The sequence below is a fragment of the Podarcis gaigeae genome, assembly GCF_964106915.1.
Source record: "Podarcis gaigeae genome assembly, chromosome: 17".
In the NCBI taxonomy this organism is placed as follows: Eukaryota; Metazoa; Chordata; class Lepidosauria; order Squamata; family Lacertidae; genus Podarcis; species Podarcis gaigeae.
The window spans coordinates 275,331-346,186 of NC_139694.1; the positions used below are offsets into that span (position 1 = coordinate 275,331).

At 45.2% G+C, this 70,856-nt stretch overlaps 2 protein-coding genes across 6 annotated transcripts; both read left to right on the forward strand.

Moving 5' to 3' along the window:
* The first annotated feature begins 422 nt into the window (after positions 1-422).
* On the forward strand, positions 423-25,085 carry SLC22A15 (solute carrier family 22 member 15). Its single transcript, XM_083719162.1, has 12 exons — positions 423-590; positions 3,369-3,581; positions 5,253-5,385; positions 6,751-6,915; positions 7,625-7,754; positions 10,579-10,794; positions 12,344-12,484; positions 13,766-13,851; positions 14,425-14,545; positions 16,792-16,864; positions 18,348-18,536; positions 19,591-25,085. The coding sequence occupies exons 1-12, from the start codon at positions 426-428 to the stop codon at positions 19,672-19,674; spliced, it is 1,716 nt and encodes a 571-aa protein (XP_083575288.1). The 5' UTR covers positions 423-425; the 3' UTR covers positions 19,675-25,085.
* A 7,498-nt stretch (positions 25,086-32,583) lies between these two features.
* MAB21L3 (mab-21 like 3) lies at positions 32,584-48,291 on the forward strand. Of its 5 annotated transcripts, XM_083719568.1 has the most exons (8): positions 32,584-32,854; positions 33,076-33,370; positions 33,811-33,997; positions 36,160-36,300; positions 40,810-41,101; positions 41,859-42,040; positions 44,253-44,447; positions 47,064-48,291. In XM_083719568.1, exons 3-8 carry the CDS (start codon positions 33,950-33,952, stop codon positions 47,295-47,297), a joined length of 1,092 nt encoding a protein of 363 aa, XP_083575694.1. In that variant the 5' UTR covers positions 32,584-32,854; positions 33,076-33,370; positions 33,811-33,949; the 3' UTR covers positions 47,298-48,291. The 5 variants fall into 5 exon arrangements, with proteins under 5 accessions (XP_083575694.1, XP_083575692.1, XP_083575695.1 ...); XM_083719566.1 differs by lacking the exon at positions 32,584-32,854 and having other exon boundaries at positions 33,008-33,370; XM_083719569.1 differs by lacking the exon at positions 32,584-32,854 and having other exon boundaries at positions 33,008-33,279.
* Positions 48,292-70,856: the final 22,565 nt, after the last annotated feature.

Genomic DNA, 70,856 nt, shown 5'->3' on the forward strand with positions numbered 1-70,856 from the left:
ATTGCAAGCCGCCTTGAGTCCCTGTCTGAGAAAAAGGCGGGGTAGAAACGAATGTTTTATAGATTATTTTTAAAAATGCACACACACGCACGCATATATAATTATGGAGATACAGAATTAAAATGAGTCCGAAGGTTCGCCGCGAATTTTTTCGCCCGCCCGGTTTCGCCTCCGTCTCCGCTTCCCCGCCCAAACCTAGATCTACGAACTCCTGCCGCGTCTTCCGGGTCCACTTAGAACTTCCGCTCAGCCGCGACGCAACCGGATTCCGGCGGGCGGGGACTTTGGGAGGAGGGCGGGAGCATCTCGCGGCGTTGCCCAATCGCAGCTCCGCCTTAAGGCCCCGGCTGTCTAAATGGGGGCGGGCGCCGGCCGTAACCAGGAAGTCGTGTTTCCAGGCGGACGTCGCGCTCCCTTCCTCGCACATGCGCACTCGGGCGGCGCTGCTCCTGTCAGCGCGGCGCCGGCCAGCGGGATGCGCCTCCCGGGCCGGAGCCCCAGTCATGGAGGTGGAGGAGGCCTTCCCTCAGGTGGGCCAGATGGGGCCCTTCCAGCTCTGGCTCTGCGTCCTGCTCGCCGCGCTGCTCCAGGTGAAGAAGCCCGACGGGGCGGAGGCAGGGAGGGAGGGAGGGAGGCAAGGGGAGGCGGGCGCCACCACCGAGAAGGCCCTCTGCCTGGTTCCCTGTCACCTCACTTCTGGCAGGGAGGGAACCCCCAGAAGGCCCTCGGAGATGGACCTCAGTGTCCGGGCAGAAGGATGGGGGTGCAGATGCTCCTCCAGGATCTGCCGCCTGCTTGGTGCCCCCCCCCCATGCTTTCCCCAGGGAGGCTGACCTGGCCCCTTCCTTGCCTACCTTTAGGCACCAGGTGGAAGTGTTTCCCTTCAACCAGACATTGGACTGCTGTAGCCTTTTCAACTGGGGGGTGATTAGTTTCTGTTGCTTTTGCTGTGTTTTATTATGTGTCCTGTGTTTTCGTTTTGTCTTTTTATGTTGTGAACCGCCTTGTGATCTTGGGAGGAAGGGCAGTGTGCAAATTTAGCAAGGAATAATAACAACAATAACAACCACCTCTACCATGGCCTCAGGGTGAAAAGGAGGTGCTGCTGGAGCCGAAAATGGTTAGAGTGTTGGGCTACGACCTTGGAGACCGGAGTTTGAATCTCCCGTTCTGCCATGAAGCTCGCTGGGTGGCCTAGGGCCGGTCACCATGTCTCAGCCTAACCTCCCTCACAGGGAGGAGGAGAGCCATGGGCAGCACCTTGAGCTCCTTGGAGGGAAAGGGGGTATATAAATGTAAGGAATAAATAAATAAATAGTGGGGGCTGCTCTCGGGGGTCTCCTGGGCTTTGCACCTCCCTGGCATGATTCTGCACACCCCCTGCCAACAATGGCCTTTGATTCCCATTTCAACCTTCAGGGGAGGTTGATTTGATCCCCCCCCCCTCTTTTTCTCTAATGTAGATCTTCACTCACCCCTTCTTCCCTGGTTTGTGTGTGTGTGTGGGGGGGGGGTGAGTCCTATTTGTGGTTTGCCTGTGGTGCCAAAATGTATTGGGCTGGCCCTGCACCAAGTAGATGGGTAGCCCTAAGGGCGACAGTCGCTTGGACAGTATAGCCTCAAGGAGAGTCACTTTGGTGGTGGTGAGTGCAGTGGCAGAGCTTCATGCTCCGGCATTGGGGGGGCACATCACCTGCGGGGGCGGGACGCCCAGCGGGGGGGGGGGGGACAGCTGCGATGGCACCCCATCAGTATTGCGCTGCCAGGGGCGGTGCGCTCCCCCCCACACTCCCCTTCCTCTGCCACTGGGTGAGTGTTCCTGTGTAGTTTGTGGCTGTCACACAAAGCCCAAAGGTGAATTGGAAACTACCCTTCAAAACGGTAATTGGAAACAGACAGGCACCTCCATTTTTTTTGCTGGCCATGGCAAGCCTTTCTCCAACCTTGCAGCTGCAGAATTGGGCTTGGCCAGCAGTGCAGAGATCCCTTCTCTCTCTCCCTTCTCCCTGCCTCCCCTTGGGTGAGGAAAGCTGAAGATGCTGTGGCTATTGTAGGCTGAGGTTTGCCTAACCCAGGAAGCCTCCATATACTGAGTGTGGAGCTAAGCTCTGCTGCTAAGCAGCCAAACCAATAAAACACTGCCAGCTGTGCTGGCTCTGGAGCTGGGAAGTGAGGTGGTGGCTGCCGTCGGTGCCCTGGAGCAGCTCGGCCACTCACGGCCATGTCAACGAGCCTTCAACACCCTTCTCAGTCCTAAAGTTGGACCTGGAGATGTTTCCCTGAGGAGGAATCATTCTGCCAAGCACAATTTTAGCCAGCCAAAAATTATGGATCCCAGGAAATCATTCCATTCTGATCTTGGCTTTCTTGAAGACCACTTGGATACTCATGACTGAGAAGGCCTACTTCGCCTTCAGATTGTAAGCTTGCGTCTGGTCTGTTCTATTTCAGTGCACTCACAAAAATCTTTGTTGACTAGAAACAAGTTTGTTTAGCTTATAACTCATTTCGACGTGTGTGTGTTTTTCTTGGAGAAAACTTATTTTGTATGAAAGAACTTCGAATTATGTTGTAGTGGTAGAGAAATTCTTCTAAGCAAACTGGGCTATTGGTTCTTCAGGTGGCATGATCTAAATTTCACAGATATGTGTACAGTGGCACAGAGGCCAAGATGCTGGGCTGTGAATCAGGAAGCCCCTGTTTCATATCTCTACTAGACATGTTTACTGGCTGCAAGCGGGGCAATGCATTACTTTGGCAAATGCGTATTTAGAGAAGAGAACTGGAATGTGTGCGCTTAACACTTTCTTCACCATAGTTTGCAATTGGTTTCATATCCTGACTTGTTTTGAAGCTGCTGGCAATAGTTTCTTGGTGTGGATGAAACGGGGGGCCTGCCCACATTTCTGTTCCATCAGTTCAAGAGGTTCTTCTTTTCCCCACTATTTCCCCCAGGAAAACCTCTTGTTTAATGTTGAATCGGAACCAGAATCAATTGGGTTTGTTCCAATTTAGCAGTAAAACAGCAGGTTTTCCTGAGAAAGGCATCAGAACAAATAAAAACCCCTCTTGGACCTGTGACTTCAAATCACAGGACAAGTGGAAGTGTAGATGGATCCTGGAATTATGGTTATTGCAAGCAAAAAGAGCATTCATAGGATCTATTGCTATGAATTGACAAGGTGGGAGAAACATTTCCAAAGCTGAAGTATGTAAAGATAAACCTGAAATACTGGCAATTCTCATTCTAAACGGCAAATAACCTCTGAGCTATTGTGTAGATATGATCAAGGATATTTGTTATTTCAATGTTTGGAAGTTCTTGTTTGTTCTGGCATTGATTTTGATTCTACTTCTCATTGTTTCAGCTCTATGTGGCCAGTGAAGCAATCCTCATTGCACTAGTGGGAGCAACACCTCCTTACCACTGGGACCTTGAAGGGACCTCTGCAAATAAAAGCCATGGTAATGAGTCGGCTAGCGAAGAAAGAACTTTTGGGAAGTGGCTCCTGACGGCCAATGGGAGTGAAGTTCAGAAACACATACACTTTAGCAGCAACTTTACATCAATAGCCTCTGAGGTAATTGAGCCAAGATTGTGGTGGGGATCTTGGCACTTAACCTTCTAAATTATTGCTACAAAATTGTAGGTGATCCATTAGAGAGAGAAAATCCAAATTCTACAGTAATGTAAGATGCACCCAAAACAGTGAACAAGCTTTTTCGCAGCTCTCTTAATCAGGCTGAGCAACACAAGCAAAATGGGAAGGAAGAGGTCAGAGAATATGGTGCAAACAAAATTCTGTCTTGCACCTAGCAGAGACTAATTAAGTCTGTGAACATGGGCTCAGATGCTACTTAGCCAAGAAGTTCCCTGGGTGACCTTGAGCCAGCCACTGTCAGCCTAGCCTACCTCACAGGATAAAATATGGGTGGATAGAACTATGTATACAACACTGAGTTCCTTGGGAAAGGCGGGATATAAATGTGATAAACAAATGAATTTCCTGCATTCCCAAATTAGATTGATACAGACCACAGCCTTTTGGGATGCAATATTAATCTCTTCCTCTCCCACTGCCTTGCCATTTTGCTTAGGGTCCTGGCAAAAGAAGAGTTAAAGGTTTGCTCACTATTTTTGTCCCATTCTTGTTGGTTCAAAGCCAAGCCTTAACCAAATGTAGCTCTTATAATTTTTCAAAAATAAGTGCTATGATCCATTCATAAACATTTTGTCTAGCTGTGATCAGATGAACATCTGGGACTTTTCTAAAAACCACCAGATTAATTCATTTGATGAAGTGGACTGGAGTCCATATAAGCTTATACCATAATAAATATGCTAGTCTTTAAGGTTGTTCCTGCAAAAACACCTAGCATGACTACCTCTCTGGAAATCGCGTGTGTGTGTGTGTGTGTGTGTGTGTGCTTAAAGGGGAGGAACTAGTTTATGACTCCATAAAGAAGAATAAGATCGTCATTTCTTTACTGGGTTCATGAACAGTGCTATGCTTGAATGGTAACCTGAGTGTAGCACAGTCTACTTCCTCACCAAGTCTGTTTCACAACAAGCATTGCATAAGTTCATTCCATACTTCAAAGGATATGGTTTGTAGCATTTGTGAAGTATTAATTTCTAAGAAGAACTGTGGCTGAAACATATCACTGTTTCTGAGAAGATCAGCACTGAAGCTAAGTTATGAAGTATATGCCTGTTTGCAGATTTTGGCAATGGAGGTGCTACACATACTCATTCTCAAAAGACTTGTCCTATTAAGAAGATTGCAAAGCCCCCACCTTAATGGATTATGTTCATGCACTGGAATTGTCATATTAGCCAGTAACAAGTCAACAAAATAATGAGTATGCCTTCAGGAAATGCTTTTGCCAATTACCCCAAAGTGTTACATTTGCCATTTATCCATTGTACAGAAATACACCTAATATGTACTCCTGTGATCTTTTAAGAGATGCATCTTAAACTTGAAGCATCTCAATATTGGCCTTTCTTCGGAAGTTTTGCACTCCTGTTTAGCTTCTGTATGTTGTACATGGACAATAAATATGCAATGTTACCTATAGATATAAATCAGCAAGGAGAGAAAAGTACTTTTTATTTACAATAGGAAATAACTTTTTGTTGGGTGCTAGTTGTTAGGTGCATGATGATGTTAAAGATAATTTATGGATTTTAAAAAGAAGCTCTTGCCTTCTGTTGGATTCTGCCTAACTCTGCTTTTTTCTCCCCCTAGTGGTTTTTAATTGGCAACACATCATACAAGATCAGTGCTGCTAGTTCGTTTTTCTTCAGTGGTGTGTTTGTTGGGGTGATTACTTTTGGACAGCTCTCAGATCGTTTTGGACGGAAGAAAGTCTACCTTGTAGGTAAGCTGTCATCAGAAAAAGATGAAGGGAAAAGCCTCCGTCCTTCTTAGCATAGTTGTATTCTCTGCTCTGTCCAGGTATTTTAAAGGAAAGCCATGAATTTGAGTACTCTATAGACTACACTTCATATATTGGGAATCTCCTCATAGCTTTCTCTTTCCACAATTTGTAGGGTTTGGTCACCTTCTGGGACATTGGAGACTGTTGTAGAGACGGGGGGAGTATGGGCTGATAATAAGAGTTTTTTTAATTTCTTGTGAAAAGAATCCATGAATGGATTTTAATTGGGGCCCAATTGTCCCATTTGGATTTTGGGGAATTCTCCCTTGTGGCAGATTGGCTAGTGACCTTGTGGTGCTTTGCACTGTGCTGCTTTTCTCTTCCAGTAATGTGTGCTCCTTTCTTCAAGAACTTCAGATGGTCGTGGTGATCTGCAGTAGTTTGTTGCAGTTTTGTGGCTCAGTCTGATCTGCATTGTGAAGAGAAACTGCAAAGTTGTCCATATACTTGCAGCCCTATAGTTCTAACCTACTTGTCGGAAGCAAATAAAACAGCTAAATTCCTGTTACTCAGATATTCTGGATATTTATTTGTTATCCGAAATATTTGTAGCTTGCCTTCTTACTCACACATGGATCCAAGAAATTTAAACGATAACATGGGATTAGTTCACCCTTTCTAACTGAAGGCTCACAAACATAGTTACCAGTTCTCTTTTGGTATAACACACACCCTGGCACCAGGAACATCTAACAACAGATGACAGTTACAAGAGGCAAGGTTTGCCTTTGCCTGGGCTGCTGATCTTAAGTGTTGCCTCAGCTGCTCCATCTTTCTCTCCTTAGCAGCCCCCAAGCAGCAAAAAAAGGCTGTGGGGACAAGATGGCAACATTCCTCACCCTGGCTCAGATATTTTGGCTGTTGCTGCCAGCTCCTAAAGCCCTGGCAAGCCCAATGTAAATAATTGCCTTTAAAATGGCCACTAGGAAAGCTTGATAGCAGCTGGCTATTAAAATGGGATAATCATATGCACTATTCATTGCAGAATTAGAATCCATTTAAAGATATGGGAGCTGCTGATTTTTAAAAAGAGAGAGGGTTGTGTCTTTTCCGTCGGGTTGTGTCTTTTCCATAAAGCGAACCAGACAGCGTATCCTATCATACGTAGAGAACTTTTGTGTAAGATACGGTCAGCTATATTTTTCATTACAAACACTACATGTGCTTTCTTGAGCAACCAAGCAGAACTGCATTAAAATATTGCACTGTGTCCACAGTGGCTAACTTTGGAAAAAGGGGGAAAAACAACAGCCATCATTTACTTCTTGGGAGATGTTCTGAAGGAAATTTTTCTTTGCCTTCCAGGTTTTGCCCTTGACATTTTGTTTGCTGTTGCTAATGGATTCTCCCCTTCGTACGAGTTCTTTGCAGTCTCCCGCTTCTTGGTGGGAGTAATGAATGGTGGGATGTCATTAGTGGCTTTTGTCCTCCTGAACGAATGTGTGGGCACCGCTTATTGGGCTTTGGCAGGTACAACATTTAATTACTGGTCTTTATATTGAAAGCTTAAAAAAAATTCTGGCAGCAAATCCAGATCTTAATTCATGTTTGAGAACTGCTTTATACATTGTGAGATTGACGGGCACATCCAGGTAATCTGTATGCATCCAGCCATTGATTGATTGATTACCTTGTGCACACATGCTTTTGTTGGAAGCTGAGACTTGCTCTTGCTTCCATCAGTTTGTAGATAGGGTAAAAAAAAAACTAGCTTGCATGTTATGGTTATGGTGTATCCTCCAACTGTAATGTGTGAAGTAGTTTGTGTTCCCTGTATGCATACGATTGATCCTTCATCCACAAAGCTCTGCAAATTTTCTGTTGTAAAATGCTAAGCATTCTGATTCTTACACATTTAAAATACCAGCACAAACTTTAGACTCTGTAGGATGAGGATAACATACCTAATATATCACGTGTTACACTGCCTAAAATTCTCAGTCCAGTTCTGCTCATGCCATTTTACCCGCAAAGTTTACCTTTTTTTTTTTTTTTTAGGAAGACCTCACAAATAGTGATTTTAAGAACAGGTTGTAGCATAATTTGTCTTCCCTTTCCATCTTAAATTATCTTTATCTTTGCATCTTTGTTCAGGTAGCCTTCTTTGCCTGTCTGTTTTGTGTTAACAAACATCATTAAATGGTCAATAACTCTTTTTTCCCTGTCTGCCTTATGTTAGGATCAGTTGGTGGCCTCTTCTTTGCTGTGGGAATTGCCCAGTATGCTTTGTTAGGATATCTCATTCGCTCCTGGAGAATTCTAGCAGTTGTGGTTAACCTGGAGGGAACAGTAGTCTTCCTCCTGTCTCTGTAAGTTACCTACCTTAAAATTGTTCTGGTGGTGTTCATGAAAAGGTGTGAAAATCACTTATCACTGAATAGAAGTAGTAGTTATCTCTCTTTCTTGCATCCCTTTAAAGTATTTTAAGCTGTTTGATTTCTACTTTCCCTGATCCTACTTTCTCTAAGCCTGGACATAGATTTAGCCTCTTCTCATAGGATATTTCTAGACTCTTTCATCTTAACAGTCCTTAGAATCCTTTTCAGTGTCTGTCTTGACGTGTGCTCCCCAGAACCGAACACAAAGATTCAGGATGTGGTTTTAGCAGTGCTAAAGGGAAAAGGAATACTACAGAATTGTGCCAGGACTGCTCCTGTTCACACAGCATAGCGTTGGCCTTGGCCTTGGGCGACAGCATCACCTCTTGCCTTGTTAGTCTTATCCACTCTGCTCCCTAAATCTGTCTTTGAAGTGTTGCTGCCTTGCCAGATTCCCACCATTTTAAGTGCCATTGTGTGGCTTTTTCCTGCTTTGTCTTCCTTCCTTTATGTTCTGATAAACTCTGCCAAGTTCTGATCATCCAAGTTAGTTGCCACCTGTCCCAAGATTTCATAAGCTGTAAGCTTCAGACTTCTTTCCCCTCATGTCATCTGTAGCCACTGCTTTAGAGGTAGGCTTTCAGTTACATAGATGCGGACACCTGTTAGGATGAAGACAGACGTAGGATTTGAAGAGCGTTTGCAAGAGGCATTTCATCTACATTATAAACTGGCATTGACATCTGTAATATACAGACACGCGCATTAAGTTGAGCACTGCAGCAGCCTTCAGTCTTGCCTCTCTTGTGCTTCTAGCAAGTTGCTTATTTCTTTCCCTTTTTTTGATGATGCCTATAAATTTTCTTATTCATTCAAATGAGGAAAAAAAGTTTGAAAATCAGTTGCAAAACTGCTCTGGAATTTTGGGTGGTAGGGAAGGTGCTTAATTGATGTAGGAAGTACACGTCCACCAAAACTGACTTTTCCTTGTTGAAAGTAAATTAATTTTTTTTTGGTAGAGTTCAGTTGAAAGGGTACATGTGTGAGAGAGACAGAGAGTGAGTGACTGGATGTATTTAGCAAACGGTCTTGGTTGCATCGGTGTTACATATGAAATTACCTGACCAGGTGGGGAACAGGATTCTGCCTGCAGGCTGAATCCTGAGTTCCTCCATGGGCCATGATGATGGATGTGGGAGGCTGATTCCAGTTGGGTTTGCATTTGACAACAAATTTAAAAGGCACAGGGAATGCACTTGAAAACCCCTCATTGTTCCTTTGCAAAGGCATCTTTACCTGTGTCTGCCCCACACCTGATGACAAGTGGGCGTGGCTTGGGGGAAATGGCTTCGTGGGCCAAATTAGGACCTCCATCAGCCTAATTTGGCCTATGGGCTGGAAGTGTTTCCCATGCTTGTCTTGTACAAATTGAAAACTTCAAGCAGCAATGAAAAATGGATGATTTCTATAAGGCTGCAGTGACTTTATCTGGAGAAGCCCAAGTCTGTTTTTTGGGGGGGTGCTAGTGCATACCAGTCATACGCTGGTGGCAGGATAGAGCATTGTCAAGCAATGCATAATCTTTGAGCGCAATGGGATTCCTAGTACAAGACCTAGGTTTTACATTTGCCCATTGTGGTTTTGCTTTATTTTGCATAGCATTATTTGGTTGATTGCAGGAGGCTTTAGGCAATTCATACCTGGTGAATTGAAGTTGCTCCCTTGCTTATGATAGCACAGTGGATAGAAGTCCATAGGCACCTATAATCTTCAAAAATTAGCAGCAGTCTGATTGCTAAACGCAAATAATGTGAAGGCCTTTCCCAAGAAACATCTGTGCAATCCAGACTCTAGTTGAAATGTTGTAATTTCTTCTTCAAAAATGTTTCTAGTCTTATTGGGTGCAGAGTAGCTTGACAAATTAAAGGTTCAGGGAGAACGTATTTTCCAAATAATTATGTGATTAATCATTTCAAAGAGCATACTACTATTTTTAAGGTTTTCAATACAGTGCAATTTTGTACACGCTCAGAAATAAGTTCTACTATGTTCAACAGGGTTTCCTCCAAGGTAAGTATGCAGAGGGTGGCAGACTGAATTAAATAATAGAATTGTAGAGTTGGAAGGGGCAGTGGGGGTCATCTAGTCCAACCCCCTGCAGTGCAGGAATCTTTCACCCAATGTGGGCTCGAACCCGTGGCCCTGGCATTAAAGAGGCTCAGGCTCTACTGCAGATATAAGTAATTACAAGCATAGTTTAATTCATAAATACTTTAAGTATGTCAAAATATTCATAATAGGTTATGAAATAAAGAAATACTTGAAAAAGGAAAGAAGTAATCTCTTTTAAATCTAAAAGTATAATAAAATAATCATTTTACAATAATGTAAGTAAATTGTACATATGCATATTATGACAATGATAATTTATTATTTGTATTATTATTACAGAATATGCATATTTTGAATAATAGGGAGATGAACTGGGTCAGTGTCAAGTGCTATTCTCAATACTTTTCCATACCACTGCTTTCACACTACTTTTTCAAGTTCTGTATTAGGTTTACGTTTGCACATTCAGAATCTTCCTAAATTAGCTTAACATGGCTGCATTCAGCGCATCGTTGTGAGCTGCAGTCCTACAAAATTGGTCTTGTTTATCCCTGTGCAAAGCAGCAAAGATTGAAGTCTATTTGCAGTATAAAACTTGTTAATGATTGTACTTTTTCCTTTTTTACCAGAAGTGCCAATATTGAGTAGTAAAACGACTCTAACGCCATCTGTGGAATATTTTCTCTCTTTTTGTTCTTCGTAGATTCATTCCTGAATCACCTCGTTGGTTGTATTCACAAGGACGGCTGAGTGAAGCTGAAGAGTCCCTCTACCTCATTGCAAAGAGGAACCGCAAACCAAAGTGCACTTTTTCACTTAAACTCCCTACTGAACGGAGTTATAAAGAGACCAGGAGCATCCTGGACCTGTTCCGGTACAAGATCCTTTTGGGACGTACTCTGATCATGATGTTCATCTGGTACGTGTGCTATCTTCTGATCTGATTTTGAAATTGCTACTACTGTGCTGTTCAAATACAACAAGATAGGCATGTTCTGTCTTTCTGGGAGGAAATATGTGGCTGTTACAGCCCCAAACTCTTTTTTAAAAAAACAGGCTGCAAAATCCATTTGGAGTTTTATGCTTTTAAATATTTTTTACAAGAACAAAAAAAAACAAACTGTAGAATATCGAAGATCAGAGCCTGTGGGATTATTTTAGTACATAATTACACAAAGACCAAGTGGTCCTTGAATGGTAGAGTAAAAATCATTTTGTGGGCACATTTTCCATGTGGCTTGACATTTTAATACGAATCTTACAAGACAGTTTGAGTAATGTCTCTTTGTTAAATAGCTGGAAGACCACTGAAATGTACAAATGTGGTTTATGTTGTCTGGATCAAAGTAGAACCTTTTTTTGTTTTGTTTAATGAAAGAAATAAGACTTGGAGGTTCAGTGATCTGAATGGAAAGGTTGGCTTTAGGAGCTTGTAAAGAAAGCAGTTTCTCCCATGGAAGGCAACTAGAGAACACCGAAGGAGGGAGGTGCCAGGGTGTGTGGATGTTTAGTGTGCTTTTTCTGGACTTTTAGCTGCACTGGTCTGCTATTTTCAAGCCTGTCATTTAGACTAGCAAGGAGCGCTCAAGGGTCCCCGGGTGCTGATTCAGTGTACCTGATAATCTAAAAAAATAATAATAATACCCTGCCTAGAAATGCTTTAGATACCCAATGCCAAAATGTAATTTGTATTTATATTGCTCTGATCATGAATTTGTTATGCTGGTGTTATGCTTGACCTTTAAAGCCCTTTGAGGCCTAGGACCCTCGTACCTACGGGACTGCCTCTCCTGGTATGCCCCGCGAAGGACCTCAAGGTCCATAAAGAGCAACGCTCTAGAGGTCCTGGGCCCTAAGGAAATCAGATTAACCTCAACCAGGGCCAGGGCCTTTTCAACACTGGCTCCGGCCTGGTGGAACGCTCTGCCTCATGAGACTAGGGCCCTGTGGGATCCTTTCCGCAGGGCCTGTAAGACAGAGTTGTTCCACCTGGCCTTTGACTTGGAACCAGCCTGACCCCCCCCCTTTCCTTTTCCTTCTGTGATGGAACCCCTCTCTGGGGACTTCCCTGGCTTTTCTGGCCCCTGGAGGACCAGTCTGGATAGTTGGCCTTGGTGAAGATTTGACGTTTCCTCCCCCCAAACAGTTTTGGATCTGGGCTTCCACTGAAATGAGGCTGCATTTAAGTAGTATTTTAAACTTGTTTTTAAGTTGTATATTTTAATCATTTGTTTTCATACCTGATGTTAGCTTCCCTGAGCCCGGTCTTGGCCGGGGAGGGCAGCGTATAAATAAAATTAATTAAATAAAAATAAATAAATAAATAAATATTGAGGAGCCCCACTCAATATGTTCCATGCCTAAAGCATAACATCCTTCTCTGAGTTCAAGGTTACAGCTACTCTATAGGCAGAAAACTAGAAGAAGCAACTTTGCATTTTACATCTCTTTCTTTTTACTCGCTACAGGTTCGTATGCAGCTTGGTTTATTACGGTCTTACTCTCAACGTGGGAGACCTGGGTGGCAGCGTCTATGCCAACCTGGCTCTTTCTGGGCTAATAGAGATTCCGGCATACCCTCTCTGCATCTACTTGATTGGCAAAAAATGGTGAGTGTTGGAATGCTAGATAAATTTCTTTTTTACCTCTTTCTTTCTTTCTTTTGAGTGGCAGCAGCAGTGGGTGAGGTTGTGGATACTTCCTGGTGAGAAGGGGGAAAGGAGAGAATTAGAAAAAGCAGGCGGCAGGAAGAGATCTCGCAAGATCCTGTCCCATCCCGAGGAAGGGGGAGGCAAGAAATCATCTCAAGAGATTCCCTCTTTTGCGGGTCTGCGCCCGTGTGCCCCTTCTCCTAGGTAGACGCTATTCATGTAATCAGCCCTCTAGCCTGCTCATCTTTCTCATGATTATCAGTTTCATTGCTGTGTGTGCTGCTTAGCCTGAATCTCTTCTTCTGCAGTAAGCAATGCTAGACTATTTTCCTCTAGAGTGGGAGGTGCTTGTATTTCTTCATTTGAAAATAATTGAGATTGGTCCCCAAGGAAAGGTGAATAAGAAGATACTGGCATAAAGGATACTGGGCATAAAAAATTAAACCAATACATGCGGGAATGCAATGTGCATGAAAAACTTTTTTTGTCAAGCTTGTTAGCTTGGTAGCCTTGTTAGTCCATTGCAGGAAACACTACAAAGAGTTTTGTAGCGCTTTAAAGACTGAAATATTGTGAATGTGGCATGCCTATATCTCTTGTGGTGTTGTGGTGTGTCTCGTCACATGAGGTATATTGCAAGAGCTGGCATCACGATGAATCTCACGATGTGACATGACATGGTGTTTCACATCACTTGGCATTATATGGCACATGATATGACAACCTGACATGATGGTGCATGAAGTAGTATATCTCATGAAGCATTCATGCACAGGTATAGAGGAATTACTATAAATGGGCCCCAAAGGGAATGGAATATAGAAGATCTAGTAGGTTTATGATGACTCCCAAAGATAGTAATTGGTGACAGCACAAGTCTTCCTAGGTTTGCTCTCCTAATTTAACACCCGTAGTGGGTGTTTCAAGTTAAGACCTAAACGAAACAAAACCTAATAAGAAATCCACGTTCAATTTTCTTTCCTGGTGACTCCTTTTAAAGTTTTTGTTGTTGATGATGATGGTGACAAGTGGTAATTAGGAATTTGGGTAATAGGTGCCTGAGATGATTTTGACATTCTAAGAGATATTTGTTTTTAGCTCTGCTTCTCTTCAAAAATCTGGAATACCTTTGTTGACTGGAGAGTAATAGGCTTCCTGCACTGAAGCCCTGGATGTAAAGGGAGCTTGTTTTCTACTTGCTTTGCATTTTCATTGTTCTCTCTCTTTCCGGTTCTTCAGGTTTGGCCGTAAACGGACGCTTGCAGCCTTTTTGTTCCTGGGAGGACTAGCCTCTCTTATCGTCATGTTTCTTCCAGAAAAGAAAGGTAAAAGTGTTGTTCTTTTAACTATGGAGCAGACTGCAGGAGGCCAACAGCTTGCAGTGCAGGCTTTCTCACATCTGTAGGGGAGCAGCAATCTCCAGCTGCTTATATGGAGAGTTTTGCCTTGGGCAACTGGAACCAGACGCGCAAGAAATGACTGATCTTAGAAGCTTGAGAAGTAGTTAAAAATGTACCCCATCTAATTTCTAAGTCCAGCCTCTCTAAGAGTGTCTCCTTTTGAGCCCGCAGCATAAGACTTGGTCATGTTCACTGGGTCTCTTCTGAGTAAATCTTAGTTGGACACCATGAATGGAACCGTTCCTCTTCTGTGAACACAACATTAAATGGCGCTTCTCTTCAGTTCCCCAGCACAAGGCCAGGTGGCCGTTTGACCAGAGTGTGCTTTCTGTCAAACAAGCTCCCTGAAACTCCTCCTCCTCTGATAAATGGGAACAGGCTGGTTTTTCTGTTGGCTAGCAAGGGGGCGGGGGGGGGGGTCTACTTTCAACCTAAAGCCAAAAGGCCATCTTTGCTTCCTACAGCATCTTTACAAGCTCTGCATTTCTCCCCCAACAGCTACTGGAGTGTTTGCCATTGTAAACAGCCGCTCATTGTCTTTGCTGGGAAAACTGACAATCAGTGCAGCATTTAACATTGTCTACATCTACACATCAGAGCTTTATCCTACAGTGATCAGGTAAGACAGGTTCAGTTTGGTGGCTTCTGTTGTCTATATGAGACCCCCTGACTTTTCTTCTTCTTGGGAGGCACCGTTCAGTTTAAATTCATAGGTCCTTGCTTTTAGGGTGGGTCGCAGTATCTCTCTATAACTGCAGGTCCTTTCCCTGAGGGGATTGCAGATGAGAATTCGACTTCTCCCCATTCCCAAATGCAAAAGTTAAATGTGAACATCCCTGTTTAGCCAAAGAAATCCACTTGAATGTTAGCTTCCTTTTGTGGGAATGTTGAGGAAAGTAGGAGAGGATATACTGATTGAATATTATCCCTCCTCACTCATGCTAGTGAGTCATGTAGCAGAGCACATTTCCTTGTACATTGCTGGAAGCAAGTTGATGGATTTGTTATAATCATTTAAGTTAAGCAATCCAGTCTGGCTTGTCCAGTCTGGATTGTTCCTGGTAAATTTCCCCTTTATTTCCCTCTTAAAAAGAATAACACGACAGTCTTCTTTCAGTTCACGGTAGTATCCTGAAGGCAGGCTTTATCTTGTAGTTACAGTTACATCTGTAGAGAAAAGAAGTCTGAGCTAGGCCTCAGACCTTCTACCTTGTGGCTTCCATCCTCTGTACGGATGAGCCTTGTGCTGCTGGCTAAGAGCCAGCAGAGGAGTCCGAAAGTAGAAAATGGTAAAAGGTGAAAAGAGGAAGATGGCTGCGTTGCTAGCCCTTTTGTAGGGCCTGCTGGAGTCCCACCCATCTACCTGGTCACACAGGGGGAGGAGGCTCCAGAGCAGGTATGACAGGGAGTCCTCTCTTCTGGAGCAACATTCGCCTGTGTGTCCGCTCTAGGCAACAGGAAATGTTATATTTGACTGCTTCAGTTATGATACATCCCACACCTTTATTATTTAGTCTGAGGTGTCTACACAGAAATCCTAAAGGAGTTCATTGTTTCTCTGGGATTAAGAAGGCATTCAGAAAGGAATGTGTTAAGCCCTTCTGCTACCCAGGAAGGCAAGGGACATGTGACTCACTCTTTGTGCTGTATCCTATCCTCTAGGCTTCTCCCAAGTATGTTCCTTTGCCTTTGCCTGGGACTGAGCTTCTGTTCAACCTCTCCTAGAACTCAGTTTCCCTCCTCATTTTAACATTGGCTATTCTTCCTTAAAAAGTGACAAACTACTTTCTCCTTCTGTTTTACTGCCTTTCCCCTTTTTAAAAAAAATGCCTTCTTTTTTGCTTGTGGCTCAGTTGGTCACACAAGAAGCAGGAGCTGTTAAAAAAAGAGGAGGAGGAAACAGCGTGTCCCAGGGGTCAAACAGCCTTCAGCAAAAAAGCCGCCTTCCAGTTCTGTGGCTGAGCCGTCCACTGGCAGCTTCCACTGCAAACTCATTCATTCTGCTCCAGGCCAAGTGGAGCTGCTTCAGCTTCCACTGTACTGGGAAGCCAATTCCTGCTGCCATCAGGGGTGTATCTCTTATCAAGGCTACATTTGAGTCCTTCCATGCCAGGGAATGTGCAGAACTCATGCAAAACTTCTGGAAAGCTCAGCAGCATTCAAAGGAGAATGATGCTTATCTCCCATATGTGGTGACTTGGGAGTGGGAGGCATTTTGTGCACCATTTTCTGTGCTAGGCACCGTCTTCAGAGGCAAAGGATTCAGGCAGAGCAGAATTTCTCTGCCAGGAGTTTGAACAGCCATCTAAAGCAGATTTTTCATTAGAAAGCAGGCAACATTCTACCCCTGCACAAAATAATTCATTCTATTTCTCCTTCGGCCTCCCTTGAATCCACCTCAGTCAATAATATACATATTTATTTAGGTGATTTATAGCCCAATCTTCATTAAAATTATCCCAGAGCAGGTTGTAAAAATTGGTAATAATAATACAATATAAAAAACTCAACCACAGCAATAAATCAGAAGTACATCATAGCACCACAAGAGTGACAGACCATTGCCTCCAGTCAGTTAACCAAATGCTTGACTAAGTAATGTCTTTACAAGTTGCCTAAAGCCCTCAGCATTGAAATGTACCACAATAATAGGGGTGAGGAGGGCTGTGCAGCCGCATAGAGAGCCACCTGGGGCCACATTCCTGTGGGCAGGCAGTGTTCGCCATTGCTGAGTATTCTCAAGCTTATTAAATAGATATTTTCAGCAATCTGCAGGTACTCTTCAGGACTTGAAAGCGTAGTCCTAAGCCTACCTTAGTTAAGGAAAAATGCTTCATGTAAATGTAACTGTTTTATTTCCCACAGGAATGTTGGAATGGGAGCCTGTTCCATGTTTTCCCGAATTGGTGGGATCATCGCTCCTTTTGTTCCGTCTTTGGTTTGTACCGATTTTTCCTTCTCTTACCCACGCCTTCCCCCAAACTGGGCAGTAGCAAAATGTAAAGTACATTTTGCATGGGTTCAATTTGGCTTTGACTCTGACATTCAGAATTCTTGAAAATTGCCAGGTGCATGGAACAGTTGGCTTTGGGGTAGACGTGACTTTTGCTGGCTGATGCAACTTTGAAGAGTCCTAAACTCCCCTTGCGCATGATAAAGCTGTAGTGATAGTTTCCTGTGAATAAAGATGTGTGAGAGAGAAAGGGATAGGGGAGAGAAAAGGCAATGCAGAGCTGCCTAAGCATTCAGGTGGGCCACCTGCAGCTGGTGGACCTGTTGAAATTAGATGAACCAAGCCACCTTGTAAAGGCTCAGTCCATTGCCCTATTTGGTCAAGTTCTCCCTGCTTTCCTGCCAGCAGCTCTTCAAGAATGTTGCCATCTGAGATCTTTTAAAACTGGAAATATTGGTGAGAGCGTGTGCTCTCTCATTTGAGCCCGCACCCTCCCCAGTGTGGCTGCTTCATTGACCGTTCTACTGCCTCTCCTTGGCAGCTCTCCCTGTTCGTATTTGTGAGAGGAGAGCGGGAGCCAGAGCTCTTTCAGAGAGTTTTTGTAATAGTCTGTCATGAGAGTTGTTCTGTTCCTTCCACCCTTGACCCTGACAGGTGTGGCTAGGGCATAGATGTCTGAGTCTGGTTCTTCTGTCTCCCCTCTCTTCCATACTGTCCCTCTTTCCAGACTCCGTTTTTGTAACTGTGCTCTTGCACTACCCAATTTTTGTTGTCTCTGCATGCATAATTTGGGGTCAGTTCACATGACCAAGAGGGATGCGGGTGGCGCTGTGGTCTAAACCACTGAGCCTCTTGGGCTTGCCGATCAGAAGGTGGGCAGTTCGAATCCCCGTGACGGGATGAGCTCCTGTTGCTCGGTCCCTGCTCCTGCCAACCTAGCAGTTCGAAAGGACGCCAAAAAATGCAAGTAGATAAATAGGTACTGCTCCAGCGGGAAGGTAAATGGTGTCTCTGTGTGCTGCTCTGGTTTCGGTGTTCCGTTGCACCAGAAGCGGCTTAGTCATGCTGACCACATGACCTGGAAAAATTGTCTGTGGACAAACGCCGGCTCCCTTGACCTGTAAAGCGAGATGAGCGCTGCAACTCCAGAGTCGTCTGTGACTGGACTTAACTGTTAGGGGTCCTTTACCTTTACCTTTTTCACATGACCAGTAGATGTGTTGAAGATGTGACTCTTCTAGTGGGTCGCTGGAAATTCTCGTGCTGTTGTGTGTGGTTGTTTTGCCACAGTTGCAGCCTGTAACTGGCCCAACGTGTGCTTTGCCAGCGCAGAACAGCTGAAAGAAGGTTGAATAGCTATTATGTCCTTGAGCCATCATTTCATGATTAACATGAACATATTTGAGCCCTAGCTACTACTGCTGCTGTTTGTTATATTTGCTCTTTCTTTTCTTTTCTTTTTTTACAGAAATCTGTGCAAGGGTCTCTGCCATTCATTGTGTTTGGTGTGGCAGGCTTGTTCGCTGGTCTTCTGAGTCTGTTATTGCCAGAAACCCTAAATAGCCCCCTGCTGGAGACGATATCTGATCTACAGGTTTGCTCATATCGGCGGCTAGGAGATGAAGCTGTTTCGCTGCAAACAATGGAAAGCTCACGGGTATGAACCTTTGCCAGTTCCCCTCCTGTTACAAAAGCTGTCAAGTTGAATAGGAAGTCCCAGCTTCTTTAGGGTAACGTAGTGGCTCCAAGGAGAAGATATTAAATATTTAGTTGTGCCTTTTAGATATGTTAACTGCTAGGCAAATGACTACATCCCAGACAAACAGCCACTTTCTCTCTGGCTGCCAGCTTTAGATCAGAGCCTGCTTCCTCCTTTATTTCAAAGGATAGCAACTGTTACCTATTCATTCTTCTCATTGGCCGCCCACAACAGAATATTGAGTTGGAGAGAAACAACAGGAGGCCCTCATGCTATTGAACATGTGAAGACAGCGTTTCCTAGAGGAAGGGGAGCAGCCGCCATGAAGGAACAGTGTTCTGGCATGCTTATTGTGTCTACAAATGTCCTGTCCTACCCAGCAGCAAGAAACAGAAAGGTCGAGCCCTCTGTCAGCGATGAAGGAAGCAAAATTGACTGGCAGCAGGGTTTGGCTGCCATTTTATTGTCGATCAGAGCTGTGGAGGTTTTGGAAGGGGGATATCAGTGGTACCAGATAGGTTGAGCGCCTCTCTCCCTTGACTTAAGAGTACAAAGTGATAGCCAGTTCAGGAAGAAATGCAGTCACTTGCCTGCTCTGTGCTTTGTAAAAGTCAGTGGCTTCTTATTCTTGATTATAAGAGGCGAGCTTCAAAGGTGCCATAATCGTGTTGCCCAGGTTGTCCTGTTTGCAGCAATAGTAATGACATTTTAATGTTCTTTATAGAGTGCTGAAAACACTCACTATGATTTATTTCTCTATTTCGTAAGATGTATACGCTCCTTGATTTGAGGGGGGGGGGGGGGACAGCTTCAAAACAGTTAAGATAGAGAATGATCCACTTTAGTATTGTCCCATATGGAGGTTTGGGTTGAAGCTGAGTTATAAAGGCCTGGTGGAAACTGAAAATGACCTAGTGAATAGTCTTGCAAGGCTGAGATTAATCATCTGAAACATTTTACTCAAAACTTGGTGAAGGATAGCTCTGATATCAGAATCTCATTTTCCTTCTAGTCTGACCACGATAGTTCGGCTGGGAGTGGAAGTGAAGATGAAGAGTTCTATGATGCTGATGAAGAGACTCAAATGATCAAGTGATGGATAAAACACTTCTGTTAAATGCTGTGTCCTTTGTGAAGTATCCAGCCAGCTTTATCTGAACAAACCTAAAAGCCAGTAGCAATCAGTGAACAGAAGAACCGTACTATTGTGTCTGCTTTTAGGAGAAAAGTAGGATACCGTTGACAGCTCTTGCAAATAGGATGACTGCTTGTCAGTGACAGCTCTGGCAGATGTAGACTGCTCCTGATTTATAGACAAGTAAGGCATTTGCAGGATACGCATTGTCTGACAGCACTTGTGAATCCTAAAAGCGGCCCCAACGTTTAGCCAGCTCTCTTCTGCATCTGTTGCAGTTTTTTCCCTTGACTTGTTGGAAGTGGTCCGTTTGTTAAGCTTGGCTTTTATGCTACCCTGGTGAAACTTGATTGTGGAGAGGCATTGTTAACTATTTAGTGGGGGAAATGTGAAGTACTGCAAGATGTGACATTTTTTGCTGTCAATGCAATTCCTGGTGGTTCTGCATTGTGTGTGATTTTAATCTTGGGGTAATGCAGAAAGGGATCAGGCATGGTTCTATATAGCAGAGCAAGACCGCAGGGACCTGTAATACAGACCGACTGATTTAAAAGGCGACTGAATCACAGGAATGGTGGATTCACAACTTCATTTTAAAAGTTTTTATTTTAACTTGCCTTTGTTGACCTGTTACGTTGCCTCTTTTGGATATTTCAGTGCCATTTGTCATGTATACCTTTGGTGAAGGAGTCATCAAGGTGAGATAACTCATTCTGCTTTGGGCTTACCCTTGCCTTACAAAACGGTAGGAGCAATTGCGTCTTGCTGGTTAAATGGAAGGGAAGTCTAGCAGGTGTTGCTAATTTGGATTCAAGCTGTGTTTGGTTTCTACTTGTCAAGGGACTACAGCTTTGTGTTTACAAGGAAGCTTTTCCTTTTTCAGAAGTGTGCGGCTGTGTGTAGCGCTAGACATTTCTTCCTCCCCTTTAGACAGGAGCAATACACAATAATCCACCCAGTGCCATCTCCTGCATAATAATCCACCCAGTGCCATCTCCTCCGTGCTTCAAGCATTTTGATACTTACATCGGCTCCCTTTTCCCTCCTGTATTTAAATGGGAGAGAAGAGACTTGAGGCCTGAGATGGGAGCTCCTGAAAGCTTTTCCAATCACCACCTGTGATTGCAAGACAAGGGTGGTTGTGTGTCCATTGAAAGGTTTCCTACTGCTCATGCAGTCATCATGTTCAATGGGTTCAGTCTTAACAGTTTCAAGGTTACACTTAGATATGAAGCATGTATCGTTGCCTCTCTCAACTTGGTGAAGATCTGATATCTTCCGTTTTGAACCGAGCTCCACATTTGAAACAGATATGTGCCTAACACTAACTAGGTAACAATGGTCAGTGGCATCTGGGCCAGCAGTTCTTGGTGCTTTAGAGACTTCTTTGGTTTCCTATCTTGAGGCAGAAAACTGGAAGACATGGTCTAGGTTAGGAGACCTTTTCCAACCACGGTAGTTGCTCCAAATTGTTTTTACCAAAACTAAAACAGCAGTAGGAAGCCTATCTGTGCTGACAGGTTTCTACAAGACTAACTGAAGCTCATGCTCCACTTTATAAAGGGACCAATCTTCACAGGATCAACTTCTTTTTAATCAATCTGGACTCACAGACTAGAAGGCATTTTTCTACTACATTTTGTGTCTAAAGATCTTCATGTTCCTAGGCAGGGACTTGATGTTTGGTTGTTTCACTTTTTACTCAAGTCGCAGAAGATCTGCTAGCATTTTGTTTTTCCCAGGTAGCGTTTTGGTTTCGGAAGAAGCACATTTTCCTGGCGTCTGTTGAGAAAGCAATACTCTTGCCTAGGACTTAGCTCCGGTTACGAAGGCTAGGCTGAGCTTGTGTGTGTTTCATGGGCACCTATTGACAAGTGAACAGCAACACATTCCACTTTCCCTGCTCACAATATTTTATACATTAGCATTTTTCATCATAGTTTCCTTTTAGTGGGGAGGTCTATTTCTGAGCTTTATATTCCTCCCAATATGCAAACACACTGTAAGAAAAGGGTGAAGGAGCAGGCAGTCGGCACAACACAGCTCTCCTCCCTCCCACCCCTTCTGTAGCTGATGGGCTTTGGTTCGTTCAAAACCATTTGCTCCTAACAAATGCAGGAGGGCAGGGGAGACTGGGGGGAAATGTTGTTGGAAAAGTAGAAAGGCTTATGAAAGTTGTCCCTTTTTTTCAGGGACAGAAGCTCAGTCAGAGCGAGAAACTGCTATGAGGCTGTAGTGTCTTTCAGAAAATCCCTCCTCCTGAAATTGAAAAGTGGTGCTATCCTGCTTTGAAGGCCCCAAGTGCTTGGAAACTTTTGTCTTTTCATTAAGATAAGCTGCAATAAGAGTGCAGTGAGTGCTAGGGGCAGACCACACCAGAAAGGAGAGAAGTTGGAAGCCTGAATGCTTACTAGGGGTAAAATCCTGCTGAAATTAAAGGGACACACCTTGGTAAGTGTGCGTAGAATTGCACTGTAAGGGAAAATGCTTTTGCAGATTCAAATAAAAACCTGGATTCGTAGGTTTTCCTTCTTGTGTGCAGGTCCTCTTTTAACTGGTTTGTCCTTTGACCTTTCCCCATCAGTTCAAACAGACAGTCTGCTTAAAGAAGTTATTGGGAGCCTAAAACAGGTCCAATATATAAAAACCCTTTAAAATGGGTAAATCATGATCAGTGATGGAGTGATGCTACTATTGAGCACTTTGAAATCCTCAAATGATCAGTTTTTTGCTTCATTTAGTAGTTGAAGATAATGCTTGCGTTGCCGTATAATACATCTTTAAATACTAAATTTGTGTGTGTGTGTCTACACACACATACACGCCTGGATTAGTAAACGATCTGGCACAGCGGAAATGGAATGCCTTGCCTGGGAACCAGGAAGGAATGTCTTGAGGGAAGAAGGCCGGCCACTCGCAGGTGGATAGTTTTCTGTTACTTTTTCAAAGCCCAGGAAGGAAAGCCTTAGTAGAAAGGAGCACACTCAGGCCAAACAAGAGTATGTGCTCACTTTCCTCGCTTTGCGTGTCTTGAGAGGAGCACTTTTGGATGACATTAAACCTTTTCATTGGAGGCATTGTTACAAAGCAATAAAGTACTGTATATGAGAAACTTACTGAAACACAGCTGCTTTCATCATCTGAATGGGAGAGCCAGGGAGGACCACTTCCGAAGCCTATTCACCTGTGTCTTCTCCCAGCCTAACTGTTTTTAGACGGCTGTTCCAATTCATTAAATCTAACATAAGAAAATGAACTTTGGTTTCTCTTGCTTAAAAAACAAAACTGTACACAATGTTTAGGACCTCATAAGCCCTGATATAGGTAAACTGTTGTAGAGTCCCATTGAATGGAGTTCTGGGGACTGCGGTCCCACTGTATATATGAACCAGTCCTCAAGGTGAGAAATCTCTGGGAGGAATGAGAAGGTTTGTTTTTTCTCATAAGCACTTTAATGTCTCTGGAAGGATTTATTACTTTGCAGACAGCACCTAGCCAAAGAAATAAATGTCGAGATCTCGAAAAAGTTACCATACATTTTTATTGTGTGGCTATCTAATATAGCCACGGCTTAATGTTAGCCAAATCTGGAGCAGGGTAGTTGACTGGAAGAGCAAGGTGCAGAGCTGGCTCTTGAGAGGAAGCTCAAACTGGTTACAGCCAAATCAGTCCCTGGAATGTCTGCTTTAATCGGTCACTGATAAATTTGCTTCTTTGGGGCCATGTTCAGTACGTGGCTAAAGGGCAAACTCATTTAGGAGCTCACAGCTTCTTCAAGTTACCCCAGATATATATATATTTTAGGGACCAATTTAAGGAACTTGATGCATTAAATGCTATCGGTTGCTGTTTTGTCACACAAATGGTACTGCACTTAAAAAACAAAACAAGACGCCTTGCCAACATACGAAAGGGCTTGACTGGGAGGATGAGATTGACTGGTGGGATCAGATTCATTCTGCAGCTGCTGTACTTCGCCGGAGCTTGCCATTCTTAACCCTAAATGATAAGCTATTCAGAATTGTTAATTGTTTTTTAAAAATAATGTTTTATTAGTTTTTTTATACAAAATTTGACATTGTTCAGTTCACATTCAATATAATAATTCCTTACGTCCGTGATGCTCCTATTGTGGTCCTTTATCTGCTGCCAAATCTACCATTTATTTTCCGTTATATTGTAACTTGTATTACAATAATTTATTTCTTCTCCTTCCCTTGCCTGGAATTCAAATCCTGCTCGCGATTTCATTTGACTGTAATTTTTCTTAAACAGTCCAAAAAGAATCTCCACTCTTTGACAAAAAATTCATCTTTTCGATCTCTTTATTTTTGCTGTCAACTTCACCATCTCAGCATAGTCCAATAACTTTCAAATCCATTCTTCTTTTGTTGGAACTTCTCCTTCTTTCCACTTCAGAAATGTTAATTGTAACTCATTCAAAGATGTCTGTGGAGCCATGCAGAGATTTTATCCTGAAGGTGCTTTTATTAACAGAAAATGCTGTTATGTTTCTTAATACAGAATTTGGGGCACTGGATACAGGAAACATATGGGCATGTACACTTCTTAACACATGTGAAAAGAGACTCTTGCTATCAAATGTATTTTGTGGGTTGCTAAAATCATCGTCTTGTTCTATAATGGTAAAGGTGTAACTTCCTATGTACTGCATTCCTATACATGCTAGTCCTGTCCTTTTAAATATGTTTGTGTCACAGTTGAGGATGCTCTTGGTTCAGATGTGTTTTGGTTTTGTTTCCCCAGCTCCCCATCCTCACATTTGCCAGATTAATTGCTGAATTTTAAAAACTAAGAGGCAGGGTAGGGTGTAGACAAAGTTTAAGAAAGTTGAATGCAATCTGTGAGAGCTTTGTTTCCAAAGAACTTTACATACATTATTCCATTGCATTCAACAGGTTTTTGACCCAGACACAAAAATCAACACCATGAGCAGCAACCCTGTTTTCAAGTTAGCTTCTGATCTCTCAGAAAGGCGACACTCTTGCCTGAAAATATTTATTCACATCATTTGGCTTCAGCCCCATATAATAACAGAATATAGTAGAATTAAAACAGAAATTCACTAGGGAAACCTTTGCCCCATTGGAAATGTTAATGATCTCTGAAAACTGTATGATTATAATTTTACATACCTATGTAAACTCATTAGGACAATTTTACTTGTGTAGGATTTGGCTTGTAGCCTGAGGGTTTAAGATATTTTCCTGTATTGGGCAACACGTTGCCAGTTTAAAGCTGTAAAACTGCCTTTGATTTGCACAATCTGTGTAACGTGTGTTTGACTTACTTTGTGCCTTTTCCCTCTTTTCCCACTTCCAAAACCTCAATAAAAACAAGGCCATCTGTAATATTGCCTACCCAGTTTTATGCTGATTTATCCACCTGCCTGCTGCTAGCACAAGGAGTGATTTCTTTGAGACCAGATATTTATACCCATCCCTGCAAGGAATGACAAGGTAGAAAGCAGTTCCATTTAGAGTGACACCATCCCAAAGGGCTTGGGAAGCTAGAACTGTCAGTGTGAATCAATACCTTCCCCTTGATATGCTGCAAACTGCTGCTAGCAACAGCCCAGAGCCACTGAAATGAGAAAATTGGCTTAGCATCACAGCTGGAGTGAGGATGAGCAGGGCTAGAACTACAGCTAGGAACTTGCTGGCATACTTTAGAATTTAGATATTATAGGGAGAAGATGGAGCTTGACGCAGGATTAAAATTGTACTAAAACTCTGAAATCGTAAGAATCTTAATGTGGCTAATGCTAACTGATCGTCAGGTAGGGCACAAGTTCTGCCATAAGCAGAATAGGGATTGATAAGGGGGGAATCAATACTAATAGACAAAATAAAAACCAACAAATTGCCACCTGAGAGTTCTCAAAGAACTCAAATGTGAAATTGCTGGGCTTTTGTGTCAGATCAGCCTCCATACCTGTGGACTGGAGAGTCACCGAAGTAACACCGTTTTTTTCAAATGGGATCTGCCTGAGAGGATCCTGTATAGGCTGGTTAGTTTAACGTCTGTCCTAGGAAAGCAGGTGGAGAGTATTGTTAAAGATAAAACAACTAAGCATATAGAAGAATAAGCCTGACTTGAAGCTGTGCTCACCCATCTCCATCGTTGTCTTTCTCAGGATCTGACACTGTTTTGATGACCCAAAAGCTCTGAGAGCCCACTTTGTTGTCTCATGGTAGTTTGCAACACCACCTCTGGCGGCCATGTGTCCTGCAGTGACAACATCCTTACAATTTTATTGTATGTATGTGTGTATTATTTTCTCCCAAAGCAGTTCCCCTCAGCGGAAGAGAGAAGCCCTGCCATCAGGCTTACAAAAGACACCCAAGGAAAGAATGGTTCTCAAAAAGCAAGTTACACTTATCTGGCAAAGGAGTGGGATCAGTTCTTCAAGGCCAGTACACAAGAGCTAGGTTATAGGAGAGCATTTATATTTGGTTCAGGCCAGTCTGCCCTTTCCTTGTTTACATGGCAGCTTATAGTTCTTCTTCCTTTGGCCAATGGATGGGTCCAGGGTTTTCCTTCCCGTTGCTTATGGAGTTGCTTATTTCTCAGATGGGTGAGACTAGACAGTCTCCTTGTCTTTAAGTTATTCCTGGGAGGCAGGATGTGTGTGTTCAGTCCCAGTGGTCCGGGGTCCCTTGGCAAGTGGCAGAACCTATAGTGTGTTTTCCTTTCTAGGTCCAAGGCAACAAGTTTAAAAATCATTTAAAATCTAACAAAAAAAGTTTTTTAAAACCCTAAAAGGAATTAAAACAGAATATATATATGTTTGTGTGTGTGTGTGTGACCATAAGAATCCAAAAAAACCTAAGAAAGTCTAAAATCGGCTGGATCCATTCCAGTCCGGCTTCTGCACTGGTCATGGGACCGAGACGGCTCTGGTCGCCCTAACAGATGATCTCCGCAGGCAGCTGGATCGAGGCGGGTCGGGGCTGCTGATTCTTCTAGACCTGTCAGCAGCCTTCAACATGGTCGATCACGAACTCCTGGACCACTGCCTTGCTGACGTGGGGATCCAGGGCCCAGTCCTTCAATGGCTGTGCTCATTTCTCTCTGGTCGGGGACAGAGGGTGGCGCTTGGGGGGGAATTGTCATCGCGCCACTCCTTGGTGTGTGGAGTGCCCCAGGGTGCGATACTCTCCCCGATTCTTTTCAACATCTTTATGCGCCCCCTCGCCCAGCTTCTCCGGAGTTTTGGGTTGGGTTGCCATCAGTATGCCGATGACACCCAACTCTCTATCTGTTGATGGATGGCCATCCTGACTCGGCCCCAGACACACTGATCAGATGTTTGGAAGCTGTGGCTGGATGGTTACGTGGGAGCCAGTTGAAGTTAAATCCTTCGAAGACGGAGGTCCTCTGGCTGGGACGGGACGATATGGGATTGAGGGGGCAACTCCTATCTCTTGCGGGGGTGCAACTAGTGCCAGCACCGTCCGTTAAGAGTTTGGTGTAATCTTCGACACCTCCCTTTCCACGGAGGCGCAGATTGCAGCTATAACAAAGGCGGCATTTTTTCATCTCCGCCAAGCTAAGCAGTTGGCTCCTTATCTCTCTCGCCCTGACCTAGCCACTGTGATCCACGCGACGGTCACCTCCAGACTGGATTATTGTAACTCGCTCTACGTGGGGCTGCCCTTGAGACTGACCCAGAAACTCCAGCGGGTGCAGAATGCCGCGGCGAGACTCCTTACGGGGTCTTCGCTGCGAGACCACATTCATCCGGTGCTATGCCAGCTACACTGGCTCCCGGTGGAGTACAGGATCAGGTTTAAGGTGCTGGTTTTAACCTTCAAAGCCCTATACGGCCTAGGACCCTCGTACCTATGGGACCGCCTCTCCTGGTATGCCCCACAGAGGAACTTACGGTCTTCAAATAAAAACATCTTGAAGGTCCCAGGCCACAGAGAGGTTAGGCTGGCCTCAACTAGAGCCAGGGTTTTTTCGGCTGCGGCTCCAACCTGGTGGAACACTCTGTCCCAAGAGACCAGGGCCCTGCAGGACTTGACATCTTTCCGCAGGGCCTGCAAGACAGAGCTGTTCCACCAGGCCTTTGGTCAGGGCGCAGCCTGACTCCCTCCTTTCGCAATCTTTACAGAACTTTAGTATGGTTGCCATCAATTTTGATCTTAATTAATTTTTATAATGTTTTTAGAATGTTGCACTATTTTAGTGTTGTTAGCCGCCCTGAGCCCGGCTTCGGCTGGGGAGGGCGGGATATAAATAAATTTTTTTTTATTATTATTATTAAAAGAAGGGTTATCAACATCAGACATAAGTGGAAGAGCACAAAAGGCTAGTATATATAAGACCACAGCTATCAGCCTCCAGAACACTCCAGTACGAGTGCTCATTATCCAGCGGTACCTTGGTTCTCGAACTTAATCGGTTCCGGAAGTCTGTTCCAAAACCAAAGCGTTCCAAAACCAAGGTGCACTTTCCCATAGAAAGTAATGCAAAACAGGTTAATCCATTCCAGAGTTTTAAAAACAACCCCTCAAAGAGCAATTTAACATGAATTTTACTATCTAACAAGACCATTGATCCATAAAATGAAAGCCATAGACAATGTTCTGTATTATGAAATAAGACAGTATTGTAGATGATAAAAATAAAAATTAAAACAATTTCTTACCTGCACTGATGATAATCATTCCGGGGAGGGCTTTTATCCATTTCCACAATCAATCAATCAATCAATCAATCATAAAACGAACCGGCACAAAAATGAAAAAGACACACAAACAAAAACACAAAAAATAGCAAAAACAAGAGCACCAAATATCACCTCAGAACACTGCAATCAGAAACGGAAGGCTTTAATTACGATGGGGAGGGACTTAAATTAGCTGCACAAGCCTAAAAACGGGAGGGAAAAAGACTTAATTGATTGATAAAATGAATGATTTTAGAGTGTTGTTTGTGCTGTACTTTTGTACTATTTTATTGTTGTTAGCCGCCCTGAGCCCGGCTTCGGCTGGGGAGGGCGGGATATAAATAAAATTTATTATTATTATTATTATTATTATTATTATTATTATTATTATTATTTATGATGTGGGGGACACTCAAATGAGCTGCACACCAGTGAAAACAGAAGCTCAGGAGCACATTCGGCTTCCAAGGCAAAGTTCAAAAAACGGAACACCTACTTCCGGGTTTGCAGCGTCCTGGTTACTAGTTGTTCGGGAACTAAGCTATTTGCAAACAGAGGTACCACTGTATCTAGTTTGTGGCACAGGCCATCATCCGTCGAATCTTGAGCACTGCTGTGCAGAATCTGGCAACACTGTGTGTGGTAGCAGGGTTGGTATCTGAAAGCAGCAGGGAGGTATAGAATTGTCCTGCGCGACCGGGTACTGATGCAGTGATGGGGAGATGAGGCTGGTACGAATGTCTCTATAATAAAAGACACTGGGGAAGCACATTCTCTCTTGTTTCTACTTGTCCAGAGTCCCAGGGGCATTGCCTCTCCAGATAGGCAACCTTCCTGTATCGGCCTTCAAGGACAGGGCGAGGGGAGGACATGACAAGTCCTCCGGTGCTTAGGGACTTCGAGTTTAGCTAGATATGCCATAGGGGAGGCAGAGTACCTGGGGGATTCATTGGCAATACAAGTTGGGGTCCTGGCTAGATCCAACTGGCGCTCAGTGATTCCTGAACAACCTCTCTGCTGCAATATTTCATGCACAGACCCTTGCCAAGTGGTGTGGTCTCTTGCAAACATTTTCCATAGTTTGGCCATTGCATGAGTTCATGAAAGCAGCCGGGTTTATTGCACAATTTTCTGCTTTCTCCCAGCTCTTGCCTGTTGCATTTGTGTGCCTCCATCAGAGCTTGGTAAGTTTTTGTTTGGTTTTTGCATTGTCTTGTGAGCTGGTGCTTAAAGAATTCCTTGGGTTTCTATTAGGTAATATTTGCATACTGCTGTGTAATAGTTGCATACTCCGCTCTGTTGACTCAGCTGTTTCGAAAATTCCAAGGACCTTTTCCAAGGTGAGCTCACAATCTTCTAGCAAAGTTCTCTTGGTGCTGTTGTCTTTGATTCCAAATACTAGCTGGTCATCTAGGGTTGCCATATTCCCAAAAACTTTGGGGGGGAACATCTCCTCCCAAAACCAAGTTGTTGGCCCACTGATGAGGACATCTTGTCAAAAGACCCTCCCAAACTGGGAGATGCCGTTGGGATGGTGCCCACAAGGGAGAAGGCAAGCCATTTCCCTCAAAGCCTCTAAGGTGGCCCTGAGGACAATCTTTAAAAATGAATCTAACCATGATATGATTCCCTTTGTTTCTAAATTTTGAGGGATAGCAAAAGAAGCAGAATGGTTTTCCTGGACAAACCAGAAACAATAATCTGCCCGGGCGCCAGTTTCCTGCCCAATTCCCGGACGTGTCCGAGAAAACCCAGACTTATGGCAGCCCTAAGCAGGACTCAGTTAACTTTCCTTAATGACATGTATTGCTTAGTGGCCTGAGATCAGTCACAAAACTCTAAAGAGGTTCTCTCTCGGCAATAGCATTCTGAACATGCAGCATTCAAATGTTCAAATTCTATGTCCTTTTCAAGGTGTTTCTGAGAGGAAGTTATTGGTTTGTTTTGGTTTGTTCTTGTTTTTATTATGTATTTTGTGCTTTTATGCTGTGGAACGCCCTGAGATCTTCTAATGAAGGGCAATATACAAATTTAATAAATAACAAGAGACCATATAACACTGGTCTTCAAAGACCTACATTGGCTCCCAGTATGTTTCCAAGCACAATTCAAAGTGTTGGTGCTGACCTCTAAAGCCTTAAACGGCCTCAGCCCAGTATACCTGAAGGAGCGTCTCCATCCCCATCGTTCTGCCCGGACATTGAGGTCCAGCTCAGAGGGTCTTCAGGCCGTTCCCTCCCTGCGAGAAGTGAGGTTACAGGGAACCAGGCAGAGGCCTTCTTGGTGGTGGTGCTTGCCCTGTGGAACGCCCTCCCAGAAGATGTCTAGGAAAGAAACAACACTCTGACTTTTAGAAGACATCTGAAGGCAGCCCTGTTCAGGGAGGTTTTTAATATCTGATGTTATATCGTGTTTTTAATATTCTGTTGGAAGCCACCCAGAGTGGCTAGGGAAACCCAGCCAGATGGGTGGGGTATAAGTAATAAATTATTATTATTATTATTATTAACAACAACAGCAACACTCCAGTTCTAGTTTCATTTGTCTACATCTCAGTGGCAAGAAATCATGCTCTCTTTCTCTGAATACAGATTTAGGATTAACTCGTTTTATTTTATATCTAAGCTCTCTTTCCCATTTAGCTTTATCGTTCTGCCCGAAGATAAATTTTGCAACCTCCAAAATCTTTGCAAGGCTCCCAGGAGAAGTCTTAACGCCAGAGAAGAATTCACCTTTTTACTGTGGTTGAGACTGTCATAGCAGTAACAATCTATAGGGCAGATTTAGGTGTGTTGTTTAAACAAACAAACAAACAAGAAAGCACTGGAGGCACAGTTGATGGAGCTGACAAATATTGATCTACCGTCCTCGGCAGCAATGAAGAAGGCCTTGGAACATGACTTTGCTGCTGTCACAACGAATTAGCAGCAACATTGTAAAGCTCGCTCTGTTTGCAAGCCTCCATCCCGTGACTCATCCAATCATTAAAAAGAAAAAATGATGTGCGGAACATCCTCAAAATAGCCAGGTCAAACATGCTCCTTTGCTATTTATAGAATGAAGTGCATACTCCGTGACGGAAGACTGCACAGTGTAGTAAAATTGAAGAAGAGAACCTTTGGTTACAGAACTCAGTCTTTGGTAAGAACTCAGTCTGTGGTCAGAACTCCAAATTTCAAGTTATTAAAAGAGCCTGTAAGGCTTTAAAATTCAGTCCCCTAACAATTAAAAGAAGCCAAGTAGTACAGTGGGGGTGAGAATGGGGGTGATAAGTGTTCCAATATGTTTCTGTTGTAGGGAACACATCTCACTTTCGGGGGGGGGGGGGGATAAAAAAATAAAAACAGGGTGGTTTTTGACATCTATTCTGTCTCCAGCCTACCCTGAAAAGTTGTGAGAATGCTATATCTACGCTGGAGAGAGGGCAAAATACCACCATGCTAAAGAGCTTGACTTACTGAAATCCCTTCCTTACATTTTCTCATGCCTTAAAGCCAAAGTAGACGCAACATCAGTGAACAGAATCTACTGGGGTTTTCTTTTGTTTTAAGTGGCAATGGCAACAAGAGCTGTTTGTCTTGTCCAGCTTTGGGGGGGGGGCAACAGCTTAGGGAAGGCATTTTAATAAGGAAAACAGTGTGAAAGAATTAAACCCAACCCCCCCCCCGCCCCATGCTAAGATCCCAGTGCAAGTCCCCCCTCTATACACAGGTGCTCTTGACACTTTACAGTTTAGCAAATGGTGGTGATCCTGTTCCTAGATCTCTGGCATCAAAGGTGCCTTGAAAGTAATCCAAATGTTATCTTTTCAAAGTTGCAGGAAATGGGAGTACACCCTGGGCTTTCGTGGTATTCCTTAACAGTCCATACATTTCCCCCCTTTGTTGCACATTTTTGCAAGGTATACTGTCTTTTCCAAAGGTAAAGGACCTTTGGAAGGTTAAGTCCAAGGCGACTCTGGGGTTGCGGCGCTCGTCTCGCTTTCAGGCCAAGGGAGCCAGCGTTGGTCCACAGACAGCTTTCCGGGTCATGCGGCCAGCATGACTAAGCCGTTTCTGGCGCAACGGGACACTGTGACGGAAACCAGAGCCCACACTGTTTACCTTCCCACCGCAGTGGTACCTATTTATCTACTCGTACTGGGCTGCTTTTGAACTGCTAGGTTGGCAGGAGCTGGGACAGAGCAACGGGAGCTCACCCCGACGCGGGGATTTGAACCGCCGACCTTCTGATCGGCAAGCCCAAGAGGCTCAGTGGTTTGGACCACAGTGCCACCCGTGTCCCTTTTTCCATAGGAAGCACCCCTATACCAAGTCAGATCATTGACCCATCTAGCTCAATATTGTCGACACTGGTTGGCAGTGTATCTCTAGAAATGTATCTTGTCCGGACAGGCAAAGGTTTGGGTGTGTGGCTTTCAGCAGTGGGAGGAAAAGAGCACAGGTGAGGCAGAAGGAAGATAGGCATCTGACTTTCAGCCCTAAAGTGGATTCTCTGCATATCAATCTTCCTCTAGTCATGCAACCCGCATCAATCTGTCTCGTGACCAAAACATCAGAAGTGAGCTAGGGACAAGAACGGCCAACTTCAGTCCAAATGTCTTGGGTGGTTGAGGCATGAAAGTTGCAGGAACCCCCTGGGTGCTAATCCTTTTTTATTTGCAGATGTTTCGGTCTTCCCAGTCCCTCGTGGCCCCGCAAGACTATCCAGTGAAGAGACTGCAAGCTGCCAAGCCAAGCCCAACTGTTCGGAGCGAATCTCTGGCCTTGTGCACCACACGCCTCTGACGCAAGCTTTTGCAAAAACAAACAACCGCTTCGATTGATAAAGAGCCCAATCAATTGTTTTCCCTTCCTGAGCAATTTGTGGTGGGTGCGCTTCTGTTCCTTGGGCCGCTGGCAGCTAACGAGAGGCGGCTTAGTCTGTGTTTACAGTCAAGAAAGGCGAGTGCGCTGGCAGGCAAGGCCCAAGTGGTGGGGCATTTACAGTCAATACTCTCAGGAGGCAGAAAGGAGAGATAAGGAGCAGAGGCCTTGCACTGCAACGCCAAAGCGTATAAAACCAAGGGCTCCGTTGCAGAGAATGGCGGGGGGGGGGGGAGGTGGAAGATGATTTATTTTGCAGAGGATATGGGCAAGAGAGCTTGACTGAGCAAGGAGGTGTCTTGTGGCAGTCAGCAATGGCTGAGAAAGTGTGCTGCTTTTTCATAAAAGATTAGCTTTTTCTGAAACTCTTAAATCTGCACATGTTAAGATTGTTTGCATTTTTTAAAATGGAAACAATCAAACCCGTTTTCTTTTTGGAGGGGGTCGGACTGGGAATGTCCTTAAGTGCTAAACTGCGCATGGGTGCTGTAATGCGGGACAAAAAGAAGGTTTGCTTTCCTTCTCCATATGCAGGAAAAACAAGGTTTCTAATGAAATAGTCAAGGGAAAGCGCATGTGGAAACCCCGGGATTGCTGCCCCGCGCCAGTGTCAAGAAAACCCTGCAGGCACAAAGGATTTTCCTTGGAGATCCGTTGAAGACGAGTCCTTGCCATGAAACCCCTCGCAGAAGAAGCTGTAGAACAATACATTCAGAATAAGGTAAGGGACATTGTGGCGGTTCGGAATTCTGTTTTCATGTTTATGAGGCAGAACCAGTGTGTATTTTTCAGTGGGGGGGCGCAGGGGACGCACACCCCTAAACATTTTGTGAATCTAAGTTTGGCCTCATTGAGGGGCAGTATTTCAATATGAGTAGGAAAAGGAGAGGACCCCTAAACATTTTTAATAGGAAAAAAAGCACTGGGTAGAACTTTCCAGGTAAAGCACCAACTGAATGAAATTTTGGGAAGGATCAACAAACTCTAACCTGGGAATGTCTCCTGCTCTGAAGTACCCAATCTTGGATCTACAGGAAAACCATTATGGACAAATGCAAGAGGATCTGTGGTAGTTTTTATTCTGTCTGCTGGAACCAAACAGGGCAGATGCTCTCTATGGAGAGATACGAATGGCTAGAATCATTTGGCGGGGGGGGGGGGGTGTCCTTCAAATTTTCTTAACTGTAGGAAGTCTTTCTTCATTCACTCGTCTGCAGAGGCAGGATCTTAACGCGGAAAATGCAGAGTGAAAAGGGTTCAGCCCCTTCCAGAAGCCCTGCAGATCCAATACATCTTCTGTCCACAGCTGCACTTACTTTTTCAAAACACGTGGGAAATATTGTGCTATCGTGTCTAATTTGGCCCTGATTTTCTCAGTAACTGCTCAAACTGGGCATTAACAGAAGGACGCTTTGGGCTTGTACATGTTTGGGCATTATGTAGCTGTTAATCCACTTTGCCCCATCAAATTAGACACTCTACATCCACACGTATTTGAATCTGTATATGAAAAGCAGCTTCATTCTTCCTCTTGTTTTCGTTTGTGTTTTTCCCCACCTTCTGATTTCTTGATGCACACCTTGTTCTTCTTGTTTTTTATATAGTCGCACAAGAAATCTAATTGACTTTGACCCTGCCCATGATATAATTAAGTATAGTAAACACAATGTAATAAGGGATTATCAACAAACAAAACTTCGCCCCAGTGAGAAGACACCTCTTGAGAAGGAAGGAACACTGGTCTTGTTGGTTTTTTTTTTTACAAAAATCCCCACCCTGAATTGGAGGGCAGCAGGCAACTAGAGTATATTAAAAACAGGTCTGAAAAGCACGGATTCTCATTCAGTTCATAGATGCCAGAAATTTGATATATAGGGTAATAAAGATGAGTTCTGAAGCATCTTAATGCCTAAAAATTGTAAATTTTATGATGTGAACTGCCGTGAGATCTACAGATGACGGGTGGTATATAAATTCAAAATAATAATAATAATAATAATGATTTCATTGCAGCTGACACTTTCATGGGCAAAAGTCTGCTTTGTCAGGTGCATGAAGCGTAACCTAAGTGTATAAACCTTGAGGGGAAAAGGGGGGGGTCCATTTTTTGTTTCCTTTTTAAAAAAGCCAAGCAATTCAAGTGATAGCTTTAGATGCTTCACGGTACAATGAGGAACACAAACAAATTCAAAGATGCAGCCGAGTAAAGGTAAGATACAGTAAATTTGGGTGTAACTACTCATATTTGAAGAGAGGAGCGCCTGGCGTGCTCTGGTCCAGGGGTCACAAAGAGTCGGACACGACTAAACAACAACTCAGAATTAAGCATAGGAAGCTCTGCCGTGTAAATAATACCTAAAGGGGGACAACCCTTTAGATATTTCCCCAACCCAAAAGATTTGGGGAGGGGAGGGAAGTTCCGTTCTACAAACAGAATCCTTCCACTAGCAGAACTACTGAACTGGACAGTGCCCTCCGAACTGGAAATCCCATGTCATTTGCATCCAGACTCACATACATGTGTACATGCGCACGCAGCAAGGTTCACCTAAATAATATGCCTTCCAGAAGGTCTGTGGTTCAGTAGCTTTGTTTGGTTAAGATGTGGACTAGATGCCCCTTGGGGTCTCGTCCGGCAGTCGCGGAGGAAGGGGCTTTGGTACCTGGGGGCGTCCCAATGGAGTGGCGCCCGCCTGAGCGATCACCCCAAGGGGGAGGCGCCTGACCACAGCGATGTCAACCCCCCCCCCCAGGCTCCCACCCGGAGCAGACCGCCCTCCCCACCCCCTTCCTCCACCACTCCCTTCCGGGTCTACAATTCTCTGATTCTATATAGTCTGGGGTCCAAAACAATATAGTAGGAATGTTGGGTTTTGTCTGCAGGTGGACCTGAGGCACCGAGCTGTGGCCAAAACCGTGGATGAAGTGCAAAAAATCATACAACGGCTTACCAACGAAATTAGCAACAAGGATTCTCGTTTCCAGGCGATTTCTAACTCTGGGATTCATAACGAAAACATGAAGGTAAGCGTGCATGGGGTCTTTGGCTAGAACCAGGCCTTCTCAGTTGTGGCGCCCGCCCTGTGCAACGCCCTCCCATCAGATGCCAAGGAAATAAGCAACTATCTGACTTTTAGAAGACATCTGAAGGCAGCCCTGTTTAGGGAAGTTTTTAATGACTGTTGTTTTAATGTGTTTTTTTCATATTTTGTTGGAAGCCGCCCAGAGTGCTTGGGGAAACCCAGCCAAATGGGTGGGGTATAAATATATTATTATTGTTATTATTATTATTGTGTGTGCACTGAGTCCACGAGCGATTCTGGACCCTCCTCCTCCTCATGGGAGCACCATCTGTCCATTATAGACTGCAGGATTAAAGCTACCCCTGGTGCCTCTGGCTCCTTGCTCTGGACTTCAGTTCTGCAACCTTTAAAGGACAGTGGAAGGTCTGGGTTGTGTGGGAAGCAGTTTGTGGGCAACCTGGAGTCGTGGAATGAAGGCGTAATTCAGAACCAAAGGGCAAGCCAGAAGGCAGGATTTGAGGAGCAAACCAGAAGCCAGGACTGATGCACAACCAAAAGATGCAGGAAGAGGCTGGAACTCAGGATGATTTCATTGTTTCCGGTTCATATCCTCAATACCCCTGAATGGGTTTCTATTACCACTCGTATTCAGCCTTCAGTTACAATCAGAGGCATACTTCCTTGCAATTATTAAAACTGGAGCTGGATCTCCGCAGACCTTTTCAACCTTATTAGAACGACATTACATAGATCGTTCTAAAACGTCACAGGGCAGACTGGTAAATTTCAAACGTTCCTTACCTTCTTTTCCCTGTCAAATGCAGTTTCCCAGCTGCCAGTTCCTGGTTGCTCTGCAGCGCCCTCTGGTGTCACCTTTCAATGACGTATTATTAACGTTACAAGCAAAAGGTAACATGCCCATCCATCTACGTTAGGAAAATCATTCCTTAACCCTTCCTTGATGTTATAACCTGAGAGCGTAGATCTGCCCTGGGTGTGCCATAATGCCAGTGGAAATTGATTGAAGAGAATGGATGGTACCACTGGTGATACACAGATGCCTTTGGCCATAGAGATGTTCTGCCATGTACCAGAGAAAGTAGGAGCTTCTGAAAAGAGTGAAGGAGATTCACTGCAGGTGATGGTAACTTAGGTCTGAGGCTGCAGTCCTCCCTAGCCTACTTAGTTAGACGGAGCAGATAAGGTCAGTAGGACCAGATATGGTTAGGAGTCTGCTGCCTGGTAGCCTTGCATGTTGGTTATTTGCTGCCCAGACCCTTCCAGGTCTCGCTATTTCAGAGGCTGTAATAAAATACGACCTCCCCCATCTCCCATGCCCAGATGCTGTGGAGTCCACAAAAACATCTGTATTTTGTCTGTTTCTGCCACTGCGTAGCAATGGTGTGATTATAGGCTGGTCATTTTCTTCTAAGAGATGTTGTGGGGCCTGGCAAGCTTTCGTGCAAGGTAGGGAGATGTGGAGAGGGTGGTCTTCAATATTCCTTCTACCTTGGCAATTCCATGATTTGATAAAGGTTCTCATTCTATTTAGTAAGTAAAACCCCTAAAACAGCAACCCTTTGTAAAGGAAGTTTTTTAATAACTCTTGCAAGCATCTGGAGAAAGGCACAGTTTCATATTTAATGGTTGGAAGGCAGGCCCTAGGGAGCAAATGTTTAATTTCTCAAATCAGCAATGGTTCTTGTCAACTGACTAAATAGCTACCGCTGAAGAGCTAAACTTTGTTTGAGAGAAACTTGCCTTCGTGGTTTTTTTTAAATTTAATGTATTTGAATCCCACTTTCCCCCCAAAGAGCTCAAAGCGGTGTAATAGTTCTTACCATTAGTAACCTTAGGTAAAGGTAAAGGGACCCCTGACCATTTGGTCCAGTCGTGGCAGACTCTGCGGTTGCGGCACTCATCTCGCTTTATTGGCTGAGGGAGCCGGTGTACAGCTTCCGAGTCATGTGGCCAGCATGACCAAGCCGCTTCTGGTGAACCAGAGCAGTGCACGTTTACCTCCCCGCCGGAGTGGTACCTATTTATCTACTTGCACTTTGACGTGATTTCGAACTGCTGGGTTGGCAGGAGCAGGGACCAAACAACGGGAGCTCACCCCGTCGCTGGGATTCGAACCGCCGACCTCCTGATCGGCAAGTCCTAGGCTCTGTGGTTTAACCCACAGCGCCACCCGCATCCCTTAGTAACCTTACAGCTAAGTTAACTCCAGGTGAATGCTTAGAGGGAGGGTGCAGCAAATGGTGATATCCAGGTAACACTTTATTTGACATGCATCCGTGAGAAGGGGCAGAACCTGCAGACTCAGAATGGTGAGGGTTAGGGCTTATTTATCAGGCAGGCTGGTTCAGACTACTGAAACACTAGCAACATGTGAGTACTGATGATCATCATTCCCAGCCCCAGGGATCAATATGGGTAGCCGAAAATCCCAGGGACCATAGTTCTCCTTTGAAGTGCCCTTTCTACATTCCTGGCTTGGGGCGAGGCTAGTTTGACATTAACCAGCAGCCTCAGAGGTCGCTGGCAGGGTCGCCCTTGAGATGACTTATGGAAATGTCTTGGCTAGGTGGCAAGCTGTGGGGCGGGGGGGGGGGGGGAGGGAACGAAATGTCCCCACAAGTCTCCAGACCTTGTGGCAAGGTGAGGGGGGAGCCAAGGAATGGTGGCACCATTTCTCCCTTCTCCCTCACTTTTTCCTCATTCCAGTTCTTGGAGGTTGATACCTGTTTTCAGAAGTGGCACTTGCAACAAGGGGACACCACATTTTAGTAGACTGGGGAAGGTTGTGAGGCTGCCACCACAAACTGGTTTTCAGCATTGCAAAACGTGCGGAGATGACTGCAGTTCCTGCTGTCTCGCTCTCTCTGCCCTGGGTCCCCCACTCACCTCTCTTGCAGGCAGATAAGGTAGAAAGAGACTGAACTGACATAGCAGGCAAAGACCCCACAAGGGAAGAACCAGCTCAAGGCCGTGTTTTCCTTGTTTCCTGAAGGACTGGACAAGGTGTGCTTCAGAGTGTTTTGAAGAAGTTCCGTCTCCAGGCTGCAAGGCGGGCATCTCTTTGGATTTCACCCCACCTAGTGATTTGCATTCACACCAGCTGCGTTTTTAGTTAGCCAACTAATTGCCTTTGACTGCATCTCTTCTGTCTACTTCTTTCCTTGCTGCCTCTCAGGATCAGCCAGCCTTACTGGCCAGGTGGTCAGCTCTGCTTCAGGGGAGGAGCCCCTTCCACCCGTCTATCCAGGTACCTTGCCTAGGTTCCCTCCGGGCCCCTCCTGTCTGCTTCCTCCCTTGATCACTGCCACTCGCACTCCACCAACTACCCCAACTCACCTCTTCCCTAGACAAGACCTCCCAAAATGTGTGAAAGCGCAAAGTCAGGCTTTTAGGTCACCTGCTGCCTGAGAAGTCTCACCTGAAGAAGGGGGCTTCACATTTTGCTTGACGTATTCTAGTCCCTGGGCTTTACGTACCACGGAATTTGTCATCCCCACTAAAGCCATGTGGGACTTCTTTGCAATGGCACATGAACAATAAATTCCATCTGTACTTCTGCCTTGTAATTCCTTTCTGAGGAATCCCATCCTTGTTTTATTCAGACCTCTGCTGTTGTTTAAAATGGCCACTTTTCTTGCTTTTCAGTGTCCCTCCCTTTTCACTGTGCTCAAACTTCCCCAAGGATGTTAAGCCCTCAAATATTCCATAGTACTTTACTCAAACACCTGCTGTTGTTTCAAACCACCATTTCTGTTATGTACTGAAGTTCTCACCGTGGGCCAGCAGGGGGATACTGTAGATAGTTTTCACTCAGGTCCACATATGCAAATAAGGGATCGAAAGTGACATTCAGTGATTGGATAATTACAGAAAGTGGTTACAGTTGCGATGTAGTGGAGCTCTATATAAGCAGGCTGGCTGAACCCTTCAGTTCAGTTCTGTTCTGGCCTGTGAATAAACAAGAGCTGTTTGAAGAATCGCTGTGTCGTCTGATATGTCCACCCACAACTTAACAATTTCCCTCTCAGTTCACTCAATCCCTGCTTTAACTAAAACTCTTCTGTTGTTTTCAACTGCCTCTTTTCCCCTCTCAGTCTTGCCTGCCCCTCACTCCTCTGCCGGGGCCATTGCTGTTGTGCAACCTGCCTTCACTTTTGCTTCCCTATCCCAACCTGACTTCATGCAAATCCAGGATAGTGATACGGCACTGCCAATCTTCCCGTGAGGATTGCTTGAGTGCATTCTTACATTATTATTATAGAGAGAGATAGATCATTTCCTCGCTGTTAGCAGATGTAGTGAAGTAACCAAGACTCCAGTACTTAACATATATACTTCTGAGTAAGCATGCTTAGGGTTGCATTCAGCTGTGAATCAGGAAGCCTCTAATTCAGATCCGACCCATGGAAGTGTGGACAAGGCCAAACGCTGTTCTAGTTTCCTGGCCATCCTAGCCATTTCCTGTTCCAACCTTTCTGAATCTGTCTAGGTCTTAACTCCCAGCCAGTTCCTCATCACCGTCCCCTTGCTTGGCCTGTCTGGGTACAAAGAAGGCCAAGTACGGCATTGGCGCTACTACACGACGCATGGAGCCAAGCTCCTGTCCCCTGTCAGGGACCCGGAGGAGCTGCAGCAGTGGCTGGAAGTGGAGCAGTTCTCCAAGAGCCTCCAGCAGTGGCACGAGGCAGATGTGAACATCGAGGGCGACCTCGTGCCTGCCAAGGTCCTGGCTGTCTTCCGAGAACTTGTGGAGAAAGCGATCGCATCTCACAATCTCACAGGTGAGTTCACTGGGGCAGGTGCAAGAGGAAGTGGCTCAGGGTTTTTGGTAGCCCTTTCCCACAATCAACCACAGGCACTCATGGCCTCTCCAAACCTCGAACAGATATTTCTGCCGGGTCTACACACACCCACACACACACACCAGCAGAGTGGTCCTGGCCCTCATGACAGACCATACCACAAATCATCATCACCACCACCATCATCATCTGCATTGTGACTTGCAGTGATTTCTAATGATCATAGTTTAGACCATATTTAGTGTAATTAAGAGTGAATTTCTGTTTAATTATTTGCTGATGTTTTCAGAGTTAATTTTATTGCGTACTATTATATTCTAATAGATTGTTGAATATTAATTTCTCTTATATAAGCCATTCTGTTTAAAAGTTATATTTTGTTATGCCTTTCTGTATTGGACCAGATTATTGTAAGGGGCGTGTTCTTGATTGTTTATTTTGTTGCTGTAAACCCCCTTGTGCAAGTAATATAAAAAGGCTGTATACAAATTAAAAGTGAAATGAAATTGAACTGCCTTTGTGACTATAGATACAGACTGGCATAAGCATACTGTCATAAGGGATTTTTTTGGGAGGGGGGAATGCCCCAAAACCCAAGAAATTAATGAATGTCAGAATCCAGCTAATATTGGGCATAGGAAGAGGAAATGCCAGCTGCAGAATTGTGCCAGGCGAGGAATCTGCTGCAGTCCGGTTTCTGCTGAGAAATACCCTGTTTTGATGCCCTTTCCCCCAGAGCAAGTCAGCATTTTGGAAGGCTTCAGCCCAGGGGTCCATGTTGCTGTGGAGACATCCGACGTCCAGGTTGAGGTTGAGCTGGTTCCAACGATTGAGATCCCAACTTGTTGGCCTCAGAAAATCAAGTGGCCCCGATGTTTCAAGCGCTGGCCTAGCCAGGAGAAAGTGCAATGCGTCAAGGTACCAGGCCAGGATGCGACCGTGATTTTAGCCCCAAGCCGATCTTGCAAAGAGGGGCATGTGGAGGGGTAAGAGAGCAGGATTTAGGCCAGGGGTGTTCCCAGAGTGCGGTGTGCCACCCTGGTGTGACAGGAGAGGATGTATTTCTTATCACTAAAATAGTCGGTGTGGCACGGGCAAATTTTTATTCTGAAAGTGTGGCCCACCATAAAATAAAATAAATGAGAACCAATGATTTAGGCCATAATGATTTGAACAGTTAAAACTAATATTCTCCTCCGGGGTTCAGAAGTAATACTGCCTCAGCCGTGGAGACGGAGTGTAGTCACTATGGCCAGTGGCCTTCGATAGCCCCCTCCTTCGTGAAATATATCTAGGCTGGCAGACGCTCCACAGGTCCCTATTTCCCAGGGCCATCCTGGATTTAGAGAAGCCCTCCTGGTTTCTGATTTGATCCCGGAATGTCCCGCTTTTCCTGAGGACGGCCCTATTTCCATCGGAGAAATGTTGGAGGGGATGGAGTTATCCGGCCCGCAGGGTGTCTGAAGGTAATCCTGTATAGGGAAGGTTGTTTTTAAAAGAAATAATAATTAATGTTTTCTTATGTTTTAATATATGTTGGAAGCTGCTCAGAGTGGCTGGGGCAACACAACAAGATGTGTGGGGTATAAATAGTAAAATCATCGTTCTGGAATGGGACGTCCCTATTTTCATCGGGGAAATGTTGGAGGGTATGGGTTGGTGGCCACCGCTACTATGGAGTGAGTTCCATAGTTTATGCGCTGGGTGAAGAAGTGTTTTCTCTTATCTGTCCCGAACCTTCGAACTTCCCACTTCATTGGATGCCCACAAGCCCTCGTGTTATGATGGGGAGATGGACTTTTCTGTTCTCTTTCTGTGTGCCATGCCTGGAGACAGGAGTCTGGTGCCAACTGGCAGGGGAGACTTGCAGCACATTCCTGTAAGCAAGGGAAGAAAAACATGAGTCATTTTCAAATCCTCTGCTTGCTAGGGAGAGGTGTCCAATGTACACAACCCATAAAAGTATGAAGAGGGCACCATTTCTATTTAATGCTACTAGGTTGGGGGAAGATTGTAACTTCCAGATCCCTCTTGACCAATTGCTTTTAAGACCCTATACACTAGATCAGGGTTTCCAAACTTGTGTCTTCAACTGTTTTTTTGGACTACCACTCCCATCATCCCTAGCTGGCAGGACCAGTGGTCAGCTGGAGGCCCAAGTTTGGGAAACACCAGTCTAGACAGTGTCTTCTCCCATATTTTCCCTTTCGACTGCTAAAATATGCCTAATGTTTTCTTAATCTGGACCAGTTAAAAACTATGGTGGGACGTGAAAGGCCGTTTATGTTCTCTTCTCCGGATATGCATCCAGCCTCCTCTCGCTGGAGAGTCCCCAAAGCCCAAGCCTTAACACAGCTTCTATTTATCCTGTTGTTGTTGTAATAATAATAATAATAATAATAATAATAATAATAATTTATTTATACCCTGCCCTCCCCGGCCAGAGCCGGGCTCTGGGCGGCTAACACCAGTAAAATTACAATAAAAACATAATAGGGAGGAAAATACCAATTTAAAATACAGGTTAAAATGCAATTTAAAATGCAGCCTCATTTTAAAAGTAGTCCATAGATCAAAACCATAAGGGGAGGGAAAGATAAGGGTCAGACTGAGTCCAAACCAAAAGCCAGGCGGAACAGCTCCGTCTTGCAGGCCCTGCGTAAAGATGTCAAGTCCCGCAGGGCCCTAGTCTATTGTGGCAGAGCATTCCACCAAGTTGGGGCCAGTACTGAAAAGGCCCTGGACCTAGTTGAGACCAGTCTAACCACCTTGCGACTTGGGACCTCCTAGGTGTTGTCATTTGTGGGCCTTAAGGTCCTCTGCAGGGCATACCAGGAGAGGCAGTCCCGTAGGTAGGTATCCCATTGAAGGCAATGGGATAAGCATGCAAACGTTGCTTTTAATTTAGCATATTTTAATATGTTTTATTTGCATAATTCTGTGCCTTTCAATCTGTTTCAGAGTATTAGTAAGCACCCTGGACCCTTGGGATAATTGATGGATTGAAACAGGTCAAAGGCTGCTCCTATGGAGATGCTCAATGAATCTCTCAGCTGTGGGGGGGGGGGCTCCCTCTGCCTTCTCTCCCCCGTCTTTTCCTTCCCCAACTTGCTCTGCTTCTTTTCTGCAGTCTTTTGGCTTTGATCTCTTGGCCTCTTCCAACTACCACTGGTACCTGAGCTTCGCGAGAGCTGAGCACATCCTGTTGCAGGGACTCGACGAGGACGGCGGTTGCCGCATGATGTGCTTCCGGGTTATGAGGCAGATGAAGGAAGATGTCTGGTGTGCAGGAAACAAGCCAGTCCTCACAGCCTTCCACCTGCAGGTGTGTGCGCAGCCAGTGAGGCATTGGGAAGGGGGGAGAGATCTGTACCCCAAAACAAGAGGAGATGTTTTGGAGGACTGGCTCCTTAACGCTTCTTCATGGCCTGTGGTTTGCTCAGGGCGGAAGGCAGCTGACTCTCTCTTCTCCACACCACAGGATCCTACTGGGTGGGGAAGGAGGTGAGGAAAAGGTTGTGTTGGAAAGAGAGAGGAAATGGGTAGAGTCTGCCATTTTCTGCTCTGGCTCCATCCACCATTGACCTCTGACAGAGTAGTTCCAACGGAATCTGACACTTGACAGAAAAACATAGCTGTCAACTGTCCCTTATTTGGTGGGAAAGTCCCTTATCCCAGTGCTGTGTCCCGCTGCTGTCCCTTATTGATGATGTCCCTTAAATTTCCTGGGTTTCAAAGGAAGCAGCTCCTCTCCCTCCCTCCCTGCCGGCCAGGGAGGAGGGAGGCTCCAACTGTGTCGCTTGACTGCGTTGCTCACCCAATAAGGAGTCTAAGAACGACTGGGGGGTGGCGCTTGCATTCCTTGTGCCGATCAAATTGGCCGTGTTGCCTGGGGACCCGCCTTTGCTCAGCGCTTCCCAGCAGAGAGGTGACGGTGGTTTTCCTTGCTGCATCCCCTTTGCCGGGCTGCTCTGCTGTGGGAACCACCGCTTGAGGCTTCATTTGGCTGCTGGCTGGGCTTTCTGTCTTTGGCTCGGAGGGGCTCAGAAGTTGAACATACCTGTGCTCTGAAAATCCCTTATTTTGGCTGCTGATCCCTTATTTTTGAGCCTGCTAGTCCCTTATTTTCAAATCTGTAAGTTGGCAGCTATGCAGAAGAAGGGTTTTCCACCCTTGATCTGGGTCATTACTCGGACCTGATGCCATTATTAAGAAGGCCGTCTAATTCACTTGTGCTAGCAAGCCCCCCCCCCCCCATGTTCTCTCTTCTAGATGGGACCCTTTCTGCAGACCCACACAGGGCCAAACATGACACAATAGGCTTGGGTGATGGAGACACCAGCTGTGGTGTTTCTAAACGTTCTGGTATGTTTCTAGGCTTTCAGTTATGGAAACAACTCCATATAAACATGAAGATATACTACGTAGGCCAGACACTAGCACTTGCCAGAGACGTGCTAGTGAGTTGCAGGGAAATCATTTTTGGCCCAGATTTTGTGTTTGTGATATTTGGGGGGTGGGAGATGGTCTTGCCCAGGCTTCCTCATCCTCGGCCCTCCAGATGTTTTGAGACTACAATTCCCATCATCCCTGACCTCTGGTCCTGCTAGCTAGGGATCATGGGAGGTGTAGGCCAAAAACATCTGGAGGGCCGAGCTTGAGGAGGCCTGGTCTTGCCTTTGTTTTTCTGGCAACCATGCCCAAGCCAATCCCCCCAGGCTGTTGTCTGCCCCCCCCCCCCGGTATACCGGAAACCCCAAATTCTCCTGGGCATCAGGGGTTCCAACTTCAGCAACAAATGCATCAGGCAGAAGAAGATGCAGCTGGCACCTTACTTCTCATGCCAGAGCAACAGTGAGCTTCACTAAGAAAGCTGTAGCATTTCTAAACTACAGTGGCACCTTGCTTCTCAAACTTAATCCATTCCGGAAGTCCGTTCCAAAACCAAAGCGTTCCAAAACCAAGATGTGCTTTCCCACAGAAAGTAATGCAAAATGGATTAATCCATTCCAGACTTTTAAAAACAACCCCTAAAACATCAATTTAACATGAATTTTACTATCTAACAAGACCACTGATCCATAAAATGAAAGCAATAAACAATGTACTGCAGTCACACAATCAGTCAATCACTCGCTGAACTGGGTTCCACACACTCACAAAAGCAAAACAAAAAGAGCCGCAAAATCAAAAACACAAAATAAATAGCAAAAACAGACAGACCTCAGCATAACACTCAAAACGGAAGTGTGGCACTCAAAAGCATTCGCAAACCGGAACACTTACTTCCAGGTTTGCAGTGTTTGGGTTCCAAGTTGTTTGAGTACCAAGGCGTTTGAGAACCAAAGTACCACTGCATTTACTTTTAAAAAAATATTTATTTATTTATTATTAATGTTGCAATACATATATGAAATATTTACATAGTGATACATATACATTATATTTGTAAATTCGCATTTTCACATTTCATTATGTACCAGCATTTATCCATTTCTTTTTTTGCTGCTTATTTCTTGCCTGTGTCTATTTCTTGCCTGTGCATGACTTCCTTGTTATTATTTTAGTTACAGATAGGTAGCCGTGTTGGTCTGCCATAGTAAAAAAAAAAAAAAAAATTCCTTTCATATCTGAAGAAGTGTGCATGCACACGAAAGCTCATACCAAGAACTAACTTAGTTGGTCTTTAAGGTGCTACTGGAAGGAATTTTGTTTTGTTTTGTTATTATTTTGTAACTTTATTATGGAGATTGTATTTTTGTATCTTAATAATTAAGCATTTATTCTTATATATCTGCTTGACTTAACTTAACTTTGTACCACTGTATTGACTACAAGGTTGGGAGCCATCCCATGTAGACTGTATAACCCCCACCCCACCCCACCCCCCCGTACTTCCTGCCTTGTTGAATTCAATGTGCCTCATTTGTGTCTTCTGCAGATGGTGCTTTTCTGGACGTGTGAGAAGTACCCTTGCTCCAAGGACTGGTCCTGCTTCCGCAAAGGCTTCCTGAGGATGGTGCGCAAGCTGCACAAATGCGTGAGCCAGCACTTCCTGAAGCATTACTTCATCAAAGGCACCAACCTGCTGAAGTATGCCAACACCAACGACCTGGATATGGTAGCGGGCAAGCTGGCTGTCTTCTTGGAGAACCCTTCGCTTCCTCTGGACTGAGAGAGATGGACAAGCAGACTCCTGAACCAGGTTTTGCCCTGTTCCTTAGTTCCTCCGTGTGGTGAGTAGTGAGGATAGAGGCAAACGGAGCGGCATCTGGGAGCAAACTCTTCTGTCTTCTGCCTCTCCGTGATTAGTTTGCTTAAGTCTCACCTTTTGGATCTGGAGCCAGCCAGCCTCTTTCGCAGAAACTCGGCCTGTGGAGAGTGGATGGGCAGAGTGCTGACCCCTTCTGTTTTGTACCTTCTCTAGGTGGGCTAAGCTCGAAAGCAGTTTACCATATTTGGATCCAGAGTTTGCTTCTCCTGGTCAGCAAAATTGGGGTGAAAGATAAAGGACTGTTGTGCATTTATCAATGCGCTAAAAAGTTGGGGAGCACCTTGAAAAATCTGATAGGGTGTGTGTGTGTGTGTCAGAGTCCTTGTTCTGTTGGTGAATGAACCTTACTTGCTGGTTGCTAAATACCTCCATTGCTTCTTTCGGTTTTCCTTCCTTCTTGCCCCCAAAGGTTACCTTCTCTTGTTTTTAGGAATAACCAATGTCTGACTGCATGGACAGCAAGAAATATATATAAATGAAAAGTGCACCATGATAAAAGCAGCTGGGCAATGCATGCAACTGGATCTGAGTCAGAAAGCCTGCCAGTTATGATCTTGTCCGGAAGCTAGTGGCATGCGATGCTCGTTTGAGTTTGTGTTCGCACAGAAGGGATGGAGCCCTCGCCTCGGGTGTGGGAATGAGAAGACAGGCTCCCCACGTTTGGTGCTGCCTTTGTTCTTGCCATGTTGCCAGCTTTCCTGCAGTGGCATTCAGAAGTGGTCCTGACGGCGAAGGGATACTTATTTTTCTGTGCAATGTTCAGGGTTTTTTTAACCAGAGACCCTTTAATGGTTCAATAGAGCGCATTCTAGAATAAAATGTTTTTACCTCAATTAGTTACACTTGTGGACAGCCGATGGCATGAATAAACAATGGTCAAGGTTTAAAAAATATATACAGGACTCTCAACAGAGGCTTTTTCTTACAACTGGCATACATCCATCCCCAACGCTGTCCCACTATCCCCATTGCATGAAGCTGTAGTCCGGCCAATCACTGAACTGCTTCCAGTAGCAAAAAAAAGAATTAAGTGACATGGTAAAATATCACATGGGAAGGGTCGTTGAAAGCTGCATCTAGACATAGTGCTTACATGTCTTTCAGGTGATTCGGTGCCAATGTAAATCTCTTCCACGTGCACAAGACACTTAAATGCAATTTTTGAATTTTGCTTAGAGTGCAAAAGTACACAAAGGTGAGCCTGAAATTAGAGTCAGAGGTGCTCAGTTTTTTTGTGAGGGGCATAGAAAAGTTTCTCTTGGTGGGTTTAAATGGTGGGGGGAATGTTACCGGGGTGGGTTGCTGTGGGTCAGCATGGTTTTTTGGAAAATGAGCCGTATCTCAAATCTTGAAATGGCTGGCGACTGCTCTGCTAGAGGGAGAGGAAAGGAGACAAGGAGGACAAGAAGAAGAAGAAGAAGATGTGTTTAGTTCAATGTGTTTAGGACTTGTTCCAGTAGGGGAGAAGATCGAAGGGGTTTTACCAAAGGCTTTGTAGTAAGGGGCATTGAAAGTGGAGACAGCATCACATGTGTAGAGTCATACCTTGGAAGCCAAACGGAATCCGTTCCAGAGGTCCGCTCGACTTCCAAGGTGTAGCTTCCGATTGGCTGCAGGAGCTTCCTGCAGGCAATTGGAAGCCACGGAAGCCCCGCCAGATGTTCAGCTTCCAAAAGAACGTTCACAAATCGAAACACTCACTTCCGGGTTTGCGGCGTTTGGGAGCCAAAACGTTTGACTGCTAAGGCGTTCGTCAACCAAGGTACGACTGTATTTTGAGAGGAAACATCAGGTACCAGAGACAAGATATAAATATCCCTCATTTCGGACCCAGTGTGACTCCAAAGTGATTCTTATTCCTGAAAGTTTGATCTGGCAAACTCTCACACAGCGTTGCGAACTGGCAACCCTGTCAAAGTCGCCAAACATTGCGCTGCCTTCAGAAGCCACCAGATGGTGGCCGTGTCTTTGCATTCTTGCTGCCCTGGCAGAAAGCAAAACTCCTGCTACTGACGTCAAGCGATAAAATCACACACGGTACAAATGTTGAAATGCAATTTGAAAGGGAAGGGGTGTGCTAAAGGGGAAGTCGTGGCGAATCCCCCCCCCAAAAAACAACAACCAGAAAGCTGGTTTGCTCCCAAGGCCTCTTCCCAGATGCATTGCCCCCAAGTGCCGTGACATATTAGCCTGGAAAGTGGGACTGGCCCCATTTGGCCCCAAGGGGGCTTCTGAAAGGAGGATTCTGCTCCAAGGAACGGGGCTTCAGCTCACTCATCTCAAACCAAAAAGTACACATTTCCCCTCTTACTTCTTGTTTCCATTTTTGGCAAGGACAGCCATGAAAGGCTGCAGATCTTAGGGAGAACCAGGAGAGGAGAACCAGCTCATTCCCCTCTGTCTGAGAGGTTGTTTCCCCCCTCAAAATTGCCCTGAGCTTCTTTTCATCCTGTGGCAAAATCCACATTCTGCTGGTCGAAATGCAGTTGAGAGAAAGGGAGTGGACTTAAAAAATGCCCGCCCTCCCGCCATCTGCAGCTTCCTGGGGCTGGTCTTTTAATCAATAATAAAAGTGGGAAAGGCTATACAGGTGGGTTTCAAAAAAAAGGAATGGGAAAGTCCAGCTCTCACTGTGGTGATAATCCTGTGCCCAGGCTGTACAGCAAACAACTGTTTTCAGCGCACACCTTCTTTTTATGGTTGTAAGTTGTTTTAAGTTGTTTTTAATATGGTTTTAATGCCGCAACCCATCCTAGAACCTTAGCTTGAAGGGCAGGGAATAAATCAACAATGATGATGATAATAATAATAATAGAATTAAAATCCAGGTTTATACCTGGTTTTACAGATAGGGTGACCTCTTTTGCCTTCAAGTTCGCGTGTAACAGGCGACCTCCTTGAGAGGGACTGATCCACCCTCATCTCTAACAGTGTGCCAAAAAGAATCCCAAACTTGTGCTTAGGAACTTTTTAAGTAATATGCATTGTGCATAACAGCAAATATCCTGTGTGTCATATTATTCTTAGTGCAATATGTGTATATTGACTGCAACAGTCTTTTTTCCCCAGGAAGCACTGACAGTGAGGAGTGAGATGGCATTGGAATGGAAACATTTCTAGTAATATGCATTGTGCCTAATAACAAATGTCTTGTGTGTTGTATTATTATTACTGTCATCATCATCACTTCTATTATCAGTGGAATATTTGTGTATTTACTGCAATGGTCCCCCCCCCCCCAATCAGGGCAGGAGAACACATGAAGGCAAGAACGCAGGTGAGTTAGGGGCCCTGGGGAGAGAGAGAGAGAGAGAGAGAGCGAGAGCGAGAGAGAGCGAGCAGGGCAGGGCAGGGCAGGGCTCTCGATCCACAGTCTCTTGCCCCTTTAAAGAGTTTGCTTTACCTGGAGAGACTAGAAGTGTGCCTTCTCTAGGATTTAAAACCTGAAGTCCCGATGAGAACATAGGAACATAGGATGTGCTTGAGCTCCAGCTAGCACAAAATGGCAGGCGTGTGCCAGCTGAGAAGTCCCTGAAGAGGCCGGATAACTCAGGCTAGAACTGATTTGTATGCAGATATGTCCTTATTTCGCCTCTGGCAGCTCCTGCTTTGGCATTGCTAATAAGTACTTGCTTCTTCCATAACTCCCCCAACCTGGCCTTGCATTCCTGGCCACCTGTAATTTACATGCAAAGTGGTTTGATCTTTTAGTATTTTTATACGGACCCTTCCTCCAGACAGGACACCAGTTGCATTTCCTTCTGGTTTTACTCTTTTATTTCTTTTACAGTGAAATGGCCTTACTTTGTTATAAAAAGGGGGGGGGGGCAAGGAGTTGACCTCTCCTCAAGGACAGACAGAAATTGACTTAAGGAAGAGGCGATTCTGAACTTTCCCTTGAACCAGGCTGAACCCACAAAGAGGAAGCTGCAGGTCTGGCATTGAAATGGCACAATATTCTTTTTTAAAGGGTCACAAATCAGGTCAGAAAAAGCGCAATGGTTTGACAGCAAACCATAAAAACACAGCAAAAAAAAAGGATTGCAAGGGCTAACTTGGAAGCAATTTGTAAACCTTAAGGGGTGTGTTATATATCATTAATTCCATTCTTGAAAATGTGCCCCCTCCCATATAATTCCCATAAACTGAACCATGCTTCCATGGAAGAGATGGGGAGGCAGGAAGACAGATGAGTTAGTTGAAGGCTTGCACAAAATAATATGGCACCCGGTTAGGTCTGCCAGATCGGTAGCATCCCAGACTCTGAGATTTAAGGGTCCAAACTTTAGGCCTAGGAATGATTTCACAAGGGCAGACCTTGGAGATTCCCCCCACCCTTTGTGCTCCTTCCCACCACTGAGCCCTGGAGATGGAGGTTAATTGGGAGAGGGGAGAATGGAGCAGATGCAGGCAGGACCCCCCTCCCCCCCCAGTCTATGCAATAATTTGCAGCTGGCTCCTGCCAGGCTGAATCTTGCAAGCTGCATGCAGAGCCAGATAGATAGATAGATAGATAGATAGATAGATAGATAGATAGATAGATACTCTCCCCCTCTCCCCCTTGCCACCTGGAGACTGCAGGTCCACCCTGGAGGTCTGGGTAAGACCCAGAACTTGTGCAATTCATGGTCAAAGAGCCCTCGACAGACACTGCAACCAGTGTGTCGTCACAAGGTCAGCTTAACATGCTGAGAATGTCAACGGGCAAGTAGAGGGAAAGGAAAGGAAAGTTCTGTGGTTGAACCTGGGGAAAGAACCGCGGAAGTGTTTGGATGGTTCCTCAGCTCCAAAGTCGCCTCTCAAGCTCTGCTGCTTTTTTGGCTGCCAATATCGGGTACGGTGGATGTGGATTGACAATTGACAATCGTTTCCTTTTTCCGCTGGAAACAGAATTCAACCTTGTTCATTCATTCATTCATTCATTCATTCATTCAACCACGCTGTTTTGGTTGTATGGCTTGATCCAGAGAGCAATAGACTTGCTCAGAAGGATATGTCAGTAATGAAGGGGTGGTTCTTTGAAACATTAGCATCTCCCTTGGTTTTTTTTTTTAATGTAAAAGCTCTTCTTTTTAAAAAAGAAATGTGTTGGTCTATCCAAAAAGAGACACCTTTTTCATAATATCTGTGAATGCTTTGTGAACAGTTTTTTAAAATAAATTTCTGCAACTAAGGTACAGTTGACAATCGTTGAGTAGCCTGCTGTCTCCATCAACATTTATCCATAGTTGTCTCCATGGAATTAGTAAGCAGATCCTCTATTTGAACATATTGTACCCACCTGAGTTTCGTATCAGTCATGCCTTTGTCTGGCACAGTCTTCAGTCTGGCAGCCCCAGAGACACTCTCCTTAAGCAAACATGTCAGAAGGCTTATTGTTCTCCAGGTTAGTTAGGTAAAAACTTTCCATAATAAATAACTAGACCTAACAAAGACACTAGTATTAATTCCTGGGCATCATTCCCTCCTTTCAACTACTGTCCTTTCTGCTTGAAGACACAACCCAAAGATTCTGTCCAGTATTCAAAAGTCCTGTTTCTATTCTGTCTTTCAATAACATAACATTTCCAATAACATTTCCAAGTAGCCTTTTCTCTGTTTCAGCTTAACTTCCAAAAACCATTTTAAGACCTATTCAAAGGCTCCTCCTGTTTAAATAAGATATTTGGTTTGAGGAGCTCTTTTGTTGTACAGTAACTTCTAAAGCCTGGTCGGTAGGCCTCAAAACCTTAGTAAAAGATTTTAAAGCAATATCAAAAATTAAATTCCTTAGTTTTCTGTATTGTGCGTATGAAAACCTTGGTGCAGCCGAAGAACTGAACTGATGGTTGCAAGAAAAAAAAACAAAGACAGAAGCAATTCTAAGGCTTAACTGTGCTTTTTGGTTGTGTAGAAACCAGAGGAATCGGTCCAAACAGATTAGACTCAAGGAGCACACCTAGCTCTTCCCAAAGCCAGCCGAGGGGGATGGAGCACCCTGAATTCAGCATCTGAGCTATTCCCTCCTCCTGCGGCTATTTCACAGCCTACAGATGGGTTATTCGTTTTGGTTAAGTTCTGGTCAATCAGGTAAAGGGACAGCTGTTCCCAAGCCTGCCTCTGGTTTGCCAAATCTAGGCAATGCTTACATTTGTAGGCAGCAAAAAAAGTCTGTTGTCAGAGTCAGCTCAGCCTTTTCCGAGCGGCAGCTGCATGTATCTACGGCTTCCACTCCTCAGGGAACACAGACACTCCCCTTCTCTTTGCCAAGCCAGCAGCCCTGTGTTATGGCAAGGCACCAGCCTGACATGTGAGCTGCTGTTGGGTGTTCTGGTCCGTGGGCAGAACGAGCTCTGCCAGCGGCACGATCTGTTCCAGGTCAATCGCTCAACGCGAAGGATGCAGGATGGGCAGGGCAGGCCAGTTACGCAAGTCCTCTCCCGGACGGCTCACATTTCACAGCCTCCCTGCCAAGTAAAAGAAACAAACGGTGTAACAGGCTATAGCGAACAGCTCTGTTGCAGCGCTGTTATGTCACTGCAAGCTAGGGAGCTCGTCCGGCCCAGCTATGGGACACCCGGCTACGCAAGGGCCCTAGCATTGCTCCATCCGCTTTGCTGGCCTTCACACAACAGCAGGAGTGTGGCATAAACACTGCATATTAGTGGCAGCTGGGGGATACGATCTTGCAGGGAGGGGAGGGGAGGGGAGGGGTAGCAGGTAGCTGTGCTCTTTGTAAAACCACAGAAGCGAGAAGTGACAAGAAAGTTCACAAACTGGAGGAAGGATATCTGGGCTTATTGCAAAACAGGAGCGTGCCCAACCAGTGAATAATTGTTTCAAATGTACAAAGGTGGGGGGGGGGGAGTTCACAGGATGAGGGGCAGAGAGAAGAAGTAAAATCTAAGGTATATAAGGACCTCTGAATGGTTAAGTCCAGTCAAAGGCGATTATGGGGTTGCGGCGCTCATCTCGCTTTCAGGCCGAGGGAGCCGGCGTTTGTCCACAGACAGCTTTCTGGGTTATGTGGCGAGCATGACTAAACCACTTCTGGGACACCATGACGAGTGCCAGAGCGCCTGGAAACGCTATTTATCTACTTGCACTGGGATGCTTTTGAACTGCTAGGTTGGCAGGAGCTGGGACAGAGCTACGGGAGCTCACCCCGTCGCAGGGATTTGAACCACCGACCTTCTGATCAGCAAGCCCAAGAGGTTCAGTGGTTTAGACCACAGTGCCACCCGCGTCCCTTCTAAACTGTGCCTTCTAAACTGCATCCGAGGCATATTCAAGAGGTACCCAGGCCACTTGCAGACGCACATCTCACACAGCGCTGGCCAACCAGAGAACAGCAAAACCACGTTGCTCCCCAGGGATGGATAACTGAGCTTTTCCATTGCTGCTTCCCTCCTTCAAGAATTTGCATTGGGTTCCAGAAAGCACCTTCATCCAAGCGAAAGGGTCAAATAGGGTATGATGGCAGCCTTGGGAACTTTGACATGACTGGTCTCACAACATCTGGGCAGTTTTATCCTAAAGTACCCCCTTCTATGTTTCGTGTTCCAATCCATGTAGAGGATGTACTCTTACTATGCCAATAAAGGAGGTTGGCTGATTGATTGATTGATTGACATGGCTGGTCTACCTTGAGAGGCAGTTGGGGGAGGAAGAGAGCAGATGGGGTTGCTGCTGTTGTTTACCTTCCCTTCCACTGCTATAATAATGGGCACAGGACAGAGCTTTCTTGGTGGATGTGCCGTAACATCGCTGAGCAATCTTGTTCTAATTATTCTAGGAGCAAGTATAGGCGAATGCTGCCTGCCAGGGGAAGATTTCAGGAGCTCCTGAAACAAGGCAGATCTGGCATTGTATTCCTCACGGGGGGGGGGGGGTAAAGATGCTGCTTGCCCACTGCCCAGTCTGCACCCCAATGGCATGCTGTCTCCTGATGCCTTCCTTCTAACTCCCGAATATTATATTTGGAGACGGGGGAAAGATAGTGCTCAGCGGCGGCAACAGGAGCCCCCACCTTTCATGGTTCCACCTGCAGTACCTCCATCTATGCATCTAGGTGCTTTCAAAGCACAGAAGAGAAGTCATCATTACCACCAAAACTGCATCACAGTTAAGAGATGGGTAACACCCTCATCAGAGGGTCAAAACAATGATCCATCCAGCCTTCGACAGTGATCTGATCTGCATGTTTGCATTCAAACAAAATGAAAAAAGGATTTCTGCACAGCTTAGCAAGCAAGTTAGTCAAAGGTCAACCTGGATAGCTCAGTTGGTGCTGATGACGCCAGGGCTGCAGGTTTGATCCCCGTTTGGGACAGCTGCAAATTCCTGTCTTCCAGAGGGCTGGACTAGATGATTCGAAGGGTTCCTTCCAAGTCTGTGATTCTGTGATTCCTCTACTGTACTGTACGGAAATCCAAAGAAGAAAGGATGGTGGTGTGTTAACGGTCAGCTTAATGTTTGCCCAAAGGCTACAGACATCCAGTTTTCCATTTGGTTAGAGTATTACATACTTTTAAGAGGCCGTAACATAGTGACTGTCCATTTGATTCCGCCCAAACTGACGGCTGGTTACAGCTAGGACCCAAAAGAGATGTGCCACACTGATTTTAAACATACCTGCCCACTTACAGCTGAGCAGTGGAAATGTACCAAATCATTCAGGAAATTATTCTGGCTCCACTTTTCGAGTGCAGAGCTTTGTGGTTCCTGAAGAGCCTTCTGCAATTCATGGAGCATATTGAGAAATCTTTCCTTGTTTTATCTGGCAAACATCAAACTTCTCTAGTGGAGAATTACCACTGTTTTCTGATTCTTTTCTTCGAGAAAGATCACATGAGAACTTCCTGAGGGCACTCTTGAACTTCAGTGCGTAATCTGTATTCCTGGATGCATATTCACAATCACTTTTCTTTTCTTTTGCAAATTCCAGAATCAAATGAATTGCTGCAGGGTGTATCCCTCATTCCCCATCTCTATGAAAGGGAGTGCTGAATTCTTGAGAATGCTTGCTTGAACAAGTGTTTGTGAACTATACCTTACAGCACAATCCTATGTTTACAGATGTAAGAGCCTTAAGTAAGCAGCTTTAATCAGTTTGGTTGTTGGAATCTATCTGTAGATTCACAGGTTCTGTCCTATAAACAGGGTGGCAAGGACAATAATTTGGTCTGCTACCAATTTTTCTTTTATTGCAGGATATTCTGCCGTGTCCGTTCCATGTACAGGATGATGACCAAAGATGATGCTCTTGCATTTCTTCTCCCATTCCAAAATTCAGTGAAAGAAATATTCTAATCTTTCAAGAGGAGAGGAAAGTACGGCTCTCCAATAAATTATTGTACTTATGGAAGTAAAATGTTCCAGTATCCATTGACAGGAATGAGTCAATATTTGCTAGATTGTGTCAACTGCATAAATGTAGGAGAAAAAAGAAAAGAAAAGCTGATGACTGGCATGGCAGTACATACATTTCTAAAATAAATAGTTCTCCTTCCAGTCATGCAATCCTTTGCTGACCTTTGCTACAGTTAATCAATTAATTCTCAGTATCATATTTGGATCTCATGCCTCTCAAGAAAGTCAGCATGGGGCAATCCTAGGTTAAGCTGAGAGGTAAAGATGGAGCCAAGGTCCCCAACGGTAGCATCATTTTATTTTATTTGCTTGTTTCCAATACTTGCAGACAACTTTTCATCCTACTGGGTCCTCAGAGTTGTTTCCAACCGACCAATAAAATGCCATATATAGAATCATAGAACTGTCTCTTCTCTTTCTCTTTGGCGATCACTAGTAGCTGAGTAAGGCTGTCTTCCATAAACACGGTTTTAACAGTGAGTCCATAAGTCTAAACCACTGGGCCTCTTGGGCTTGCCGATCAGAAGGTAAGCGGTTCAAATCCCTGCGACAGTGAGCTCCCGTTGCTCGGTCCCAGCTCCTGCCAACCTCACAGTTTGAAAGCACTTCAAAGTGCAAGTAGATAAATAGGTACTGCTCTGGCGGGAAGGTAAATGGTGTTTTCAATGCACTGCTCTGGTTCACCAGGAGTGGCTTAGTCCTGCTGGCCACATGACCCGGAAAAACTGTCTGCGGAGCAGGCAAACACCGGCTCCCTCGGCCAGTAAAGCGAGATGAGCAACGCAACCTCAGAGTCGTTCACGACTGGACTTAACTGTCAGGGGTCCTTTACCTTTAGCATAAGTGACTGTGGAGGCCAATTCTGGATCCTTCCACAGTGGAGACATAGGTTTCCGGGGGGGGGGGGTTGATCACGGTGGGGGGTTGGCAAGCGTGGCTTCCTCTTAGCATGTTTCTCCCTTTTGTCCTGAGTTCGAGTGTCTTCCAAGCCCATGACACCTTTGGTCAAGGCTGTTCTGCAATGGAAGCACTTGCAGGCCAGTGTTTCCCCTGCGATGCAGGAATATGCACCTGTCCCATCTAGGGACTGAACCTGTGACCTTGGCGTTATCAGCACCGCACTCTAACCAACTGAGCTGTCCAGTATCTAGATAAAAACCAGTTCAATACTGCAATTATAAATAGCAACAAGAACAAGCGTGGATAGCCCAGTTGGTTAGAACTCAGCACTGATAATGCCAAGGTTGCAGGTTCCATCCTCATGTGGGACGGCTGCCTATTCCTGCATTGCAGAGGGTGGGACTGCTAGATGATCCTTAGGGTCCCCTCCAACTCTATGATTTCTAAGCAACTCCATGGAACAAACCGTCCTAAGCAAATCCTGTAAATGTAAGCAAACCTTGCAAAGGCATAAGAAGGAGTTGGCAAAAATCCTACAATGCTGTAGTCATCCCAGCCAATGGAGAGTGGGAATTCCATATAAAATGCATTGCACTAGTCCAGAATGAATGTTACTTTCCTGGATAGCGGTAGCCCAACCATGGATACCAGGGTAGGAATAACCGTGGTTGGGCAATCGCTATCCAGGAAGGGAGTCAGTTGGAACATGAGTTAAAGGTGATGGGAGGCCTTTTGTGCTGCAGATGCCAGATGAAGACCCAAAGTGGGGGCTCAGTGTAAAAACAGACCCTAACTACAGTGGCACCTCGGGTTAAGAACTTAATTCGTTCTGGAGGTCCGTTCTTAACCTGAAACTTTTCTTAACCTGAGTGTCAGGGGCTCAGGAGCAGAAGCACAGGGAAGAGAGGAAATGGAGAGCGAAGGGGAAGAATCTGAGAGCAGCGTAGAAGATGACAGTGGATCCGAAGATTCACAGAAGGGGGCGCCGGTGGCCAGGGCAAGGGGGGTCCCAAGGGGGACACACCAGAAGCAAGGGGCCAGCGGGGACTCCCAGAGCAGCAGTTGGAGATCAGGACCAGCTTCCCCACCAGAGCATAGTGGGGGGGAAGAGTCCCAGGTATCGGGGCCAGCGTCTCCCCCAGCAGGGAGAGAAGATGAGTCAGGGCTGACCACGCCTCCATCGGAGAGTCAGGCAACGGAGGGGAGGTCAGATCCAGCCAGCATCCCGGAAGAGGGAAACAGTGATAGAAGCAGTGTAACGGTCAGGAGGAAGGTCACTGGGTTGGCGCGAGAGCCAAGTTCAAATGTACAGGTGTGCGGAACAGCAGAGAACGAGGATTGGGAACCGGGTCCTAAAGCCCGCCGGAGGCAGGGGGAGGAGTCAGGGGACTCAGCGTCAGAAGAGTCCAGAAAGGGCAATGCCCCAGCGGGCAGGAGGACCCAGAGGAGGAGAGAGCAGAGGAAGAGGTGGAGCAGTGCTAGAATCTTAAACTGGTGTCAGAGGGGAGGAGATTCAGACGGAGCTTCGGCGGTCTAGGGTTTAAGACGTAGAGCTGCGCGCCACGGCTTTGAAATAGAGACTGAACTTCAATAAAGACTTTTGTATATAACGACGACCTGGCGTTGGTCCTCTGTGAGCTGGGACCTTGGGGCAGCTCTGACACTGAGGTACCACTCTAGCTAATGGGGCCTCCCGCTGCCACCACATGATTTCTCTTCTCATCCTGAAGCAAAGTTCTTAACCCGAGGTACTACTTCCAGGTTAGTGGAGTCTGTAACCTGAAGCGTCTGTAGCCAGAGGTAGCACTGTATAAAAAACCAGCTTCCAGTGAGAGAATTCAGCAGCCCTATGAATTACAGAATGGACACAACGTCCCTCAGGTAGCCGAATGCTGAACTGTGATCTGGGCTTGAGACAAGAGCTTCTTGTGATCTGTTTGCTTCAAGGCCAAAAGAGAAGAGAGAATCGGGTTTGAGCTCTCTGCCTTGGGTTGGAGTCAGTCCCAGGGGCAATGAAACTAATACATTAAAGGTAAGCTGAAATTTGGCCCTTCATAACTGGAAGGGGATGATTCAATAACCCTCGAGAAATGAGGCAAGAGCATCCAGATTTGCATGGGCACACTCTCTCCCTCCCTCCCTTGCCAAGCCAAGCAAGGACAATACCAGGAAGAGACTTAAAGAGTAGAGGAGTCATTTTTGTACTTACTCTGCCAAGGGCAAGAGGGAATTCAGGCATTAAAGGCAATGAAGATAGGAGGAAATGCAAAACCTTGCCCAGGTTTTGCAGCAACCACAGCCCAGTTAAACCCTAGCACTGGGATTTAAAGTAATGCTTGTTCCACTAAAACCAAATCATCCTAAATTAAAATGCTGCAGCTAACTGAGCTGATTACATTGGAACCTCGTTTTTCGAATGTAATCCATTCCAGAAGACAGTTCGGCTTCCAAAACGTTTGAAAACTGAGGATCAATGGACCGGCTGCAAAGTCAATGGGGGGGGGGGAGCCGTTCAACTTCTGAGGAACGTTCAAAAACCAGGACACTTCCGGGTTTTCAGCTTTCAGGAGCCGAAACGTTCAAGAAATGAGCTGTTCGAGTTCCGAGGTTTGACTGTATGATGGTGGATGATGACAGAATGATTCAGAGCTGTGTTCAGTCCAGAAGGAACATGGGACTGAACCATCGTAGATTCCCCTCCCCTCATCAGCCTGTGCTGTTATTCTCAATTTACTGGGCTTCAATTGGAAGCATGGGATGCAGCTAGATTGGTAAAGAAAAAGTTACAGATAGGTAGCCGTGTTGGTCTGCCATAGTCAAAACAAACAAAAAAATTCCTTCCAGTAGCACCTTAAAGACCAACTAAGTCAGTTCTTGGTATGAGCTTTCGTGTGCATGCACACTTCTTCAGATACACTGAAACAGAAGTTTCCAGACCCTTCTATATAGTGAGAAGGTGGGGAGGGGTATTACTCAGAAGGGTGGTGGGAATGGGTGGTTGGCAGATAGCTGTGATGAGCCTGTTGACGACTCTTAACGACTGCAATAGGTCTTGCAGGAAAAAGCAAGGGGTGAGAAGGTGAAAAATGGCTTTGTCATGTATAATGAGATAAGAATCCAAGGTCTTTGTTCAGGCCAGGTTTCTCCATGGTTTTAAGTTTGGTGATAAGCAGCTTCTCTTTCCAGTCTATTTCTGAAATTCCTTTGTAGTAAAACAGCTACTTTGAGATCTTGTATAGAATGTCCTGGGAGATTGAAGTGTTCTCCTACTGGTTTCTCTGTCTTGTGATTCCTGATGTCCGATTTATGTCCGTTTATTCTTTGGCGTAAGGTCTGGCCTGTTTGTCCAATATAGAGAGCTGAAGGACACTGTTGGCATTTGATGGCATACACAATGTTAGACGATGAGCAATTAAATAGTCCCGAGATGGTATGTGTGATGTTGCTGGGGCCAGTAATGGTGTTGTCCGGGTGTATGTGGCAGCAAAGTTGGCATCTGGGTTTATTGCAGGCTCTGGTGCCAGTGTCCGTGTTAGGTCTGGTTGTAGTATTATTGTGGGTTAGGAGTTGTTTAAGACTGGGTGGCTGTCTGTAGGCAATGAAAGGTCTTCCTCCCAGAGCTTGAGAAAGAGAACTGTCATTGTCCAGGAGAGGTTGTAGATCTCTGATGATGCGTTGTACTGTTTTAACTTGGGAGCTGTATGTGATGACTAGAGGTGTTCTGTTATTTTCTTTTTTGGGTCTGTCTTGCAGCAAGTTCTCTCTGGGTATCAGTCTGGCTCTGTTGATCTGTTGTCTAACTTCATCTGTTGGGTATTTTAGTTCTAAAAAGGTTTGCTGTAGATCTCTTAGGTGAGAGTCTCTGTCTGTAGAATTGGAACAGATGCGGCTGTAACGTAGTGCCTGGCTATATACAATGGACTGTTTGGTATGTTTGGGATGGTAGCTAGAGGCATGTAGATATGTTTGTTTGTCGGTCAGTTGGTTTACGGTATAAGGTGGTGTCTATGTGCCCATCCTGTATTTTTATAGTAGTGTCCAAAAAATGTATTTCTTGCATAGATTGATTCATAGTTAGGTTGATTGTGGGGTGAAAATCATTGAATTTCTGGTGGAAGGTGTTCAGGGTCTGTTGACCATGTGTCCAGATGATCAAATATCGTCAATGTATCGCAGGTACAAGAGAGGTTTGAGTGGGTAGGAGTTTAGGAAACGTTGTTCTAAATCTGCCATGAAAATGTTGGCATACTGTGGGGCCATGCAGGTGCCCATTGCTGTGCCGCTGATCTGAAGGAACAGGTCATCACCGAATTTGAAGTTGTTGTGGGTAAGGACAAATTGGCAGAGTTTGATGGCAAAGTCCGCTGTGGTTTTATCTGAAATGGTGTTCCTTATAGCTTGTAAACCATCGTTGTGTGGGATGTTGGTATACAGAGATTCCACATCCATAGTAGCTAGTATAGTATTGTTGGGAAGATTATTTAAAGATTTTATTTTCCTCAGAAAATCTGTGGTGTCACGTACATAGCTGGGAGCACTGATGGCATATGGTTTCAGAACAGAGTCCATACATGGGATATAAGACTGTGGCACCAGATGGCGCTGTGGAGTTCCGCTTTTTGCCAACACGGTTTCTCATGATAAAGGTTACAACACATTTTTCTGAAGTGCTTCTTGGATGTGTATAGATCCAGCCACAGTCAATGGAAAGTCAGTTTCCTACCCCAACCACCCAACAACTCAGATTTGGTGTTGAGAATGAGCAAGTTATGAATTGTATGTATTCGTACATTAAAATAAGCAATGGCTGCTTCAAATGTCCACTGCAGCCAGGTGTGTCAGCTCACAGGTAAAAATGGTTCCTTCTTTGATTTTGCTGTTGCATTTCAATTCTCTACATATTTCTGTTCCAGTTATTAGGTAGCCTTTTAAATTAGAGAATATCTGGAGCAGCAAGCGACGGAAATGGCAGAAAAGTACCTTGCTTATTCCATACCTATAATCTCAGTTTTTGACAGGTGTGTGATAAAAGTGATGAGTAGCGATCAATGCAGGCAGGAGAAAGGTGCGTATTAGAGTGAAAATCCCCCCAAAGGATAAGTGACTGGCATATTTTACTCTGATGAAAACACTGCACTTGCTCATTGCAGAATTTCAAAGGGTGTGACTTTTTATATCACAGCACCCTCACACGTTTACAATTGCCAGCCATAAATAATAATAACATCATAATAATACAGAAAAAAACAAGAGATCATAACCCCCTTCTACTCCTTCCTCCCCCCCATCCCACAGAAGTACAGAGATTAAAGCAATAAGAAATGAAATCACCGAAAGCAGTCATTTTTTATCAAATAAAAGTATCATTCCCAAAGTCTCCATGTTGTTGGTCTATTTCTGTGCTCATTCAGGGCTGCATAGATGGAAAGGTTATGTCATGTGACCTAAAAAGACTTGGATCCTTTTTTTTCTGCCTGATATTTCCTGTGCATCAGGTGTTGTCAGTTTGTCCATTAATACCAGATGCCTTAACTGAGAAAGCCATGCTGCATCTAGCCCACTACCTAGAAACAGGGAGCTTTGCCACTGTCGTAAAATGCGTTCTAAGACTTTTGCACAAAAGATCTTTGTTTTCCTTTCCATAACAGTACACTAGTGCAATTTTAGGAGGGTTTGCTTTGTGTTCGCGCTTGTTTCTTGAAGTATATTTTGCAAAACAAAGTTATGTATAAAAGAAAGGACCAGCAGCCTTCAACAACTGCAGTGCCGGCATTCCCCCGACATTTGGGGTGTGTGTGCTTTGAATGTGCTTTAAAGGTCTAGTGTGTAACCAGCTCCGTGTTCCCGGACAAGAGGTGTGGGTCAAATGAGGACACAGAGGTTGTGGCTGCAGGATAACAAAGTGTAGCTGAAGGTAATTTGAAGGACCTTTGCTTGGAACGCAGCCTGTTGGAGCAATAGCTCCTTTATGTCATCGTAAACAAAACATCTTAAATTTGACACTTTAAGCCAAACTCGGTGATCAAGCCCTGCAGTTCTCATGTACAGCTGAATTGCAAAAGGAGGGAGATATGATCCTATTTGCTCAGAAGGGCTGAAAAGATGCCTGGTGGTGGTTTAGAGGGTTGTGTGGAAGCAACTGTGCATTGTTAAAGTGTTTGGGGCAAAGAGAGAGAAAACAACAACTTCTTTTATATGCCACCCATCTAATGGGTTGCCCCAGCCACTCTGGGTGGCTTCCAACAAATTAAAGCATCACACTAAAACATCACTGAAAGGTGACAAAAAGCTAATTCTTTAGTCCATGGTCTCTCTCGGTTCCGGAGGTGCCATTGCACCTCTTTGCCAATGGTGCAAGTGAGCCTAGGTGTTACTCTGTGTGACTGTCATTGTCATTAGCATTTGCCTGTCTCGGGTATATAAAAGGTAAAGGTAAAGGGACCTCTGACCATTAGGTCCAGTCGTGACTGATTCTAGGGTTGCAGCGCTCATCTCGCTTTACTGGCTGAGGTAACCAGCATACAGCTTCCGGGTCAAGTGGCCAGCAGGACTAAGCCACTTCAGGTGAACCAGAGCAGCACACGGAAACGCCGTTTACCTTCCCGCTGGAGCGGTACCTATTTATCTACTTGAACTTTGATGTGCTTTTGAACTGCTAGGTTGGCAGGAGCAGGGACTGAGCAACGGGAGCTCACCCCGTTGCGGGGATTCGAACCACCAACCTTCTGATCAGCAAGCCCTAGGCCCTGTAGTTTAACCCACAGTGCCACCCGCATCCCTGTCTCGGGTATATAAGAGTATATAAATATATACTCTTATGAAACTAGGTTATTACAATTATCCTGCCAATTTTTTTTTCTGTTTACAATTTATCTGTAAATATTCAACAAACCATTTCCATTATTTTATTTAAAAAACCTTGTTCTCTTGATTTCTTATTCTTCTGGTAAGTTTTGCCATTTCTGCATATTCCATAAGTTTTTGTACTGTATCCGTTCTTCCTTTGCTGGGACTTCTTTCCATTTTGAGGCAAGTAACATTCTTGCCATTGTAGTAACATACAGGAATAAGTTTCTATACAGTTTAGAAACAGTTTCCATCAACTTCGGCTGGGGGCCTAGATCCTCCCTTGTCTGCACAAGGATAGTCTAACTTCTCTTTTTCCCCTATTATGTTTTTACTGTAATTTTATTTTATTGGTGTTAGCCACCCTGAGCCCAGCTCTGGCCGGGGAGGGCGGGGTATAAATAAAAATTATTATTATTATTAACATTCAACCTCATCAGATATCCATGAGTTCTGGTGTTGCGAGAGAGGGAGAAAAACTTTCTTTCCACTTTCTCCAGGCCACGTAAATTTATACAGTTGTGAATCTTACCCTTTTCTCTAAACTAAAAATCCCCAGATGCTGCAACCTTCCTCCTCACGGGGGGAATTGCTCCATCTCTGGATCATTTGGGCTGCCTTTGTCTGAGCCTGGGCTTCCTCTTCGTGTCTAGACAGGAATTGCCACGTCGTGTGTGTGCAGCTTGCCTGGAATTGCATGGAGGTACTTCAGGCATTTTATTTCTGACTGTGTTCCAAACCCTCTCACCTCTACATGCAGCTGGCCCAGGCCAGGCAGAGTTGCTGCTTGGGCAGTCCAGAACATGCCTTCCTCTTCCCATCCCACGGACTTAATAAGTGCCTTTGCTGGAACACCCTGAACTGGGGCTCATGGTTACATAAATAGACAGATTATCTGAACCACTATTTTATCACCAGGGAACAAGACACCCTTGGACTCTCCAGAGGGTCTAGCTGAGCTAGCTGATTTGATTTATTATTATTGTTGTTGTTGGTTGATTTATTAAAATTATATACCGCCCTTCATACAAAGATTTTAGGGCAGTTCACATGAAAAAAATGCAGGATAGTAACACAAAAAATAGTTAAAACAAAACAGCTGACCTTTAAAGCCCTAAACAGCCTCAGCCCAGAATACCTGAAGGAGCGTCTCCACCCCCATCATTCTGCCCGGACACTGAGGTCCAGCTCCGAGGGCCTTCTGGTGGTTCCCTCCCTGCGAGAAGCCAAGTTACAGGGGACCAGGCAGAGGGCCTTCTCGGTGGTGGCACCCGCCCTGTGGAACACCCTCCCACCAGATGTCAAGGAAATAAACAACTATCTGACTTTTAGAAGACATCAGCCTGTTTAGGGAAGTTTTTAATGTTTGGTGTTTTTAATATTTTGTTGGGAGCTGCCCAGAATGGCTGGGGAAACCCAGCCAGATGAGCGGGGTATAAATAATAAATTTTCATTATTATATTGTTATTAAATGTTGGAGGGTATGAAATCATTCATTTGCTCATGAATGCCTTGTCTGTCTTCCGCTTCCTATGTTTTTGTCTTGTTCCTCAGGATTTGTACGTTTGCTGGGCGGCCTTTTCACCAGTTTTAACACGTTGAGCAGGCAAGCAGAGGGGACATGGGCAGAAGCGCAGCTGCAGGCAGTGTGAACATGTTTGTGTGGCTGGAAGGAGCTGTGGGCAGTGCAAGTTCGGCTCTTGTGAGCAATTCACAGAGCTCAGCTGTGTTTTCTCCCCGCTGACCTCAACACTGATGGGCGCGACCGGCATGTTTGTGCAACCAGCATGGAGGCTGCAGGTGGCAAGTGAAAGAAGAGGGATGGGGAAGGCCAGCTCGAGGGGGAAGGTTGCACAAACAGATGCGGGAAACTGAAAGACGCCTCACTCCCGGCTCAGGCTGAGAAGATGGCTCAGTGGGAGACATGCTTCTGTCTTAGCCTCCCATGCTGAGGCTGCAGCTCTCCGGCTGAGAGAGGTCCTGTATTTTCATGCACAAAGATTATTATCTTGCCTTGGCAATCTGCAGCAAAGTCTGGTGGGACAGGGGAACTACAATTGCATTTTGCCCAGGGCCAACAGATGGACAAATTAGGTGAGATAGGCGGGGGGGGGGGGATACCCCTTTAATAGACAGCAGTTGATATAATATTTAAAGGCCTGCATCCGGAGAGATGCTCAGGGGTGATAGACTACAAGAGAAGGAGGAGAGCTCTTAACTTTGCTGTCGCTTCTCTGATGACTTAAACCACACTTTTCATATGTGTGGATAGAATCAAGAAATTATAGAATTGTAGAGTTGGGAGAGCAGGACTTTTTGTTTCGTTGGAACTCACCAGAACTCTGGCCAAGCACATCGGCTTGCCCCTGCTGCTGAGGAGACTGGGACCCCATGACGTGCCGATAAAAATCTTGCCTAAACCATGAACTCACCAGATGACCTTAAACAAACTCCTCCTCCTTGATCTCCTCTCCATTTCTGACCTTGCATGGCTGGCAGGATTGTTGCAATGTTCACTGAGATGATGTGCCTTCGGAACACTTATTTCCCCTGAACCCGGACAACATGAGGAGCGCCTTGGAAATCTGAGCACTTCAGATGATGTTGTAACTTCCTTCCTACCCTGCTGTTTGGTGCAACAATAGCTGGTGCCCAAACCCAGAAGGGTTTCACCCTCAGAAACCAGAATTAGCCTTGACATGGTGTAGGAGGGAAACGAACGTGGTCCCCCCCATCCCCCAAATATAGATCTCTCTCCCCCTCCCCCATCCCAGCATTCAAGCTTACTTTGGGTCACCTTCTCAACCTCCGACTTCTAACTGACCTGGAGCGCAAACTCAAGATCACCGGACTTGAAGAATCTGTTTCGTTGGATTGCTGAACATTTTGATTGTTGGAAAGAAGCAGGGATGGAGCCCCTTTCCTCTGTTCTGGAATAATTACTGTAAGGGCACTTGAATAAGGAAAGGTGTTTATTTCTCTGCTTGGTCCTGATTCCTGATTTTCACCATCTGTCTTGTTCCCCATTTCCTGGGGAGCAACTGTCTGCTCAGGGTTCTAATACATTCAGGGAACTTCCATGGGTTCAGCAAGCTCCCCACTTCAGATTGTACACTCCACTATTTGTGGAGTGTAACAACATTTGGGGAGGGGGCAGGATCTAGTGTGATCATCTGTGTGGCCTTTCCTCATAGGATTAGTTAACATACTTACAGAATGCTTTGAAGAGAGAGCTCTGGTCTATATCCAATACAGAAAGTGAATTGCCTGCCGAATGGAAGTTTTCGCATAGTTGTATTCTGCAAGACAAAATAGGGGATAGCGATGAAAGACAGTAGTGGTTATAGCATCATATATGCATGAAAAATGTGACATGCACAAAACGAGGGGAATCAAGTCAGTTGAAATTTCAGGGGAGAAACAGGCAACAATAAAGTCATTTTAATCTAAAACTTGTAGAGGAGACTTCAGTCTTTTGAAATGTTAAAAAGAATATAGAAAAGATGCTGGCGAGAACATCATCAGAAACCACCAGGATCAGACTTATTTATGTTGCATGCATTTATTCTAGCTATATGCTTGTTTATCTGCTGATGAATGCATATTGGTGTTGATTGTAGAACTTCCTTGTTTGTGTTATGGGGGAGGGGATATCAGTAAAACATTTTTTAAAATAATAATAATAGAAAACTGGCAAAGCCTCAGCCCAACTCATTCTGCGAGAGAACATTTGGCTGACTGCTCCGCTCATGTGAGTAGGGCTTTATATCTTTGCAGTTCTCTTTGGCTAAGTAGCCTTTGTTTATTGATGTGATGTCTGGAAAGTTCCCATAGATGACAGGTCATTAGAGAAGGTCAAACATGTTATTTGCCAGGAAGGGTTTGTCGCAGAAATTGTACACATTAGTGCAATATGTTGTTGTCCTCTTCTGAAGCGCAGCCACAGCTTCAGCTACTTTGGGGTTGCTTATACAAATGTCTGGTTATGTGTGTCCTCCTGTGCCCTTTAGCTTTGCAGTAATGAAAGGCAAATCACTACCGTTATTATCTGCTGCAACCCAGGAATGGTCACTGGGCCCTCCCTGGAACAATGGCTCTTTCTTAAACCAGTGGAAGGTTTTCTTGGCAGGAGAACAGGGGAGGCCAGTGCTAACAGCAACCTCACTGGAAAGGGCAGTGGCATCCGCCTATTGTCGGCATCACACGGCCAAATTGTTCAGTGCCAGTAAGCAGAGAGAGAGAGAGAGAAAGGGAGAGAAAGAACAATCACCATTGCTCATGCGCTATGCCCAAGGTACACTGCGAAGCTGATGGTCGCCCAAGCTACAGTATTCTAGAAAAATACAAAATTTCAGCCTGATCATGCATGAATTGTGATGGCACTGCTGTGTTAGACTCATGCATTTGAGGGCTAGCACAAATCGGATATTTTCTGTGACAGGCTTGATGTGACCTCACTCCCCCCACTCTCAAAATGCACAGCAGGGCTGCCCTGCACCACAGAGTCCTTATGTGTGTTTTTAAAAGCTCGTTGAAGACCAGGTACTCCAGTTGCTCCAGAATAAAAGTATTCATTGAGCCATATCCTGCGCACGCGCACACGCACGCACACACACACACACACACACACACACAAAGTTTACACCTCATTTACCATAATCATATACTTGTCCACAATAAATTTTGAACAAATTCTTGGGGTGGGGGTGCGCTCTGTAACACGCACAAATTTTGCTAGAGAACATTTGCAACCAGTCCTTAAAAAAAAAAAAAGTGTTTGCTATGGTATTGTCCAGAACAGCTTCCCTCTCTGCTCTCACTCCCAGGTGGTGAACAACACCAGTTGTTATGCAAAGCTGGGATGTTATCCTATTGTGACTAAAAAGGAGGGGAAAGCTAAGGCTTGGCTGAGGCAGGATCTGGACTGCAGAAAGGCCCCAGTCTCAGCCGTATCTCACAGGGTTCGTTGCTATGAAGCCAGTTCCCAACATTCTGTCACATCCCAAGCCCAACTCTCACGACTCCCATGATGAGAGAATGTGGGAGTGAGCCTGCTCAATTCACTGATATCCCCATGGCTGTCATTTACCATGAACTGGAATGATCACTTGAGTAGGTTCCCTGTGTGGCTTAGAAACCCTCACCTTCCAGGGCTGCAAAGAGCATGGGAGCCTCCAGCAGATTTATTTATTTGGGATACTTGCAGCATGCTTTACAGCCCCAGGGAGGCTCTCAGAGTGGCTTACAAAACATTATGGCCATAAAAATGATGTTCAGGTATGGTTATCAGGGAGAGAAATAGCACGGTGTCCCTGTGACAATTCAGGTGGGATTTGCTGCCCTCACCTTTGGTCTTCCCGGATGGTCAACTCTACCTTACTGGGCACCACAGCCTGCTGGTGCCCTCTGGGGCGAGGGAGGTGGGAGTTGAGCAGCTGAAACTCACTCAGCCCACGATGGAGGCAAGTCTTCCCCTGCTGGCAGTTGACAGGTCCCGGGCAACACTTCCAACAGTTCAGCAGGCTCCCCGATGCAGATCTTTGCCTCAGAGTGATGGAGGGTGACAAGGTCAACAGCGGGGTGTGGAGCAAACATGCTTGTCCCCACTCACCCTCACGTGATTCAAATTGTGTGTGGAATTACAACACCCCAATGTGGGATGCAATCAAGTACAACATTTCCTGTTTGCCTACAGTATGGTTACCAGACATCCCCATTTCCCGGGGACAGTCCCCCAGATTTACAAATCTGTCCCCAGATTTCATTTAATGTCCCCGGATTTATATTTTAAGTGTTGTAGATTTATTAGTAGGGAATGAATGTTGCGTGATTGGTTCAACGGAACAAAACACATCATATGGGGACTTCCTTTGAGGCAAAATGGCGGCGCCAGGGCAGCGAGCAGCTCCTGAAGCCAGCCAGAGCCAACTGCGCTACCAGGCTGGCTCCGGGCTATTGAGGCTGTTGCTGCCGAAGGGGAACCAGGGACGCCTGGCGCATCAACTGGGGGAACCGCTGACCCCCCCCCCACAGCCCATATCGAGCCGGGAGCGAGAGTATCTGGCCAACTGCCCAGGGGAGAAGGAAGAGAGAGAAAGAGGAAGAAGAAGAGAGGGGAGCCCTGACCTTGCCGTGCTGCTGAGGAGGAGAGGAGGAGAGCACCAGGAGAGCAAGGACACACGGCCGAGGCCAGGACCGACCCGGACCTACTCCATGGCAGCTAGTGCTCCAAGAGAGCGGGCTGAGGCCCAGAGGAAGGCCGTGTGACAGGAGACCACAGAAGAGAAGATATTACTTCTTTATTTATTTTAATATTTTTTTAAAAAATATTTTTTTCTCTTTTCAAAAAAAAAAGTGTCCCCA

Coding starts and splice junctions, on each gene's coding strand:
- SLC22A15 (XM_083719162.1), top strand. CDS start 426: ATGCGCACTCGGGCGGCGCTGCTCCTGTCAGCGCGGCGCCGGCCAGCG. Junction 16,865..18,347: donor CTCCTTTTGTTCCGTCTTTG/GTTTGTACCGAT, acceptor CTTTTTTTACAG/AAATCTGTGCAAGGGTCTCT. Junction 18,537..19,590: donor AAACAATGGAAAGCTCACGG/GTATGAACCTTT, acceptor TTTTCCTTCTAG/TCTGACCACGATAGTTCGGC.
- MAB21L3 (XM_083719568.1), top strand. CDS start 33,950: ATGAAACCCCTCGCAGAAGAAGCTGTAGAACAATACATTCAGAATAAG. Junction 42,041..44,252: donor AGAAAGTGCAATGCGTCAAG/GTACCAGGCCAG, acceptor TCTTTTCTGCAG/TCTTTTGGCTTTGATCTCTT. Junction 44,448..47,063: donor TCACAGCCTTCCACCTGCAG/GTGTGTGCGCAG, acceptor TGTCTTCTGCAG/ATGGTGCTTTTCTGGACGTG.